We start from the raw sequence: 72,089 nt of genomic DNA, 5'->3' as shown, positions 1-72,089 counted from the left end.
TTTTCAAAAAGGATACCTGTAAATCTTGAGGGATTCCATTGACTTGAGGACAATCGAGTTTATGTCTCAATTGTGGTATTTTTACCGTAGCTCTTTATATTGCTCTGTTATTGCCCTGAGAAATTCCAGAAAGCTCAATGGAAATCCAGATGGAAACAAAAAACACTAATGAGAAGGAATACGGAATTAGGTCCCATTATTAGTCGACAGGCATCATTTTATGAGAGCCCTTAAGAATAAATGTTTATGAGTAATAATACTTTTATATAACTTTTTTTAGATCATGGTTTCAGACAAATGATTCATAGCCAATGCTGCCAGCAATGCAATACATGGCAGCCGTTTAACACATTGAAACTTTTTTTTGGTATTCTAAAATGTTTCTGTTTATCACATTGTACCTGTAGGCCAGAGGCGTAACTTGAAGCTCCTGGGCCCCAATACAAAACTGTAACAGGGCCCCCAACTATAATGCTTTATTCATAGTACTGGGCACTCTATACGGAGAAGAGAGGCCTTAAGGGCCCTCAGGCCCGTGTGCAACCGCATCCCCTATAGTTACGCCAGTGCTGTAGGCACTCCGTGTGATACTGTTTGGCACCTGCATCAACCACCCCTCGAAACAATGCCTCTAAAGACGTGTTTCCCAAACTGCCGACCACGCAATCCCCCAGCAGGTCATGATTTGAGGATATCGTATAGAGAGAATGTCTATGGCAAAGTCTGAGGAATTAACAATGATTTCAAGATCTATGCAAGACCTTGGAAGTCCTGAAAACCTGACCTGTTGGGGGGGGTTGTGAGGACTAGAGTTTTAGAAACACTGCTCTAGAGGGAAAAACCTCCATAATGCAGCATGTGATCAAGCATGCCAGAAACATTTGTTCTCTGGAATAAGAATGAGAAAACAGCTTTATGTGCCTTCTTATAACACTGAAGTCATAGCAAAGTACTATTAGCCCATGTGCATCATATTACATGTCCAAGTCACACGGCTTGTTATACTGTGGGTATGAAAACATAGAAGTAGTCATGGTTCTGCCCGTATTATTATGTGTTGCTGAATAATAATACAATCTTCTAGTTGATTGGCTTATCCCAGCAATACAATGGTTGTGTAATTTAGAATTTTCCAAATGTTGCTGGCAACTGGCAGCAGAATATGGAGAAAGTTTCTACAATGCGAAAAACAGTATTACATTACCTAGAGGAAATATATAATCTTATTGAATGTAGTGGCAGAGTTGTCAAATAACATAGCTTTAGCACTGCCAACCAGGTATTGAGGTAACAACATCAACGCAGCAATTCAGGATGTCCAGAAGCATGGTTAACCCCTTAATGACACGGCCTATTTTGGCATTGAGGACCAAACGATTTTTGGTAGATTATAATCTCTATTTTTCAAAAGCCATAGCTTTTTTATTTTTCCATCGATGCAGCCTTAGGCCTTAGTCACACGGGCGTTTTTTCGCGCAATTTGCGGATCGCATGACGGATGCGCATCCGCAAATCGCGTGACCGGGGCCAAAAAAAATCGCCCGAAAAATCTGCTCCTAGCCGTGTTTCATTAGAAATGGGCTGGAGCTGTCCAGCGCATTGAATTCAATGGAGCCGGCAATACAGCCGGCTCTATTGAAAGCAATGCGCTGCGGGCGAGCGCAGGATGAATTGTCGGGAAGGGCTTAAATATATAAGCCCTTCCCTGCAATTCATCAGCGCTGAGCCAATCAGAGGCAAGTCTGACTCACACCCCCTTCACACCCACTGCAGGCCGGCCGCTCTGAACTCCGGCTGCCGGGACCAGGTGAGTATATATATTTTTTTTATTTTTACACTTTTCTGGATGAATTGCAGGGAAGGGCTTATATATTTAAGCCCTTCCCGACAATTCATCCTGCGCTCGCCGGCAGCCCATTGCTTTCAATGGAGCTGGCTGTATTGCCGGCTCCATTGAATTCAATGGGCAAACATCGTTCTTCTCTGCCACAGCTGTTACAGCTGTGGCAGAGAAGAATGATTTGTCTTCTATATGTTCTCAATGGGGTCGGCGCTGCTGCCACCGGTCCCATTGAGCGCATATAAAGAAGAGAACAGGAATCGCAGATCGCCGATAGGTGCGATCTGCGATTTCTGTTCTATAATTTATCGGACGAGCGCATAAAAAGCGCTCATGTGTCCGATACCATTGCAAAGCAATGGTTTTAAAAAATCGCCGGACGCATGCGCATGCGCAAATCGCGCGAAAAAACGCCCGTCTGACTAAGGCCTTATAAGGGCTTGCTTTTTGCATGGTGAACTGTAGTTTTCATGGATGCCATTTTTGGGTACATAGACTACATTGTAAAACTTTTATTATTTTTTTTATGATCGCAAGGAGAGAAAACGCATTAATTCTGCCCTAGATTTTAGTTGTTTTTTTTTTTAAAGTGTTATTTATGCAGCATAAATGACACAATACATGTTTTTCTGTGAGCCAGTACGGTTACAAGTATACCAAAATTTTCATATATTTTTTACGTTTTTTTTCACTTTTCTGCAATAAAAACCCTTTTTTTGGAGAAAAAAAAAATTCTAAATTGCTGCATTCAAAGTCTTATAACTTTTTTATTTTTCCATAGACGGAGCTCTGTGAGGGCTTATTTTTTGTAAGACGAGCTGTAGGTTTTATTGGTACCATTTTGGGGTACATACGTTTTTTAAAAATCACTTTTATTGTGTTTTTTGGGAAGCGAAATACTCAAAATTTGCACGTTTTTTGCCATGCAAGATAAAAAGCGTGTTCAATTTATTGTACGTGTCTTTACGGACACAAAGATACCAAATATGTGAGAGTTTTTTATTTTTTCTATGCTAAGAAGACTTGCTAAAGTCACAAAGGGGTTAACAGCGGGGGGCGCATCTCTGACAGCCGACTCCCGCTGCTGGATAGTGCAAGATCTGTCATGATCTCGCGCTATCCCTATGATGTAAGGGTACGTCATTTTGCGGGAAGTACCCGCTCCCATGACGTACCCTTATGTCTTGGGGAAGGAAGGGGTTAAACACTATCCATCTATATAGAGAGAAATGAGTTGAACTAATACTAGAGCAGATCATAAGCTGTCTGATCCTACAGTTCTAACTACATCAACATCAAAACACAGTTTGTTTTAGACGTTAAAACGGTCAGATCCAACTGCGTTGCCCCTCAGGTCAATCTGATCAATTCATGCTCCATTAAGGGCTGTTTGTATTTAATGTCTTTCTTCTACAATAATCTGGAAAATCTTTATAAAATATAAATAGGAAAAAAATTAAATATGAAGCAGGCCATGGAATTTGGTGATAAAGGGCATGGCTGTATTTACAGCTGGTGCAGCCCAAGGCACTACATCTGGCTACACCCCTATTTAGCAGTTGTACTGCATTTTTCAACAGATATGGTTTCTGGCTTAACTAGACGTTTTCCCCGGCTGTGTTCTTTCCCCAATGAAGTCACGTGGAAAGAAGGACACAGAAATGCCAGAAATAGAGCATATATAAATATTTGTCTCTAAGAAATTGGAATACACTGTCCTGCTAAAAGCCTTTGTACACCCCTGTTAGTAGAATGGATTATTAGCATGTCCCATGTCCTAAACCAAGCTACATAAGAAGTAGACCCTTGGAGGTGTCAGTCGTAGTTTGTGACGGGAACTGCATGCTATTGGGTATATGGGATAAGGACACAGGCCGTCCATCATGAAGTGCAATGCATCAGACTGTCTACAATGGTGCAAGGAGCACCGTCATTGGACAGTTGAGCAATGGAAGAATGTTCTATGGAGTGAAAATAAGGGAGCTGAAACATTACCTCTGCAGCACCACCTATTGGTAGGCAGCATTTCTGCAAGTCAATGTTAGACTCGTTATACAAGTCTTGTAACAATGACTGGGAATTGAAAGTCAAGCCAGAATCCATACGCAGACAGGTGTTTCGGGGTGTTTGCCCCTCATCAGTGTGCCGTAGATTTCTGGCTCGGCTAGCGAAAGGCCTGTGATGTGGGTCAGAAATGCTATCTTTTCTCCTTAGGGAAAGAACCTAGAAGATGAGTGAGTGATGAGACTTAAGGCCCATTTAGACACAATATTTATTGCTCAAATTCACTCAAAAGACGTCTTTTAAGGATAATCGTTGTGTCTGAACGCATGGCCATCGTGAACTGTTCGTTCATCACTCATTTCTAGCCAGCTAGAAATGAGCTATGAGCCTTATCAGCTCCACATGCTGATATCTCAGCAGGCGGTGTTGATAGCATTCCTTCAACTGGTATCCCCATGTCAGTTCTCAGCAGGACACCAGCTGAAAGCACCAAGAACAAAGCAGCTGTTTGCATATACAAAGCGAATTTTGAGCGATCATCGTTCCGTGTAAATGGGCCTTAATAAGGCCATTCATGCTCCTCTGGGTAATATGCAAATAGGGGAGATGGAACAATACCTCTGCAGTGTCACCTATTGGAAGGTAGCATTCCTGCAAGTCAATGACAGACTCTTTATACCAGCCTTGTAACAATGACTGGGAATTGAAAGTAAAGCCAGAACCCATACACAGACAGTTGTTTCGGGATGTACCTGGGTGTGGAGGATACCTGGGGAACACCTTTTGCTTGAATGTTTTGTGCCAACACCTAAGTATGGTGGAGATTCTGTTATGGTCAGGGACAAAGGCGTAAGTTGAAGCTCCTGGGCCCCAATGTAAAACCTGTAAAAGGGCCCCAACTATAATGCTTTATTCATAGTACTGGGTTCCCTATATGGAGAAGAGAGGCCTTATGGGCCCCCTAAGGCTCCTGGGCCTGGGTGCAACCGAATCCCCTGCATGCCCTATAGTTACGCCAGTGGTCTGGGGATGTTGTATGTGCCATGGTCTCAGTCCATTGGTTGTAGTGACGAGAACCATGAACACGTAGGTATACCTTGACACTCTAATAATGTGCTGCTGACAATGTGGCAATACTATAGGAATGGTCAGCAATACTTCCAACAAGACAATGCGCCTCGTCACAAATCCAAAACTGTTTTACATTGGTTTGAGGATATGTTTCATGATTGAATTGGCTGCACAGAGTCTCAACCTGAACCCTATTGAACATCTTTGAGATGAACTGGAACGTCAGGTAAGGAAATATGAAGTGTCCATCTTCTTTGAGAGAACTCGACAGATGTTTGCAGGATGAATGGAGGGAAATATCAGCTGAAGTGTATCAGATGTTAGTAGAAAGTATGCCACAGAGTGTAACTGATATCATTAGCGTCAAAGGGGGTCTACTAAGTGTAACATATTTGAATAAATACTACTTTTGATTATTGCTCAGGTATCTTTCATTAGCTCAATGCCAGACAGTTGAAGAGCTAATAGGATAATAGAAATGTCTTATCCTCCTCTCACTGACATATCATTACTTACTACACTGTAGAATCACATTGGGCCCATACAATGTTATCATATATGAAGCATAGGCTTCATATTTGTATGCCATATATTGTACTCTTACCGAATTGACAACAAAGAAAGGAGAGAAACAGACTGCTCACCAATCCACCAAAGCAGCATGGGGTGCAGGTAGTTGATTGGGAAGGTGAGGTCGAGTGGACAGGCTTTCCAATTTTAACCCCTTAAAGATAGGGCCTATTTTGTTTTTTGAATTGCAGTTTCTTTTTTTTTATCTCTTCATTTCAAAACCCCACATTTCTTTTTATTTTCTATCAACATATCCTTATGGGGGCTTGTTATTTGTGGGAAAAGTTGTAGTTTTAAATGGTACCATTTTCAGGTATATACAATGTATTGTATAACTGATAGTAATGTTTTACAGAGGACGCTGTAAAAAAAATACAGTAATTCCATAATTTTATTTGTATGGTCTTCGCTATGTGGTATAAATGACATAATAACTTTATTCTGCATGTCTGTACAATCACAGAGATACTAAAACATTATTAGTTTGGGTTGACTAATAGGATTTGCTTTCTACCCCAGAGGCAGTGCTACTCTTGCCCATGAGATATATCTGCTATTGAAGTTGCAGTACCGAACTCCATGAATGGATACAAGTGGCACTCTTTAAGCTCAGATTTTACTTTAACCCTCTAGCAGTCACATTCAATTTGGAAAAACTCTCCCAGAAATGTCACTTTCCTATTGTAGATTTTGCATTGATTTCTCTTGTATTCAGTTCAGAATGTTGTTGCCTTAAGTGCATTTTTAAATTTTGTAAGGGGTTAATGACATTGCAAATTTTAACCTTAAGGGTGCCCACCCACTGGCGTTTGCGATTTTCGTGCGTGAAAAACGCAGCATTTTCTGCGCGTTTTTGGCGTGTTTTCCGCGGCATTTTCGCGGCTTTTTCGCGCCTTTTCCGTTAATTTCCATTGACAATCATGGGTGCATTAAGAGAAAAATAAGGACACATATGCAACTGACAGTTCCTATGTTAAAAATTGCAACGGACTGAAAAAAAAAGCGCAAGTGGACAGGAACACATTCAATTCTAATTGCTCTTCAAAAAAAACGCAAAGGAAAAAAAATTGCCAGTGGGTGGGAGCCCTAAGAACTAGTAAAATATTTTCTCTTTTGTGTTTCAGCGGTCATAACTTTTTTTAAAAACTGTTATTTTTAATGACCTTTAACAGTCATATAAACAATGAGAAAGAAGGAAAAGTAATGCAGAAGTAAGAAACATAGGAATAACCTAGCATATTCGCAAGAATTCATATAGTCCATCCAATAAATCCATTAGGGCAAGGATGATAAGCCAGAAGCATAAGAATGATTCAGTCTAAAAAGATTAGCAACTGAAATGGTCCAAAGAAGAGGAACAAAAACAAGGGGGTGCAGCACAAAACAAAACGAGAAAGATAGGGGAACACTAGGTAAGCATGCTTTATAGAGGGAGGAGTATCCAAAAACTGCCCCACACATCCCAGACAGCTGTGAACTTATCTAGCTTATTCTCGTGAAGGGCATAATAGTACTCCTAACATCTTAAATATGGGTAAATAAATCCGGGATAGACGGAGAGGTAGGTTATTTCCAATGCAGAGATATGAAACAGCGTGCAGCTGTCAGTATATGAAGCAATAAATGTCAACTTTTTTCCTAATACAACAGGAAACGCATTAAGCAGATAAGCCTTGGGAGACAAGGAAATGTCAACTAAGAGGAATTGATGGTTAAGTGTTCTAAGAGCGCTCCAAAACAGATTTAGCAAAAAGGCAATCCCAAAAGATATGAAAAAGAAACCCTACAGAAGTGCCACATCTCCAACAGGTCAATGGAATCACGGGATTATGTTTGTGGAGGTGCTCTGGAACGTGGTACCAGAGAAAAAGTAGCTTATATTGATTTACCTATTGGTGACACATAGGGAAGATTTAGCAGGCAGCCCTTCTCCAAATGAGTCCCCACACATCATCCGACAAGGTCTCACCCAGATATCTCTCCAATTGAACCATATATAGATGTTTAGGAACAGCGCCAGAAGATGGCTGATATCAAGCCCTTGGTAGAAGAGCCCAGACTAGAGAGGTTCTCAAATGGCATGTAAGGAGACATCCGGTTACTACCAAATAGGAAAGTTGCAAAGTGCCATGAAAAATTAATGCGACATATGCGAGGTTAAATGCTATAGAGAAGTGATTAGATGAGCAAGTCCTCATTTTTTCACTGAGTTGCTGAGAAAAAAAAACTTATATGTTACAATTAGAGAGCAAATATGCTCTCTGAGTTATGTGAGGGGTGATAATGTGAGCAAAAACTAGTGTCAGCCCTCTCCTGGGACAGGGAAAGAGACAGAAGAATCACAGATCCTTCTCTACTGCCGCAGGTCTTCCCTTCACCTCTCTGCTCTGTACACCCATTGAAAAGTGACAGCTGTAAATTCAGTATACCCAACCCTACTTCAAACAACTGTCTGCTGTAAGTACTTGCTATGTAGAACTATGCCCTCAAATCCATGCAGATTTTGTGAATGAGGTTTTGCAAATCCTCTAAGTATGGCTAAACCATTGCACTACATTAAACTGACCGCATGCATGAGATAAATTCAGATGATTGGTTCTCCATGCAAGGACAGCCATGCTCCCACTTTTCTGATATCGCAACTATTATTTCATATTAGTTACTCTGTAGGAGTTCCCAGCACTACTATGTTGACTGGTTCGCTGTTCTTCTTAGTCAGTGTATACTCCACTGAATGTTTCCATGTGATGCCAGGGAATGCTGTATTTTATGAGTCTAGCATTAAAAACCGCAGGACACACCGCTTCCACAGCGAAGCAAAGAGATAATTAACAGCTAGGAAATAGCAGGTATAAAATCTGCGTTCCATGGTAGAATTGTGAAGCAGTTTTGTCATTTTTTAAGTGATTCATCAGCAAAAAATTCATTAAATTTCATACCAACATTTTCTCTTACGTGCCTAAGAAGTGAGAAAATTGGTGATATCATAAAAGAAGAGACAGCAGGGAATCTGAGCCATGGCTGCCAGCGCTCGTAAATATTTCTGCCCTGACAGTTCACTGACACGTTGCTTCTTTAAAGCCTTTCTTAAAATAAAAACCAAAGAGAGGATAGTAAAAATGGAGAATTTATAACAAACATAATTGAAAACACAAATGGTTGCAGAGATACTACAGTCATGCACAAGCCCCATTTAGGTTCCATATCCTGCTATCTAGTGATCATCCCTAGTGATTCAATAATTCAATCACTATCTTTGTGATTCAGTGCTTATCCATGGTGCCATAGTGGTCATCAGCAGTGATTCACTGCTAGCAATGACTATGCCTGGCCATCCCGTTATCTCATCATTTATGGTTACTGTATACATTCTTCAGTTATCTTTGATTGGGAGGCATACTGTGTCTCCTTGTGGAGAGCACCAAGTTGGTGTAAGACCCCATTTACACTGAGAAATGATCACTCAAAATCGCTCAAACGACAGTTTGAGTGACAGTTTTGAGTGATCATTTTTGCATAGCCTATGGTAGCTATTTAGCTACTAAAGAGCTATGCAGGTGGAGTGGGACACTGCTGCTAATGTTCGTCAAACAATACAGCTGTTTTGCATAAGCAAACAGCTGTATTGTTCTCCGTGATTACAGCCGGCTTCCCGCTGTGAACTACCAGAGGGACACGAGCTGAAAGAATCTTATCAGTGCTGCCGACTGTGATAACAGCCGGCACCGCTGATAAGAGTTCATCGCTCAATTCTAGCAAACTAGAATTGAGCGAGGAACGAATCGTGAATGAAAACTGCGCGATGTCTGTGCATTTAGACGCAACGGTTATCGCTCAAAAGATGTCTTTCAGTGAATTTTGAGCGAGAATTGTTGTCTCTAAATGGGCCTTAAGGAGTCTATAGGCGATGCAATGCACCTCTGGGTAATTTGGTATGCAAATAGGATATATTGCAATGCCTCTGCAGCTCCACCTATAGGATGAAAGTTTTGGGAAGCTAACTTCCAATAAGTGTCGTCGCAGAGTCATTGTACCAGCTCCCATTTGCATACGATCATTTATCTTTAGTACTAACAGTATCTCTCTAGACATATCTCCAGGAATCCCTAGATACTCTCTTGTATTTCCCTTACCTCGAAGACATATTTCTTGGTGACTGAGTGGAACTCTTCTGGATACTCTCCTGCCTCCGGGTCCTTTAATTTTTCAGACCCTATAAAATTGTTGAACAAAACTAAACTAGCAAAAACTAGCCACATTTAGAAAACCGCTGCATTTTTCCAGTGACTAGCAAAAGTGAGCATCATATTTCGGTTATGATAACACAGAAAAGAAAGTTGCACCCAAAGTGAAGAACAAAGTAACCATTCCTCACCTGGCTGGTATTTCCCTCCATTCATCCTGCAAATGTGCGGACCTTCCACCGTTGTAGCTTATGCATTGCATTTCATAAAGGACAGCTTGTGTGCAGCGGTATATCCCATATATCCAATAGTATGCAGTTTATTTCATAAACTATGGCTGAAACCTCCAAGGGTCTGCATCTTACAGTATGTAGCATGGTTTATGACACATGACATACTAATAAGTATGATTTCCAGGAGGAATAACAGAGGAGTAGTACCATGCAGAATTATTTCATGGGACATACAATTATCTACTAAAATAGACGTGTCAGGAGAAGAAACATGTCCTCTGTAATGCATATGTCATTTGATTGAGAAAAAGGAAAATGTTTGGTACTGTGTTAGCAAGTAGAACAAAATGTGATTGTTCTCAGTAAGAGAAACCAAGTAATCTTGTAGATATGATACCTTTTAATAGCTGACAAAAATACATGATGTTAGAGCAAGCTTTCGAGACTACTTAGGTTTCTTCTTCAGACTAGTGTATACAGAATATATCTAAAGAAGCATCTGCTGTAGATACACACATAAAATAGCACAGATGTGGCGTGATTAATTTGCTTTTAAAACAATAACAGAACTATGGTGAGGCGGGCTATCTGAGAGATCTGGTGCAGAGAGCTGATGCAGAGGGCACCAGGTCTCTGAACTCCCATCAATCTAGAGACCATAAAACTCTCACACTCTTATCTGTGGACTAATTAAATATTTACAGGTTGGCTCATTGTGTTTTGGTATTGTTGTAAATACAAATTAATTGCATTATGCCTGTGCCCTTCTTCAGATATATCCTGCTACAAGCCTGATGAAGTGGCCTAAGTAGTCTCGAAAGCTTGCTGTAACATCATGTCTTTTTGTTAACCATTTAAAGGTATCATATCTACAAGATTACTTTGTTTTACTAGCAGTAATAACATTTGATTGACAGAATCATTCCATTCACTTTCACATATCCAACAACAACATCCCAATCCATTTAGTTTCGACAGATATTGTCAGCATATTGTTCTATTTAGATGTTTTTTTTCTAGCATATCCAAAGTTCAGTTATTACACTCAACAGTACTAAGGAATAGGGCAGCTGCAATTAATAAGGAGAATTACATTATGGAAATGGCATGTACTAAACAACGTAAGTTGTATTGTGATATTTACTGGTACATGGAGGCTCCCTCGACATATGGTTCCTCATTATGAGTATCATAAGGGACCTGAACCTAGGGTTAAAAATAAGGAAAGCAGGAGATTGTGGAAGACAAGGCATGCAGGCAGTCTGGAGCTCTGGCACGGCGTCCTAGAATGTCTCTCTTGTCCAAGAAGGACATGTGCAGAATAGCTAGGATACTGATATGCTGAACAGATACACAGGATCTGCTGTGGTTCTTCAGGTTTCACATTAAGCATGTAGACTATAATAATACATGGTGATAAACTATAGGTTGTAAATGCCCTTACAATAGTGTGTTTGTTGTGCACAATACTTGTGGATCCTGTTCGGATGATGGCATCCTGAGAGTCATGAAGCATTGATACAAACAGGATATTGGAAAATTGTATATTTTTTGCATTTGACAAAAAATTACATTTTTTTGCAAAAATCAGAATACGTCTTTAAAACAAGTATTCACTTATTAAAATACAGTAGAAAGGCATAAAAGATGGCCATTAATAAAGCGGAAGGTACTACCTTAATGAAAGGCGGGTATAAGCTATACAAGGCTCTGTATTTGAATAGTATTATTTTACAGATAGCCAATGGAGGGGCTGGGGGTAAAAAGTTGAGTGACGGAGTTTAGAATAGATTTAACCCTTTCCAATCCACTGTCTGACGTCTGAAGACATTCTGATTGAAGGCTGTACAGCTTCGATGTCAGAAGACGTCCGGCAGGGTATTCTTACTGTAGATTACTGGCCGCTCTGTTGTTGGGGGCCTCTCCAGCATGTCGCACACCACAGTACTGGCTGTAGCCAGCAGATGGCGCCATTGTATAATGGCAGAAAGAGAAAGCCCCTAGGAAACCCTGAATCCAAAATTGGATTGCAAAGGGTTAAGGATCATTGGTAAGACACAGAGTGGGGTGCTGAAATAATCTAGCCCCAAGTTGGAGAAGGCAGGAGGGGATGAAAGTGTGGATGTGAAGTTTAAAGGGAACCTGTTATGTCCCCATAGTAACATAAACTAAGTTAAGACTGTTTATACTCACCTACTCCCGCAATCAAGCGGTGTTCCTCTCTGAAGTTGGGGAGTCAGTGCCTCTACCCTCCCATAGACTTGCATAGGAGAGCGTGCGCATAGGACTCTGAAAACAGATTTTCGTGCTGTGCGCTGACTTTAGAGGGGGACACTGCTGGATCATGGGAGCGAGTAAGTCTCATTACTGGACCCCACTGATCAAAACTTTTGACATGTCTCTCTGACACTGTGTGTACATATGGTGCCGATAAATTTGTTGCATCCTTATATATGTCTAGAGAGGTTCACACCAGTCAAAAGCTCAAAAATGCTGCAAACTGTTTAATATGTCTAAATTCATACATTTGTCTAAAAACTATAATCAAATACTGCACCTTTTGAAAAGCACCTAGTAAAAAACTGCAGTTAGTCTTTAAGCTTCACTAGATACTTTTCAAATGTGTCCAGAAAAAGGTGCAGGGTTTGAATGAAGCTTTCAGACAAATTGATTTGTCCGCCCAGTGCCGTTTAGGTTAGTTACTGGGGATTTTAGTGTTCCAGTTCCTTGAGTCCAGCATGTAGTAACTGTGACATCTATCCAGACAGTAACTGGTGTCCAGGATTTTCACACCCTGCTGCCGCCAATCAATTCTTGGTGTGTAGTTTTTTGCTGAACCCACTAGAGTGAGCACTTACCAGAATATTCAATCCTTTGTTGCTTCTCTGTTGCCTGAATAAACTGGTTGCATGAAACTTCCTGATCACTGATCGCTAAGATCAGCACAATGAAAAAACTGAAGCAGCCATCATATACCAGTAGTCCTTTTCCTATTATTGGAAAGATTGATTGACAGTTTCCACCTTCAGCATTATCTATTATATTATGTTGCTTTTCCCATTGTTTTAGCTATATGCATATCAATGGTTCACAGAAGGCAAATCATATTTTGGCTAGATCACTGCAAAAGTAGTTCCAGTAAAGTCATTTTATCACAATAATAATGTTTAAAGAATCAATATTACACTTAAAGGGGTTATACAGGCTTAGGGCTCTTTCACACAAGCGTATGCATTTTTACTTTATCTCGTCCGCGCTGTAAATTCACATGAAAGGGCGTTTTTCCACGATCAAGTCCCATGTTTAATTAGTGTTTTGTCAGCCATTCATACGACCGGGTGCAACGTTTTTAGCACAAAAAAAACCAAAACGTCGCACCCCAGAAAACTATCACTTGGCATAAATCCTCAGAATGACTTCCAATGCATACATAGAGGCAGCTGTAAGCTTTTCGCTGCGTTGAACGCTGCTAAAATGCCTCCCCCTTCTTTTTCTTCCAGCTCCCATAGGAAACTATGGATGCCGCCACTGTATACCAGTTGAAAGATAAAACCAGAACTATCTTTTTACCCACCGTATATTTGCAGCCACTGTATTTCGGTCACGTATGTTCCATTTTTTACAGTGCAACATTTTTATGTGCTGTAAATTCGCCCGTGTGTATGGAGCTGGATTGGAAGTTGAGCCTGCTCTATATATGGCTGGAGTAAGATGTCTTTGATGGCTGTTAACCCTTTCCAATCCAATTTGTATCTTGGTTTTCCTAGGGGGCTAACTCTTTTTCTGCTGTTATACAACAGCGCTATATGCTGGCTAAAGCCAGTACTGCATGAGGTGACACATTGGATAGACTCCGACAGCAGAGAGCCTGGCAATATACAGTAAGAGAACCCCGACGAACGTCTTCCGACATCAGAGCTGTACAGCCTTAAATCATAATCATAAAAGTCTGATCTATTAAGTGGTGGGCTGTTCTCTCCTGCCACCTACATCCTCCTTTCCTCTCACCTTCTCTCTTCTACTTATCACATCTTCTCAATTTCCTCCTCCCCTCTTCCTGAATCTTCCCCTCCAAAAAAGGGGTCTCCTTACTTCTTACCTCATCCCCCATGTTATAATTTTAAGTTCCTCTCTGGCACCTTCGCAGTGTGCCGACGCTGTTAGCAATAGCTGCCATGACTACTACGGCAGCTTTACTGTTACAGGCTACTTGTCTTATTGACAATGCTATTTTACCTGGTTGGCCATCCCCCCCACCTCCCCCCCCGTCCTTCTCCCCCCCCCCCCCGTCCTTCTCCCCCCCCCCCCGTCCTTCTCCCCCCCTCTCCTCCCTCTCTCTCGGGACTGGTATTGGAAAATTCTTCATCCTCTATAATCCCGTAAATCCGCCCCCATGGATCTAAAAATTGTTTCACACAATGTGCAGGGCTTCAACTCCCCTAATAAAAGATCTAAAGCCTTCCGTTACTACAAAAGTATTCACGCCGATATTATATGTTTACAGCAGACCCACTTCTCTGACCACTCCTCCCCACGCTACCTTTCTCCCCATTATTTGACCTTCTTCTCAGCAATGAGACCTTCCAAGACAAAGGTTGTTTCGGTCGTTCTGTCCCCTTCACCCATACATCAACTATATCTGACCCAGAAGGTCGCTTCCTAATCCTGACGGGTGTTATTCAGGACGTCCCGATTACCATCGCAGCATATTATGCTCCAAATTCAAGGCAAATCAACTTCCTCACAAAATTTTTTGAAACTGTAGAAGCTAATGAGAGTGGCACAGTCATTCTATGTGGAGATTCCAATTGCATCTTAGACCCGAGCCTGGACAGGAACGCCATTTCCCTTTCAATGCCCCATATACAACCACAACACTCCATTTCACATAACCTTGAAAGACTTCTTTCACAACACAATCTAGTAGACGCCTGGAGGGAAGTTAACTCCACTGTCAAAGACTTCACACATTTTTCTGCCCCACATTCTCTATACAGGAGAATAGACCATATCCTAGTACCGTCTTCATTTATACCCCAAATTTCACAATCTAAAATTCTCTCTGTTCCCTGGTCCGACCACAGTCCAGTTACCATATCCTGCAACTCTTTAATGTCAAAACCCACTAATACCTCCTGGACCATTAACGATTCGTTATTAGCGCTTCCCGAGATAATTGCTTTAATAACACCTAAACTTGAGGAATATTTTACCATCAATAGCCCTTCTGCATCATCCCCTTTTTCCCTATGGGAAGCTCACAAAGTGGTACTTCGCGGTACCCTGATCCAAATATCCTCTCGGAAGAAAAAGGAACGTTTACAAAGACAATTAGATCTCGAAAAGAAAGTTCTACAATTAGAAGAGACCGCTAGAAAGTGCCCATCTCGAGATAATATGAGGACCCTTTTGCAAGCTAAGATAGAGCTAGATCTGTGCATCACAGAATTGGTCGAAAGAAAATTACGGTGGTCCCGTCATCGATATTACATACTAAACAATAAACCAACAACACCACTAGCCCGCAGACTCCGCACCCACCCCATAGTGAAGCCCTTCTTTAGGCTCCGCACACAACATGGCACTGTCACTGCAAACCCACTGACTATAACAGCCGAATTCAGACAGCTCCTAGCCAAACTATACTCTCAACCACAAAACACGCCTACAGACAGACCACCAGGACACATACCTTCGAGACACCACACTCCCAATACTTCCGGAAACACTACTAGAACTTTTGGCTGCCAAAATCACTCCAGACGAGGTTAAAGAAGCGATAAAAACACTTAAAGTAAATAAACATTCAGGGCCGGACGGCTTCTCCGCCTCCTACTATTAAAAAATGTCCCCATTACTTCAAACCCATCTTGCTAATTACTTTAACGCAATGAGGGATGGTCAACATGTCGGACAAACATCACTTATGGCGGCCATCACAATGATCCCCAAGCCCAAGAGAGATCCTCTGGACAAACAAAGTTACCGGCCAATCTCCCTAATCAATATTGATATAAAACTCCTCACTAAAATACTAGTCTCACGATTAAATACGGCATTACCATCTATAATTGGAAGAGACCAAGTGGGCTTCGTCCCTGGCCGCCAAGCCCCAGACAGCAGCCGCCGGATAACACACCTTACACATATCTGTCAAGCTAGGGGCATCCCTGCAATGTTGCTCTCCCTGGACGTCTATAAAGCCTTTGACACCTTAAGTTGGTCATACCTGTTTTCGGTACTAGAACATTGGAAGTTTCCCGCTGAGTTCCTAACCTGGTTACGTATCCTATATAACTCCCCAAAGGCCTTCGTCCGTTACAAGGGCTTTTGTTCTAACAAATTTACAATCCAGCGGGGCACAAGGCAGGGCTGCCCACTTTCCCCACTCCTCTTTATATTAGCATTAGAGCCTTTAGCTATAAAAATCCGTAACAATCCTGACATTAGTGGAGTTGAGATTGCTGGGGTCCATCACAAAATTAGTTTGTTCGCAGATGACATATTCGCTATAATATCATCTCCCCACATTACAATTCCAAATCTCATGGCGGAACTGTCCAGATTCGGGTCAATCTCTGGTTTAAAAATCAACTAAACCAAATCAAAAGCTTTCAATCTTACCCTGCCCTCACACACACTGTCCTTACTGCAATCTGTTTTCCCATTTCAATGGTTGACGGGGTCTTTGGGCTACCTGGGGGTGAGTTTTACAAATTCCTACGATAAACTGTACACACAAAATTATATACCACTCCTCCGTAAATTTCGTCTAATGTTGGAAAGCTGGGACCGATACCACATATCGTGGATTGGGAGAGTGAACTCCTTGAAGATGTCGTTTCTTCCCAAACTTCTCTACTTTTTCAGAACTCTCCCAGTTCAGGTTCCTGGGCATTTCCTGAAAACACTTCAGCAGATGACCTTCCGTTTTATCTGGAATAACTCTATCCCCAGAGTGGCACGTTCCACCTTGTACAGACATAGACAACTAGGAGGTTTGGGACTCCCACAAATTGCAAAATACTATCAGGCGGCCCAACTGGCCTTCCTACACTCCACCACAAATACCCCTCTTTGGCTCTCGATAGAGGCTATGGAATCCACCCCCTCACAGTAGATACACTACTATGGATTCCCCCAACTCATAGGCCCACAGTATCTAACCCAATCATAAAACACTCCCTAAGATTCTGGGACACCATAAAATATTCCGGGAATCTGCTCTCCCCTCATCTGCCCCTACTATCACTTCTACGCAATCCGCTCTTTCTGCCGGGTTGTCACTCCCCTTCGGCCTTTCTTAATTGGACACAAAGAGGCGTCACTAAGGTTCACCATTTACTCTCTCGTGAAGGAGTAACCACATTTCCTATCCTACAGAAAAATAAGGATATACCACCCTCGGAATTATTCCGTTATTTACAGTTAAACTAGCTGTCCTCCTTATTGAAAAACACAGAATCTCCACTTACTCTCACCCCCTTTGAATCTCTCTGCCTTAAACACCCTCAGGCAAAAGGTATCATCTCTCAAATATATTCGAATCTTGTCCACACCACTTACCGCACACAATTACCATATGTATCCAAGTGGGAGCAGGACTTGGGGGGTGTTCAGAGTGAGGAGGAGTGGTCTCAGATTTGGAGTTCCACCAACCAGGGAGCCCGCAACATATTAATGCTGGAACCCTACTGTATATGAAATCCTACTTCGTTGGTACTTAGTCCCAACACGAATTGCTCATGCGGTCCCTGGTTACTCTAAAAATTTCTTCAGAGGTTGTTCTTCTCCTGGAGATATGCTCCATATATGGTGGTCCTGCCCCAGAGTCAAAAGACTTTGGATTAGAACATACTCCCTAATCTATTCTGTAACATACCATAACCTGCGCAAAAACCCCTGGGAGGCCCTGTTGAACAAAAAGGTCAAGGATATATCCCCAAACTCCAGAAAATTGATCTCTTTCCTCTTCTTAGCCACAAAACAAACTATAGCCCATTCCTGGCGTAAAGCTTCTTTAGACTTTTCTGAAGTTAAACGCCGCATGAATTGGTATCTGATAAACGAAAAGCTAACGTCGATAGCAGAAGATAAAAATGACAAATTTCTTAACATATGGACCCCATGGATAAATTATGCCCTCCCTACAGCGGGGATGAACCTATGAACCTACCAACCTAAACATGATTTCTTGGTGCCTTAGTCCTGAGAGAGAGGGAACCCCCTCCCCCACATTTCCCCCCTCCACCTCCCCCCCCCCAACATACTATTTGGCCCTGGCCAGGCCGTTGTTACTTATTTCATATTATTTTTTCGGAAATCTACATTTAACAGTTGTGATTCAAAATAACAATTGCTTGCCATTATCTTGTTAAACACCCATTTGGAAGATACAAGGTTTGTAATCACTCTGTTACATCAAGACTGGAAATTTTTCCTTACTGCTGTACCCTTGTATGTAAGCTTAATCGAAAACTCAATAAACATCATTGTTCAAAAAAAAAGTCTGATCTATTAAATTAATGTTTTGTTTTTCCCATGAGGTGAATATCGTCAGAAAAAAATACACATCATCAAAATTTGGTCACCGTGTCTCCAAGGAAAAATGTTATAAAAAGCAATAAAAAATTCATATGTTACCCAAAATGGTGTCAATAGAAACTACAGGTTCTCCTGCAAAAAAATATGCCTTCACACAAATCCACCGACAGAAAAATAAAAAAGTTATGGTGTTCAGAAGATGGTGATGGAAAGCAATAAGAAAAAGTGGTGCAACAAAAAAATATATAAAATTTGGTATCTTATTTTACTAATTGCGTCCTTATCAATGTATGCTACAGTTGCAGGCCGACAGCTACAAGATAGAACTGCGACAAGTATCATGCTTGAGCTATCTGCAATTATGACAGCTCCTTTGAGCAGCGAAGGGTGCACCGGCCACAGAATGTGGTCATGGTCCATAAAAGATCAGACGCCCGATAGTATGAATGTTAATTAGGAAGGGATCAGGAGGCTTATGGAAAAGGTTTTGGTTTAGTTCCTCATCACAGAGCAGAAAGTAACTATCAGAGGAGGTGTTAAAGTGACAAGTTTCTTAAGCTCATTAGCTGCACTATATGAACACGAACAAAATGTATGGTGTGACCACAAAGTGGAGCATGACCTGAACATGACAAGCCAAAGAAGGACACAAGGCTGTAAAACGGATGCAACACTTACTGCTTATGATCAGCCAGGGGGTGGCAGACACACTACAGTGACCCAGACTTGCAGTTGATTTAATAAGTCTTAAAGATCTGCTAATGCCTGTTGATATTTTGGGAATGCGGACGCTGGGTTGCAGAGCAGCTTTCAATTAAGCTCTGGTTTTATGGATTTGCAAACACTTATTTGCTTCCAAGTAACCATCAGCTCAACAGTCAATAAAACACATATTTGAAGAATATATCACATGTATACTGAGTACATAAAAAACTCTACAATCTCAGCCACCAACATTCTCATCAACCCCACTCGAAGGGGTGGCCCAGGATTCGAAAAACATGGCTCCTTTCTTCCAGAGCTGTGCCTGTCCATGGATTGTGTCTTGTATTGCAGTTCAGCTCCACTGAAATGGAAAGGGCTGAGCTGTAATACCATGCATAACTTGTGTGGCACTGATTCTTGGAAGAAAGCAACCATTTTTTCTAATTCTAAACTGGCAGTTGGTGCCCATTTTGCGGATAAGTAGGAGCAGATCTCACAGCCCTTTCCAGCATATTCCAAGCATGTTCAATGGGCTTGCAGGCTAAGACAGTGTGGAGAATGGTTGTGTTCCTCCAACTACTTCCTAGTGATCTAAGCTCGATGGCAAACAGTGTTATCCAAGGATTGTGGTAAGATGAGCAACAGTCCTAGGCTTTGCCAGGGAAACGCTCACCAGACCATCACACTGCGACCACTAGCCTAACAAACAGTGCACCCATGGGATACAAATTTACGCTGTTTACGTTAGATGCAGACCCAGCCATCCGCATGGTTCAGCAGGAAATGGGATGGGACTCGTCACTCCACACGACCTTCTGCCAAGTTCTACTGACGTCTTACCTGGGCCCAGTGAGTCATTGTTGGCGATGACGTGAGCTCATCAAAGGCAGCCTTATTGGTCTTCGGCTATCAAACGCCAATTGATGCAAGGTACACCACATGGTTATTGTGGAAATTTGTCTAACTTCCCTGCTCGACAGTTGGCCCACTATGGCATATTGTTACTGAGATACCAGGCATGCCACCTGACGCTCGCCGTTAGGACTAACTGAATTGATTATTTAAAAGAGTAGCTACACTGTCAGCTGTCTCTATGTCTCAAAAGGTATGTCAAAAGTACTGATTACTGGGGATCCCCTTCTGATCGCTAGAATAGGGGCTTCAGCGCTCACCCAAACACTGTGCCCCCGCGGCTATCTTTGCTAGTTTTCTGTCTGATTCTGGCAGCAGACCATCTTCAGCTGCCGGAAGCAGCAGAAAATGAGCGGTACTAGCCGAGGGGGCACAGCGCACAGGTAAGTGCTGAAGCTCCTCATCCTACCGATCAGCAGAGATCTCAGCAGCAGGACACCCATGGATCAATACTTTTAACGTCTCTATGATATGTCAGTAGAACGCATACACTTACCCCCATAGTGGTGCCAGACTTACAGTTCAATCGCTGCTATGGTGGGGTGTGCAATTTCTTTCTGACATGACAATCAGATGTGAGTAGGCACTCTAGGATGCTCACATCCCTTCCAGAGCCTGCACTCATATGTGCGATCAGTGCTGGTAAGAGAGGGCAGATTTGCCATCTATGCCGACACCATTCCCTGCATCGGAGGTCATTCGACAGCCGTGTCTTTCTAAACCATAAGGATACAAGCGAGCATGAGCAAATGGTTGGAGGCTGCAATAAATGGTATCGCTAGAAGCTTCTGACCTCTAGGCACCACCACTGCTTTAGAGGACTACGGAATTATATCTTTTCATGTTATTCATGACCTCACAGATTACTTCATACAACGATACATCGAGAAATCCAAAAATAACGAGACCCTCTCTTCTGTGTATGGAGTTCTTTGTATAAACTCAGTGTTCACAAAGGATGTTGTGAAGCCTTCAGTCCGTAGGCAAGACTGTTATATGAGCAAAAGAAAAAAAAATTGTTCAAACCGATGACAAAAAAAAAGTTGGACATGACTTATCTGACCATAGACCACAGACTTCTTTTTTTTGCCACAATGTTGGAAATGTCTGATTTTGCTTGTGTGGGCAATTGCCGTTACTAAGAAATTACATATATTGAAATTGAGGCATTTAGAAAACCTTTTTTGGTCTATTACAATACTCATTGGTATGTATAAAGCTCCTCCTCATTCCTTTTTACCATGGGAAGCACACAGTGGTATGTTTTGTATTGATGGGGCTCCCCCACCTCATACTAATAGCCAAGAAATGACATAATTCATGATGATTAAGCTAGAAGCCATGCACTACAAGGGGAGGTGTGGACAGGATGGATGAAAAACTTGTATTGTTTTCACTGACAACGAAACTTTATATCTCACCATTCAAATATTCCTTCTGTAGGTCCCAGTCTTCCGAATGGCGCTTTTCCATCCAAACACATAGTAGTGAATAGAAGCTATATTTGAGTCCAGTCAGTTTCTTTCCTGTTCTTCGATAGCAGTACTGTTTGGGTGTTACATTGATAAGTATGTGTGCATGTAGCATTGCTTTCAGAAGGCTTGAGAGACATTAGCAAATTTTGCAAACATAGAAGAGTTGAACTTGTCATTTGACTGTTTCTTATGTGAACGGTGATGATCTCTAATCCAAAGACCAGCAACTTCCATATAGACATATAACCGTATGGGACATATTCATGGAATGAAAGTGTCCATGGGACTGGGATTTAAGGGACTAGCCACTTTGTTATGGGGTTATCTGGAGACTATTTTAAAAAGCTGCCCACTATACTGTAGAAAAATAATAAAAACCGTACTTCTGTCTCATGTTCCCCCCCAGCTGCTGGTCTGCCGGAACCTACACCCCAATTATCATTACTTACAGACTTAGGGAGCCAATCACCAGCACAGTTCAGCCAGTAATTGGTTGCAGCCATCATAAAGCCAAGATAGCAGAGCAGCTGCCGCGGGGGAGCGCACCATACTACACATGTGCTAGTTTTCTGTGTGCAGCGTTATTCGATGGAGGCCATTGATGGAAGGGTTTGGTCACGTGCCCCAGCAGTGCGACTCTTCCAGTCTTAGGTGACTGCTGTCTGCCAATCAGAGGCTGCCGCATTACCGCTCCAAACTTCTGCCATCTTGGCCCCCGGGATGTGAAAGCTGATGCCAGGAAAACCAGCGGTTATCCTGTGGCCTCTGGTCACCTGAATTTTCCCCAGTGTCTGGAGGACATGCGGGCTGAGGAAGGTAAATACTCTTTGGTTTTTAATGTTTTAAGCCTTTTGGCCCAGATTTAAAAAAAATAATTCTAACTGGACAACCCCTTTAACTGCTTCAACACCCTTGGATTTCTTTTTTGCTTTTCATCGCGATGGATGGTGCTCCCCACCTATAACCACATTTTCAAGCCGCCAAGTTTGGACTGGACTCTGCTCCCAAGCCCGCTGCACACACCCTTCGCGACTGCATGATGTATATTTATGCAATGCAGTTGGGAAGTGCTTAATGTAATTGAGAAAAGAATAAATAATGGTTCCGACTTCACTATTGTGTTACTTACTAGAGATGAGCGAGCACCAAAATGCTCGGGTGCTCGTTACTCGGGACGAACTTTTCGCAATGCTCGAGGGTTCGTTTCGAGTAACGAACCCCATTGAAGTCAATGGGCGACCCGAGCATTTTTGTATATCGCCGATGCTCGCTAAGGTTTTCGTTTGTGAAAATCTGGGCAATTCAAGAAAGTGATGGGAACGACACAGCAACGGATAGGGCAGGCGAGGGGCTACATGTTGGGCTGCATCTCAAGTTCCCAGGTCCCACTATTAAGTCACAATAGCGGCAAGAGTGCCCCCCCCCCGCACTGTCAGCATAAAGATCGTTCTCCTCTGCCATAGCTGTAACAGCTGTGGCAGAGAAGAACGATGTTTGGCCATTGAATTCAATGGAGCCAGCAATACAGCAGGTTCCACTGAAAGCAATGGGCTGCCGGCGATCGCGGGATGAATTGTCGGGAAGGGCTTAAATATATAAGCCCTTCCCTGCAATTCATCCAGAAATGTGTTACAGTAAAAATATATACCGGAGTATAAGGCGACGGGGCGTATAAGACGACCCCCCAACTGTCACCTTATACGCCGGGAATACAGCGGAGCAAAGAATAAAAATCATTACTCACTTCACCGGGCGTTCTGTGGTGCTCCTGCAGGCTGTCGCTCCCTCCTGGTCCCCGGCAGAGCATTGCTTTCTGGACGCAGTGGTTGAAATCCCCGCCTCCAGAAACACACGTGCCTTCAGCCAATCACAGCCATTCAATGACATCATTGTCATTGGCTGTGATTGGCTGAAGGCACGTGTGTTTTTGGAGGCGGGGATTTAAAGCCCTTTGTAGAGAAAGCAATGCTCTGCTGGGGACCAGGAGGGAGCGACAGCCTGCAGCAGCACCGCAGAACGTCAGAAGAAGTGAGTAATGATTTTTATTCTTTGCTCCACTGTATTCCCGGCGTATAAGGTGACAGTTGGGGGGTCGTCTTATACGCCGGTATATATTTTTATTGTAACACATTTCTGGATGAATTGCAGAGAAGGGCTTATATATTTAAGCCCTTCCCGACAATTCATCCCGCGATTGTCGGCAGCCCATTGCTTTCAGTGGAACCTGCTGTATTGCCTGGCTCCATTGAATTCAATGGGCAAACATCGTTCTTCTCTGCCACAGCTGTTACAGCTGTGGCAGAGAAGAATGATTTGTCTTCTATATGTTCTCAATGGGGTCGGCGCTGCTGCCGCCGGCCCCATTGAGCGCATATAGAGAAGAGAACAGGAATCGCAGATCGCACGTAGGTGCGATCTGCGATTTCTATGGCCTAAGAAGGACCGTTGGGGTTCTTGAAGCCTAAAATAACTCCTAACGGTCTCCCTATAGCAGCAGCACTTTCCCTGATTTATGTCAGACGGCATCTGTGGCGAGCCGCGGGAGGGCAGATTTTAATACTCGGGTGACACCTAATCTCGCCAGCCACTCACTGAAGGGGGGTGGTATAGGGCTTGAACGTCGCAGGGGGAAGTTGTAATGCCTTCCCTGTCTTTCTATTGGCCAGAAAAGCGCGCAAATTTCTCAGGGAAGAAAATGAAATTAACCCGAACATCGCGTGGTACTCGTTACGAGTAACGAGCATCTCGAACACCCTAATACTCGAACGAATATCAAGCTCGGACGAGTATGCTCGCTCATCTCTATTACTTACCCATTTACCAGTATAAGCCAATAGCACCAATTATAAAAAATCATTGAACACAAAGCACCACAATCATCAGTGTAAAAAAAACAAACAAACAAAAAAACCCACAAAACTCACACTTTCTCAAAATGTGACTTTTATTAATTATGTATATAAATAAGACACCATAGCACCATACACATGAAAAGAAAACAAAGTCACAGAGCAGAGGGAAAAATAAAAGTATGTTTAACTGCAAACATAATGCTGCCTAAAAAGGGTTAAACAAAAAAAATATATATTCATATATATATTTCACAGCATGGGAATAAAAGAACAAGTATGATGGAACCAGGTGGCTTTGTTCTGCTGCATCATTTTGTAAAGTGTTGCTTTCTTCATAAATATAAAAGACAGTCCTGGATTATATAGAGGAAGGGGAGGGTTCTGCTGGGGCTAATCCTTTGGCTATTTCAGAATTTAGGAGTTTTGGAGTGTTCTTCTGCTTTTAACAACATTTCACAGTTTAAAACTACACCAAAACTTTGCTTTATTTGTTCTATACTGCTTTTAAGTTATTACATGGCTTCTCCATTCATATACACAGCTTGTTTCAAAATGTTGCTGGTTGCCGTTGGAAACAGACAGCGGCTATCTGCACTTTGCTGTCAGACATGTGACCCATCGGCTCATGTCTGTGTAATGATCTGTGGTTATGCTCTTTTTACAACACAACCGTTTAGCACCGAAAAACATGATCCAAGACAGATTTAAAAGCAAAATGTCTTATTGAATTCATTGTAAAAGCAGATGAAAAAAACATGAATTTCCCCAAATTGCAAACAACTCAGAATTCTGAGAAAGGGATGATGATGGCTGGACTGTGTGATACAACGATGTCAAAAAGATCCCATTAAAACATTAGGATCCATCATCAGATCCATTGCATACATCTTTGGGTCTCTAATCAAGTATTTCAATGTTCACGTAAATGGATAGATATGAATTGAGCCAGCCAATATATGAAGTTAGATTGAATTGAGATGGAAATCCTCAACTACATAAAAGTTTCTGTAGTAACCCAACATTTTTGATACATTTAAACTGTAAATATTGTATAAAAGTGCTGAAAACTACGAATATCCTTTACGCTGCCCATTTATAATAGGAAGTGCTATTTAAAAGTTAAATCGGCAGCCAATGAGGAGATTTTGCGGGGACTATAAAATTGATGACATATACTCGATAGGTCATAGGTATCAAATCGTCATGGGTCTGTTTAGCGGGGCCTCTGTGCGCCAGATCTGACACACCGCTTTGTACATTGCGCAATGGCCTACAGTGGTACTGTAACTCTGTCCCATTCACTTGGGACTCTGCTTACTGGCATGCCCCATTTCTCGTCTGTGAAATGGACAGCAATAAGACATGCCATGTGTTTTTCACGGAGACCATTGGTGTGTGTTGGGGGGAAAAAAAAGTCCATGTGTACGGCTTCCCAGGCCTATAATGGGTCTGTGTGCTGTCCGTGGATTAAACAAACAGTACACGGCCTGAAATAAGGTAGTTTGCAAGAGGCCTGAAAGGACTATAGTAAAAGTTGAAACAAGTTTTGCACTATGCCCCCATTGCTTACACATGAGACAGGCAGCCGCTCCATATTGGTTCACTAGGATCTAGCACCATCATTATAGCCTCAACTTTCAGGGATGGGATTAGTTTCTAGTACACTGAAGATCTAAACACCAGTTCAGCTAGAAGAAAGTTGTTGCCTCGGATGTATGTAAACAGTAGGTTCGCCTGAAATAGGAGGAACCGAGTGAGCCAAGACTGTGATCCAATTTGCTCTGTGTCAAGTAGGAAAGAGAAGAAATAAATTAAAGGGGAAGGGGGGAATATAAAAGGTGTAAAAATTAATTATTCAGGTGAAACTGAAAGGATGGACCTCAAAACCTGGACCCTAAAAGGTTAAGACTTTTTGGGGTCAATTTCTGTTTAGGGAAATGATAAAATGAAAGTGTATACCTGCCTTCTGACTCCGCCCCTTATCAGAAATTGCATAGGATATACTTGTGCAAGACAATAGCCTAACCCACATTTGGAATATTGACACTTAGCATTACTTAGCAAGACTCTTCTACTGTGCCCCCACAATTAGATGTCATCAAATTTGTGTTTTAGGTAGTCCTTCATAACTCTGGCAATAGGGAGCTCATCCAGTAGCTTGAGGTTCTGCAGTCCGATACAGTAGCGAATTTTAATCCGGCATAAATCCTGCAAATATCGGGGTTGCCCTGCAAAATGGGGATACAACAGCAGTGGGTTAGACGGTTAGTAAACAGAAAGTGAAGCAAATAATAGATGCAGTCTTTATTATGGGAGCCAACAGTACTTTATCCCCCTAGGAACAGTATGTGAAAACCAAGTCACTGGTGGGAAAATACAAAACCGTAAATCAAGCTGCTCAGATCACGTTTTCAATGTAAGTTTAGTGTATACGTTAAAACATACATTAAAAAATACATATATAAAACATGCAATTCATAGCATACATGTACGGTTGTAAGTGTGTGGCTATGTGTTTGCATACGCTTGCGTCAGTTGTTCCATTAAAAGGTATACATTCTTATTGTTAAGTTTCTTTTAGCCTAGGTTCACACAGGGCGGATTTGCCGCGGTTCTGCCACAGCAGATCCGCCCGCGGCAAAACCGCCCGCGGCCGCTAATCTCGGGATTAGCCAGCCATGTGGACGAGATTTCTCAGAAACCTCGTCCACACGGGACGGCTAATCCGCTGCGGTAAACCCGGTTGAAACCGCGGCTGCGGCGGTCTGAAAAGAAGCAGCATGTCTGTTTACTTTCGGTTTTTTGTTTATTTATGTCACGGGCGCGCTCTCCTCTATGGGAGAGCCGGCCGCAACGGAAAAGCATGCGGCCGGGCCGCTTCAAAGCCGCCGCAGCTTAGACCGCGGCGGTTCTCCTGGCGGAAATCTCGCGGTTTGGCGGCCAAACCGCTAGATTTCCGACGGGAATCCGCCCTGTGTGAACCCAGCCTTAGGCTGCGGTCACACGGGGCGTAAATCCTGCGGAAATCTCACAGAATGGACCACATGGAAATTCCACAAGATTACTGCAGCAGAAAGACAACTCCAAAGCCCGCGGTTTTGAAGTGGCGTTGCCGCCTGTATTCCACTGTGGCCATCTCTCCGCATAGAGAGGAGAGAGGTCGCATCGAAAAATGGCGATACAATTGACATGCCAGAGCTTTGAATTCTGTCCGGCATGGCAGCGTCAGTGCGGCTTGTCCACAGCTTGTGGATGGGACTTTGCTGCTTAGGCTCGGGTTTAAGATTGCCAGCGGAATTCCACCCCGTGTGAACCCAGCCTTGTAGAAAGTTTTGTAGTGGAACACTTTTTTTCTTACACGTATGAGAACAAATAACGTATACACTAAACATATGAATATGATTTACGTGTCTATACCTTTTTCCTATTGTTGTTTTAAAATACGTTTTTGTAGGACAGAGAAGCGTGTTATGCCACACTTTCCTATCCCGTATTCAAATTTAAAGGGATTCTGTCACCAGATTCCTACTGCCCGAACCACAGGTAGCACGAATCGGGGACAGCTATGCTCACTGCCCCATGTAGGTTTTATTCGGAAATGCTGTGGCGTTTTAGAATAAGCACACTTTAAAGTTTGACTTTAAGTCAAGACATGCCACGCTGGCTTCTCCCCACCCGCATCTTCTGTAACAGATGCAGGTGGGGAGCGAGATGTCACTTTGTATGATAGGAGCAGAGAGCAGCTAGCACGGCCCGCCTCCATGACTAGGAGCTCAGCTCCGTGCCAAACGATAAAGTCTATATGTTCTGAAACACCGCTGTGTTTCAGAATAAAACATACAAGCGGGTAATGAGCATACTTACCCCGGGTTTATGCTGCCTGTGGTTCGGGCAGCACGAGCCTGGTGACAGAATCCAAAAATCACAGCAAGACTGTGATAAATCCACAACAGAGCGACTACAATGAATTCTGATCTTTCAACAAATTGTAATATTAGCCAAATTGGCAGTAATTTTTTACATCAAATATTTCCTATAATTTGACTTCCATCCGGTCCATGTCTGAAGAAGAGTGAAAAAGCTGAGCGCCATTATCTCCAAAACGAGACCTTCGCCATGCAAAACGTGAGCGGGGCATAACTAGTGGTCCATCAAAAGCACTATTCTTTAGGCCAGAAACTAGCATAAATGATAACTAAAACCTCCTCTAGTTCATAGCTTGAGCCTCCTAATGCATTTGCCCTACAATACGGCAGCGCAAAATTTACTCATACCTGCGTATGAAACGCCAATCTAAGTAAATACGCCATGCGTGTTTAAATACTACATATTTAAAAAAAAAAAAAAAATCTGCATGACAAATATGCCGAGGACATAATGAAATGGCCTTTACATCATTTACCTATTATAGGAATTGCTGAAAACTAATGTCCTGTTCATGTAATAAGCACTCAGAGTTATACAACTATGGACAAGGGAATCGGACTGCAGTGGTAACATTAATGAAATGTAGCTTGTTGACTGATCCAGGTAGCAAACATAAAACAAATTTCGAAAAACGACCCTCAAAACTAAGTGAAAACAGCAATGAAAGCAAAAAGAGGATATATAGAATTACATAAGATACTTAGTTTCTATCTGCCCAAACTTCATAGCTAATGTTACTCATAGGCAGATCCTCACTGGACAGGCTATAAGACACTGTAGATAAGCCATAGTAGACTTCAGAAGCCACTTATATTTTTCAACTTCCATGGATATCAAAAGAAAACAAAAAGTTAGGACAAAAGTTAGCAAATCTGTATGTACATTGGCTGCCCATTCTGCACATATAAGATACAATGTTTCACTTCCCTCAGCCTCTCCCTGCGGAGTTCATAGAATTCATCGCTTTCAGACCTGGCATGAGAACGTGAACAGGAAAACTCATTCTGTAAAGTGTGTTAACACTAATAATCCTAATATTACCAGACGATTGTGTAATCCTCTGATCAGACGTTATGCCTCACATACTAAATGGAGTGTATTTTCCAGGAACAAAGTGCTTCTTCCAGGCTTAAGCCTTTGTTATTGCATCCAGTAACACGGAGAAGCCCAGTCCGCAGCCGTGTGAGGTTCCTCAGAAGCCGTGTCAGGAGCACTTAGTCATTCTTGGTTGCTGATGAATGAAAGCAAATACGAGAAGACGAGTAACAGGAGGAAAGGTCACTGGTAACTCCCAGTACGGATGAATCCCTGTCGGGGTACATGCTGACTCACCGTTAGGAAATATACATTAGGAGAACATATGTACAGTCCTAGGAAATCACAGAGGGAGGCCTTTATATCCTGCATTACAATAGATGACAAATGTCCTTTAAATTGGAAATCCCGCCCTATGTAGTGACACACTTAGGGCTTGTGTCCACGGGTGTTTTTTCAACGCTTGTTATGTGCGCGATGCATAGCCGCGTGATGCACCGTAAATGGAGTCAATGGACATTCACTGATCCATGCACATGTCGTGTGTGTAGATACGTACTTCCGAAGTAATTAGTGAGTATAACATATAATATTGTATCGCTCAAGAAAGACGACTAGGCACCTCTTGAACTCTATTGAGTTTGCCATCACCACGTCCTCAGGCAGAGTTCCATAGTCCCACTGCTCTTACAGTAAAGAACCCCTTTCTTGGTGTAGAAACCCACTTTCCTCTAGATGTAGAGGGCGCCCCTTGTGACAGTCACAGTTCTGGGTATAAATAGATGATAACAGAGATCTCTGTATTGTTCCCTGATATATTTAATAGCTATTAGATGGCCCCTCAAACAGTTCTTTTCTAGATGAAATAACCCCATTTTTAAATAAACTCTTTGGTTATTGTAATCCGCCCATTCTATAACTTTAGCTGAAATTGCTCAAGCTCTGATATGTCTCGTCACTGGTGTAACAAAATGTACACCATGGGGCCCATTGTCTTGTCTTCTAGACAGTTCACAGTAGTGTGACCAGCCAACATGAGTCACTGTGATAAAACCAATGCATTTTAAGGGCCAGCTCACACTAGAGTTTTCTGTTTCCATCGAGCTGGTCGGATGTGGGAGCAGCTCAACAGAAAGTAAACCGAAATGAAAAATGGAAGCGAACGGATAAATATCTGTTTGGTCCCGTCTCCCATCGAATGCCAAAGAAAAAGAAAAGTTTTGCACTTTTGCTTCAGTTTAAAAAACGGAATGGAGATGAAATATTGATTGCAGCTGAAATTCTTCTGTTTGTACCCAGTCTATGGGCATAAAAAGAAGCGTTTTCTTTCCGTTCAGCTGCTTCCACAACGAATCAGGAAGACAGTAACAAAAACCCTAATGTGAACTGCATCTTTAGACTGTCTAGTCTAATTTAAACCACCTATTAGTAGTTGCTTTAGTTTCAAGACACTTTTTATGCCCAAATTTTGGCTCAGAAAGTTGCATTTAGGCCACACCCCTTTCCCATGAAGCCACACCCCTGATCAGTCTTAGAGAAAATAAGTGTGTAAAGGAGTTTAGAAAACCATCATAAAATGTGGTACAAATCATCCAAGACTGTTTTCTTGCACACTTTGCCCCAGAAATCCAAGGCATTTTCAACAACAAATCTGCCCTGACATTCCAGGACTTTTTAGATATTATAAGAGGAATTAGCTGCTTACATGTCCTAATGACAAGTTAGGCTAAAAGAGGGTCATCATCTACTCATTTGAAGAAAGCCAGATATAGACCTAGAGAGATCACACAGGTCTAATGCAAAAAAAAGAGATGCCCATTATTGTGAATGGGGGTCCTCGAACCTATGTTTCCCCTGCAGCTGCACAAAACCACATTTCGGAACCTGCCTCCTGTCTAATCTGAAAAATAAGGTGGAAATATGCTCACTCTACATCAGTTTGCACAACTCTTAACTCCAACAAATTGGCTGTGCCAGTTTTTATTAATTACCCCTGTAATTGCCCTTTTGGAAAAAAAAAACTTAAGTCTTATTAAAAGATGTGACATATGAATATAATTGTTGCAGCCCGCCCCGGCCAAAGAGACAGCGATCTACCCTACAAACAAGCTGCAGGAAGTAAGATTACATCCCCCGGGGCTAACAGGCAGCGACTACCTTTTGGGCATTTGGCGTAACTTTCCAGGACAGCTCAAGCATGAAGATTACAAGAATTTATGACTTGTTTTCAGCAACAACAAGTATGAGGTCAGTCTGTGCAGTTTCTCAGCCTCACAAATATGCAGACTGATCAGCAGAATAGGATCTGGTACAACAGAGCAGGTGCCACTGGAACACTTCCCATGGATGACCATTCCTTGGCTGGCACCAAACATTTCTGCAGAGCTGTGTGGCTGGGATTTCCTGCAGAGAAACAGAGCCTCCATGAAAATTAACACACAAAACACCTTCCAGTCCGTGAGGCCCCCTGTGCCCGCGAACGGGGCAATCCCATGTACTGTGGGACATCTGGCAGCGTTTGTGAAGCATGTGGGTCCTCTCAATCCCAATCACATGGCTGCGCTGTGTCTGCACACAGATGTGGACGCTCTGTTGTGATGGAGGATGTAATGTAATCTGTGACAGATTAACTTCAGCACCCGCATTCATGTCTCTGTAGAAATAATGACATCTGGGCTGGGGGGGGGGGGGGGGGGGGATATAGCATTCAGGGACCATACTTCTTCACTAGAGCTCTTCTGAATAATTCCTCATCTAAATGGTCTTTTTGGCATAGACAAGCTTGAAATAAGTTTCACCTCTGACGACCTTAAACAGCAGGAAACTGCATAGAAAGCAACTCCTTAATAAACGTCTAGCATCAAAATCAGTCCCTTCTTGGAAAGAACTTGGCTCTACGCATTAGATACCTACAGGGTTTCAGACTAAAAAAAAAAAAAAAATAAGTTACCTGGTAGTCAATGACTTCTAAACGGAAAAATTAAGGAGCCAAATACAATTTTTAGTCATCAAGTTTAAATACATAAATAATGTTACAATAAGATTTAACTGTATGCAATGCCAATTAGAGGATGCAGAGTCACCGCCCGTTCTCCTGGCATCAGCACTCGCATCCTGAGTGCCATGATGCCGGGAGTTGTGACCGGTGAAGTGGTGGCCGCTGATTGACAGGTAACGGTCACCTGACTTCTGCGGTCAAGCGAATAAACAGTGGTGCTACAGCGCTGGATTGCACGGCTGAGTACTGATTGAGATATTGTAGCACACCGGCACCTGACATTTCATTTTCAGGAAGTAACCGGACAACCCCTTTAATTCAGCAATGAAATGAGCAGCTTTCAGGTCCCTCTGGGACTCCGTAACTCCCTCTAAAGCAATCTGTCTAAAGATTGACAAGAAATACTAGTAAGAGTAGTTCTTGTAAGACAAAAATTAGGAACACGTTATGGCAAATTCAGGCCTTGTTCACATTGCCTTTAAAAGGCTTGCTGGGTGCGAGGAAACCATTTAAAAATTGATCCCTTGAGAAAGCAGGTGGTGAAACGTGCGTCGGGGCTCAGAAGCGCACTCTACTGGTATAGTTGTAGTCCTTTATGCATATTGTGTTTGAATCATTACATGTACAAGGACTGACTACTTCTATTATTTTGATGCCAATGTATTGGCTTATTTAAAGGGGTTGTCCCGCGAAACAAAGTTGGGTTCAGCACTTCTGTATGGCCATATTAATGCACTTTGTAATGTACATTGTGCATTAATTATGAGCCATACAGAAGTTATTCACTTACCTGTTCCGTTGCTAGCGTCCTCGTCTCCATGGTGCCGTCTAATTTTCAGCGTCTAATCGCCCAATTAGACGCGCTTGCGCAGTCCGGTCTTCCTTTCTGAATGGGGCCGCTCGTGCCGCAGAGCGGCTCCTCGTAGCTCCGCCCCGTCACCTGTGCCGATTCCAGCCAATCAGGAGGCTGGAATCGGCAATGGAGCGCACGGTGCACCGTGGGTGAAGATCCCGGCGGCCATCTTACTTAGGTAAGTAAGAAGTCGCCGGAGCGCGGGGATTCGGGTAAGTACTGGCCGTTTTTTTTTTTTATTCCTGCATCGGGTTTGTCTCGCGCCGAACGGGGGGGCTATTGAAAAAAAAAAAAAAACCCGTTTCGGCGCGGGACAACCCCTTTAAATGTAATATTACCAGATTATGTGAGCCTGTTTATATGGACACCGCATACTAGGTTTTTTACATTTTTTTTTTTAGTAATCTTGAGTTCTAATAAAGTTTTATTTCCTATGCTTCTGTGTCTCGTGTTATATATATATATATATATATTTTATATACACACACAGGCTTCATCTGTGATTAGGGTTGTTTCCCTTTATTCTGTTAAAGTAGGGGTAAAGCAAGGGTCCTTACCCAGGCGATCCAGTGCTACAGCCCGTGTCCTCCTGGATCAGCTACCACTTGACTGCTGCAGTGGGAGCCATGATGCCAGACGAACGGCACTCCACTGCTCCGGCTTCCGATTGGCTGCAGTGGGCAGCCAATCACGGCTGCAGTGGGCAGCCAATCACGGCTGCAGCACTGGATCGTTCAGGCAGAGGATGATCAGTACTGCTGCTTTTATTGATTTTAAAAGGCCTGGGTCTAAATTTTTAAAAAATTCTCTCGCATCCAGACAACCACTTGAAGAACTTCTGGTCTTCCCCTTTACATGAGCAGAACAATGGAAGTAACGGTGGTGCTGGATACCAAAGGGACCCAGTGAACTCCACTGACTCATAATAATGTCCAGGGAGTTTCCATTATGGCGTTCAATGTTTTACCAGACAAAATAACTGCACGCTGCACTATTATTCCGGTAATTTAGAGGGCTCTCCAATGGCGGCTCCAAAAAAACAGAACTTCCGACTGATATGAACCGGCCCTTCGAAGCATAATGCTTTCATTTAGCTTCATGGTATAGACTGCACAGTGTAAATTTAGCATTGTATAGCACAATGGTGAATGGAGTATCCTTAGCATATTGTGACAATGTGTGATCTATGGATCAGGCTCGTAGTACCGCCACTGACCAAAAGAATGAAGGGGCTGCAGGACTCCACAGAGCACGGTGGGCCCTTCATTGTTAATCCAGTGCCAGCGTTCCATCTGTAGGCGAGGCCATGCCAAGCATGGGCTTAAGGGGCTGTTTACACCGAACGATACAATGTCAGATTTTTCTTCCCACCATGGACAGCCCATCCATCTGCCATTCTGCGCCATCTCATAAGATGTAACACTGATATCATACATCTTGGACTACAAATCTTACATTTACACGGATCTGCAGGTAACATGCTAAATGCTGCACGTTACCTTAAATCTTCCCATCTAGAATGATTTGGGTTTAGCAGCGAGCGGCATGGTCTGCCAAATGTTAATTGAACACAATACTCCTATTCCTTGAATCCACATCTGAGGCCTCCTTCCCTGGTTGCAATATCCAAGATATCCTCATTTCAAAGAGGAGCGCTTAGAAAGGAATGCACACATTGATGAGATTTAATAGCACTGGCGGTAATGGTGTCCGTCCGGCTTGTAGGCTACATATGACAATTACAAGGGGGGTAGAGTTGCCCAATTATCTTTAAACAGTTTACGGGGTTTTAAACAAAATGTAGTTTGCCATTAAAAAAAATAATTTCTATTTCTATTGTGGATCGTTCATAAACAGTGAATGCTTTCTTTCTGGTTGCTATGGTTACGTCCAAGGACATCAGCATTTCGCAGATTGTCATAGCACTGCGGAATAAGTTGGCGCTATATAAATAAAGATTAGAGATGAGCGAGAACCCAAAATGCTTGGGCCCGCGTTATTCGAGTCGAGCTTTTCATAAAGCCACCGCGATTTTCCATAAGAAACCTATCATTATGGTATGCTCATCACGGAAAATCACGGCATGCTGTGATTTTTATATGCGATCGGAAAATCGTGGTGAATTTCCGCTCGAGTACATCGGGCTGCGCTTTCCATCGTTATCCTATGGAAAGCGTTTCATGCGTTACCTGCATGTGGATTATCGCCGTGGATAACACAATGAAGAATCGCCCGTAGACAGGAGGCCTTAAACCTACATACAATTAAAGCGACCCTCTGGTCCTGGACCAAACCAGGACGGCTATACTGCTTCTCTGACTCCCTGATGTACATTGGTAATGGATCGGTAGTCTAAGACAAAACACACTGCTCTGATTCTACAGACAAGCCCTGGCCATCAGAGTAGCAAGTAGTATCTTGAACTACTGATACACAATCCCAACGCACCATCTTGGTTTGGCCCAAAAGTTATAATAGAGGAGATCACAGCTCATCCTCCTGACTGTATAATTATGTAATTATAGTAACTTATTTAGGCGAATATAGAAGGTAATGTCAATTAAACAGCCAATCAGTGGATTTACCATTACTGAAATGTTGATTAGCCGTCTTGTAATGCCTCTCTATAATACAGTTCTTTCTAGATTGCACTGCTGTTTAGCGGAAGATCGGCTCCTTTGCACGCCAAATGACAGGGACTCCAATTATTTTTTTTATACATGCCAGCAATGGCCAAATAATAGTTTGCTATTGCTACTAGTAGATGTCAGGGTGGACACCGGTAGACCATTAGGCATACTAGCTGTGCTTTTGCTGAATTTGCCATAAAATTTTTAAAAAAAGGGCAATTCAGAAAAACTGCGGAAAAAAATATATGTGGTTTTGCAGATGTGGTTTTTGATGCAGTTTTTACTGCAAACCGCCCTGTGTAGATGAACTCTTTAAAAGGGGTTGTGCCAAGAGCACAACCCCAGTGCTTATGTAGTATGAATGTTAATGAGCAGGGACCCCCACCCAGAACCCCTCTCTATGAGCCAGAATAGAGAGCCATTTCTGTAAGAGTAGCTTCTGTTCTGGTGGATTGAGCCGTTCTTATACTACCAGCACAGCCATTCATTGTCATGCAATGCTACATTTCCCTTGCAGTAAAAATACCTGGCTGGCCGCAGCTTTACCTAGCAAGATCAGCGGTTTGCCGAGTGTGTCAGGAGTGGAAAGGTGCGGACAATCAGCTGCTTGCCCTACATAACGTCCGCTGCTTACAGTGAATGGTGAGGGGGAGGGGGGAGAGCAGGGGGAGAACTCTCCTCCAGCCACCCCACTGTCAGTGATCCAGAGATACTCGCTCCTGTGTAACAGCACGGGAGCGAGTAAACACAGGGACGAGTGTTGAGCACCCATTACGTGTAAAAGGGCCTTAAGGGGTATTTCCATGTAATCACTAATGAGCACTTTAACCTCAGGATCGATCAATAGGTGAAAGACTGAAGTCTATGGGCGCCCGCTATCAGCGCTGCAATACACCGGAGTTGGAGCGGAGACTGCAGCTCTGACCCCCGAGTAGTGGCAGGCAGTTTTAACTGCAGGTGCAGTTCCCATTTAAAGCAATGAAAGGTGCAAATGCAATTACTAGCGCCAACCACTACACAAGAGTCCAATCAGTGCCTGCTCCGGCCCCTGCGTATTGCAGCGCCGACAGCGGGCACCCAATCAGCTGATCGTTCAAAGGTCCTGAGCGGCAAACCCGTGCCGATCAACTACTGATGACCTGTTCGGAGGATATGTAGTATTTGCGTAGAACACCCCTTTAAATAATCAAGCACCCAGCAGCTACAGCCAATGCTGGATTAATGGAGCTTTACAGTATTTCATAGTGGTATGTCATGCAAAGTTACATCGTAGGGGCAGGACAGGGTTAAATCATTAGTATTCACCTTATAGAAAGCCGCTGAGTGCGCAGAAATACATTAATAATGATCTTATCTTTTTCTACAGTAAATTACCCCGGGCTCATTATCCTATGCTATTCCCCACACTCTGATCTTATCCAAGATGTTCATCATCTTGAGGCTTCTTTACAAGTCACTTTTTTCCCCGCTTTCTTGCCCCTCTGTTCTTCAAAGAAACTTCATTCCGACGGTCAGCGCTCAATCCTCATTGGAGCGGTCAGAGTCTTTGGGAAAGATTTATATTCCCCCATTAAAGCAAACTTATGAAGATTTAATGCTAAAAAGGCCCGCTCCTTTGAACAGTTCTGGCATGCTGCGAGCTAAGTGACGTGCTTCATTTAATGGCTCGCACAACCATAGACCCTCACAAGTATAAGCACTTAATCCCCCTCCTCTTAGCAGATAGACATGCACGTTTGGTCTCCTAGTAATACACAGATCTGCCGTTTGTGCCGGGGATCTGCGCTGCTAAATCAAACGCAGTACATAAAAATAAGATAAGCCTGAATACTGATGGCTGGTAGCTATGGAGAACGCCTTCCCTATGCTGGATAGAGGACACGGCGTCCAGCAACAGATCCGACCACGGACAGCAGAATATAGACTTATAGGTATGTATATATAGCGTGTTATGGCATATGTGGGACAGCATGAAAGCCTCTTGTAATCCTAGAAGGTTATATCTTGCTGATAACTACCTAAGGGTATATTCACATACAGCGCAAATGTTGGACATTTTCCTCAGCAGAAAATCCGCAGTCTTCCTGCATTAAAAAAACGCGTCATGACTAAGATTTAGCCGCAGATCCGCAGCGGATTTCAACCTTCAGCTACCACTAAAAACCTTTACAAATCACTGCTCACGGGCAACCACTACTGAACACTGCCAGTTCTCCCTCAGTTTGAGGATGTCCACTTCCGCATCACCTAACCATTAAGATAAGCAGCAGCACACGTGAGAAAGATTTTGGCAAATTAATAGATCAGAGACTGAACATGAGTCAACAATGTGATGCAGCAGCAAAAAAGGCAAAACACAATTCTGAGATGTATTAAGAGAAGCATAGAGTCTAGATCAAGTGAGATATTTATCCCCCTCTACTCTTCTTTAGTCAGATCTAGAGATGAGAGAACGTGCTTGTTTAGGGTAGTTACTCGAACGAATATTGCTTTCTTCAAGTAACTGCCTACTCGAGCAAAAAGATTCGGGTGGCACCGGGGGTAAGCGGGGGAGAGAGAGCTCCCCCCTGTTACCACCTGCTCCACTCCGCCGCCACCCAAATCTTTTCACCCGAGTAGGCAGTTACTCGAAAAAAGCGATACTCGTTCGAATAATTGCCCTAAACGAGCACGTTCACTCATCTCTAGTCAGACCTCATCTGGAATACTGTGTCCAGTTCTGAGCACCCTAATTTTAAAAAGACATAGACAAACTGGAGCAAGTTCAGAGAAGCGTTACCAAGATGGTGAGCGGTCTGCAAATCATGTCCTATGAGGAACGGTTAAAGGATCTGGGAAAAAGAAGGCTGAGAGGAGACTTAATAGCTGTCTGCAAATATCTGAAGGGCTGTCACAGTGCAGAGGCATCAGCCCTATTCTCATTTGTACAAGGAAAGACTAGAAGCAATGGGATGAAACTGAAAGGGAGGAGACAGATTAGATATTAGAAAAAACTTTGACAGGGAGGGGGATCAATGAGTGGAACAGGATACCACAGGAGGTGGCGAGTTCTCCTTCAATGGAAGTGTTCAAACAAAGGCTGGACAAATATCTGTCTGGGATGGTTTAGTGAATCCTGCACTGAGCAGGGAGAGGGGGTTGGACCTTCCAAATTTACCATTCAGTGATTTGCAAGTATCTTCACTTGCTCCTATTAGGTCCCAGTGCTGAAATCAGCTCTGGATCTGCAGCTGAATCAATCCGAGTCAAAATCTGCAACGGTGCAGTTTTTGATACATGCAGAAATGTTTTGGATTTCCCACTGTGCAAAATCTGCAGCATTTCTGCTAAGTATGAAGCACCCCAAGGGTCCATTCATACAGGAAGACTGTCAGGTGCTTAAGCAACAGAGAGTAGCTTTAACAACTGACACATTGTGCTTTCATGTAGAAGCAATAAATCGTATTTTGTCTAGAACGACTTCTCTGGATTGCAGAACCACACATAGCACTAAAACGGCGGCTTGCCGGCTCTATTCACAGCGGCATCATGGCTTCCATTATTATGAGACACATGACTGCTACTGCAACAAAAATGACACAATTAAAAAGTTACTCCAGCACATGGCCGGATGTTACCCTTTACTTACTTCGTACTTCCTGTAGGAAATCCAGACAAGGCCGGCTAGTTTCAGAGATGCTTAATGATACATCTAGTGGGGTCTGCCCCTCATAGTTCCTAGTGTTCGTGTCTGCACCATAATTGTACAACATCCGGGCACACAGGACATCATCCCGGAGTGCTGAAATGTGAAGAGGGGTCTGTCCATCCTCTAGACGCCCTAAGTTCGTGTCAGCACCTCTTTGGAGAAACATGCGACAGTAAGAATGGTTACTTTTGAGCACGGCATAGCGTAGTAAAAACCCGTTTTGAATATCGATATTGGCATTATGGTCCAGTAGGATCTTCACGCAGCTGGATCTTTCCCGAATGATGGCAAGCTGCAAGGGAGTCGTACCCTTGTCACTTAGAGGGTCAACCTCAGCTTTGAACTCCAAAAGCAGTGTGACAAAGGAGTCTCTGCCGTAGTGGGCAGCCACGTGCAGGGGCGTCCAGCCGTCATTGCTCTTGGCGTTAATGATGTCACTGCGGTGCTCCGACTCCAGCAGAAGGCGTGCGATCCGAGCTCGACCATGCATGGCAGCATAGTGCAACGCTGTGAAGCCACCAATCAAATCCTTCACTGTAGGGTCCGCTGTAACAGAAAAACACAGAGGTTACCGGATGTATATAGACTATATAGCAATCTGTGACTCTAGGACAGTGATGGCGAACCTTTTAGAGACCGAGTGCCCAAACTGCAACCCAAAACCAACTTATGTATCGCAAAGTGCCAACACGTCAGGGGCGGGGCTTATTACGACATGATTTTACGCCTGTCGTTCTAAAAAGGACAGGGCTGCTTCAAAATAGACAGGGTGCAGATTCTGACTGCTTTTTGGATGTGGAAAATTCTGCAGCATTTCTGCATCCAAAAAGTTGTCAAAATCTGCACCCTGTCTATTTTGAAACAGCCCTGCCAGTTTCTGCCGCATGTAAACATACCCCAGTGGTAATAGTGGCCCTCCTAGCGATAATAGTGACCCCCCCCCAGTGGTAATAGTGACATACCCCAGCGGTCCCCCAGCAGTAATAATGCCCGCTTCCCGCCCAGCTGTTCCCACAGCAGTCATATTACCCCCCCCCCCAGTGGTCCACCAGCAGTCACAATGCCACCCCCAGCTGTCTGCCAGCAATAATGCCCCCCTCCCCTCAAGCGGTTCCCCCAGCAGTCATAATGGCTTTCCCCCGCAGCGATTCCCCCAGCAGTCCTAATGCCTCCCCCCCCCCAGCGGTTCTCCCAGCAGTCATAATGCCTCCCCTCCCCCCCAGCGATTCTCCCAGCAGTCATAATGCTTCCCCTCCCCCCCCTAGCGATTCTCCCAGCAGCCAGAATGCCCCCCCCCAGCGATTTTCCCAGCAGTCAGAATGCCCCCCCTCCCCCCCCAGTGATTTTCCCAGCAGAATGCCCCCCCCCCCCGATTTTCCCAGCAGTCAGAATGCCCCCCCCCCCCCCCGATTTTCCCAGTAGTCAGAAAGTCCCCCCTCCCCAGCGATTTTTTTTTCCCAGCAGTCAGAATTGCCCCCCCCCCCCAGCGATTTTCCAGGGAGTCAGAATGCCTCCCCCCCCCCCAGCGAGTTTCCCAGCAGTCAGAATGCCCCCCTTCCCCCCCCCAGTGATTTTCCCAGCAGCCAGAATGCCCCCCCCCAGCGATTTTCCCAGCAGTCAGAATGCCCCCCCTCCCCCCCCAGTGATTTTCCCAGCAGAATGCCCCCCCCCCCCGATTTTCCCAGCAGTCAGAATGCCCCCCCCCCCCCCCGATTTTCCCAGTAGTCAGAAAGTCCCCCCTCCCCAGCGATTTTTTTTTCCCAGCAGTCAGAATTGCCCCCCCCCCCCAGCGATTTTCCAGGGAGTCAGAATGCCTCCCCCCCCCCCAGCGAGTTTCCCAGCAGTCAGAATGCCCCCCTTCCCCCCCCCAGTGATTCTCCCAGCAGCCAGAATGCCCCCCCCCAGCGATTTTCCCAGCAGTCAGAATGCCCCCCCTCCCCCCCCAGTGATTTTCCCAGCAGAATGCCCCCCCCCCCCCGATTTTCCCAGCAGTCAGAATGCCCCCCCCCCCCCCCCGATTTTCCCAGTAGTCAGAAAGTCCCCCCTCCCCAGCGATTTTTTTTTCCCAGCAGTCAGAATTGCCCCCCCCCCCCAGCGATTTTCCAGGGAGTCAGAATGCCTCCCCCCCCCCCAGCGAGTTTCCCAGCAGTCAGAATGCCCCCCTTCCCCCCCCCAGTGATTTTCCCAGCAGTCAGAATGCCCCCCCCCCGATTTTCCCAGCAGTCAGAATGCCCCCCCTCTCCCCCCAGCGATTTTCCCAGCAGTCAGAATGCCCCCCTCCCCCCCCAGTGATTTTCCCAGCAGTCAGAATGCCCCCCCCCCCCCGATTTTCCCAGCAGTCAGAATGCCCCCCCTCTCCCCCCAGCGATTTTCCCAGCAGTCAGAATGCCCCCCGATTTTCCCAGCAGTCAGAATGCCCCCCCCAGCGATTTTCCCAGTAGTCAGAATGTCCCCCCTCCCCCCCCCCCAGCGATTTTCCCAGCAGTCAGAATGCCCCCCCCAGTAGTCAGAATGTCCCCCCAGCGATTTTCCCAGTAGTCAGAATGTCCCCCCTCCCCCCCCCCCAGCGATTTTCCCAGTAGTCAGAATGTCCCCCCTCCCCCCCCCCCCCCCAGCGATTTTCCCGGCAGTCATAATGCCTCCCCCCCCCAGCGATTCTCCCAGCTGTTAGAATGCCCGCCCCCTGCCCCACATACTTACCCCTCCTCCTCGCGGGAGCGCCGCTCCTCTCCTGCCTGGTCCCAGGTGCATACTGAAGGCAGCGTGCTGCTGTTGGATGCCTTCTCCCCCTGCTCTTGCGGAACCAAAGTAGGAGACGTCGGAAGAGGGGGGAGAAGGATCCTAGCTGCACACTGACTCACAGTGTGCGCCGGGATCAGCACAGAAAGCAGCGCTGAGTGAATGTCAGCAGGGGAGCCGCGACCCCTGCAGGCATTCACTAAGGTGGTGAGCGGCCGATGGCGACGCGTGCCAGCAGGGAGGGCTCTGCGTGCCGCCTCTGGCACGCGTGCCATAGGTTCGCCACCACTGCTCTAGGATGTTATTACACTACAGTAACTATAATGTGAGACCTCAGACATTACCTGCCTTTGCACAATGACAAAGGTAATTGCTGCCCGGTTCCATAGACTGAGCCTCAGGTCACTTTACTAAGTTTGGTTCAGTAAACCGTGGGGAGTCCAGTAATAGAGATGCTAGTCTGCACCCATATTACAACTTTAAAGAAGCAGCCTTATCACCATGAGCGACTCTCTACACATTTTTTTCCCCTCCTAGGGAACCCTCTACTCTAAAACAAACGTAAAAGCAGCGCACATAAGGGCAGGTATACTATAATTCTTGAACAGACTATATTCAGTCAGAGGTAGTTAAAGGGCTTTTCTGATCATTACTGGGTAACATGCCTCCTTTAGTGCCCCCCGGTGCTAAAATTCAGAGGCTACGTCATCATGTTCCCAAACTTCTGGCCTCATGGCGCTCAGGGTGCGAGCACTGATATCAGGAAAACGAGCGGTGACGCTAAATCCTCTGATTGGCTGCAGCAGTCATCTGACTTCTAGTGACATCATCTGTCATAACAAACACCGGGACCACAGCGGGGCTACAGCACTGGATCACGGTGGCAGGGAACAGGCAAATACTGCTCTTATTTTAACCCAGTGGCACTGATGGGGGCCATGTTGTCCAATCCGTTTAAGGCTACGTATACACGCATCGCATCTTTAAAATTCAATCTTCAAGCACAATAGAGGATCGGAAGGGTTTCCCATGGATTTCAATGGAAAACCTCGCTTCGCACTTTCAGGCCCACTGCACGGCATGTGAGAGCCATGAGATGCATTAGAGGTCCCATCGAAATCAATGGGCGATGTGTTCTGAGTAACGTAAAAAGATAGAACATGCCACAGTGTGGGAAACCATTGCTTGTGTGTATGACTCCATTTACATAAGACTGGAGGAATAGAAAAAAAAGAAAAGTTCTAATATTAAAATATTAAATCTTTGAGGGGGAAGGGGTGTTGTTATTCTTTTTCCACTTAAATGCATGTATTTTGGGCTAAATCATTTTTGCAATATGGTTTGTTAAACACTTTGCACTGTGTCTTCTGTAGTTTCTACATATCACATGGTTTGACGTTTGCTTTTCAGCCCTCACCTGTTCTCTCCTGCACCTTCCCATCAGCTAATTCATGCCCAGAAGAAAGAAACTTCGTTTTGGTCATAAAACTGCTAAAAAAAAGTGCAGGAGAGGAGAGAGCAGAGGACAACCAAGTCATCAGTCCAGCCTCACTGATGGATCCCATATTAAGACAGACTCCACTAGATGGGCTCATAGACTTTCTATTGTGTTCATCTTCAGCTACTGAGTAGTGACAGTGCTCAGATAAGCGCTTCAGCTGGTTCGTTCTACCGACTGGTCTCAGCTGCCGAACCCCCAGCAATCAAACCTTTTGCCATGTCAAAAGTTTGTAGAATGCAATGTTACATTTTGAGTAAAAGGGAAAAAAAAAAAGTCACCCCTCAAAAGGTGTCCATAACCTTTAGGGCTTATTCAGACGACTGTATATCGGCCGGGTATTCACGCCGGCCGATATACGGCGTCTCTCTCTGTGGTGGGAGGATGGAAGAGCCGGGCGCAGTGCTCTGAGCTCCCACCCCCTCTCCGCCCCTCTGCACTATTTGCAATGAGAGGAGGCGGGGCAGCATCGGGGCCAAGTTTAGTTAAATAGCCCCACCCCCATCCCGCCTCCCTTCATTGCAAATAGTGCAGAGGGCGGAGAGGGGGTGGAGAGGAGGCGGGATCTGAGTGCACTCCTCCCCCTGCAGAGAGGGACGCAGCCGATGTGTGAATACGCGGCTGATATATGGTCGTCTGAATAAGCCCTTAAATTCAAGTCACGTTTTTGCACCAAATTGAATCTAAAACACGTTTATTGCAAAAATAAAAAAAGCAGTTGTTCACTATTTTAGGATATCTGCTTGACCAAACCTTTTCTTTTGAAATGGGGAAATTATATTTTCAGGTTAGCAGAACGTATATGCCTATAAGAAGTTTTACACATCTACAAAAAAGAAGCCTTTGGACAGATTACAGAATACGTAGGACGTGGCGACAGACTATGGTGTGAACACAGTCTCATTTTTTTTCCCCGCCTACTGTACGCCGGGGTGCTGCTGCGCAGAAATATCCTAATAAACTGTAAGTAGCATTATGAAATGTTCTATTACACAAACTGACATAAGAGGACTTCCCACCCTGCTGTGTCCTCTGTTGCCTCCACATCCCGTCTTCTGCGCTTCATGTCCTTGTTAAGAGAAAGCATGTGTCAGAACATCTGCCGATCAGTGGATTTCCTGTGGTCTGGCACGAGCGGTGTAAGGAACTTAGGTAACATGCTCCTCTGTGGCTTGTCGCCCTTCCAAGCAATACAACATACATTATTTAAGGGTCTTCTGGTACACTATGTTCAGTGTGCAGGGATTGTGCCCCTGCCGTTTATTTAAATGAAAGTGAAGGGACAGGAAGGCTGTAATGGAAATCTGTTTTCCTCTGACTATACTTGGATTAATGGTCTGTTTGAAGAGACTGTATTTATGGAACACATTCATCAATTACCTGTTTACAAAGGCAATGTCACAAAATCAAAGGAGAAGTGACACCAGAAAGAATGGAGGCGCATAAGAAACAAGGGAGAGCGGACACAGGATGCAAGAACATGACACCGCCTGGCACAATGTGAAACCAAAGACCAGGGAGTGACCTCTAACAGTTTAGGAGACCATCGCTCAGAAGTGCGGCAACCCATCACAACCAAGTCACGTGCTGCACTCAAGATGTATTATAACTAGTGGCTATGGGAAAAGAACACGTGTACAAATGCAGCAAAGTTTAACTTGACTCAACAAGTTAAGATAACTTTCCGTGGCACCATTTTTCACCCTTTTAATGGTTTTACAATGGGTTTTGGATTAAAGGGCCACTGCCGTTTGTTTAGACACCACATTAAAACAGTACATGCTGCGATTTTATCTCCACCCGCAGAAATCGCAATTCGATTTCGCAAGTGAAAAGGAAGAAGTGCTTTTCAATAGCATGTAATGAACGGTTTTTGCTGCAAATCCGCGGTCTGGATGCTGACTGCGGATTCTGCAATGCAAACCTGTTCATGTGCAGCCGGCCTAAGGGAAGGCAGTTGTAGTCACCTTACTATGTAGTTTTGAACTAGGCTTGACCAAGTATTTTCTAGGTGTAATGTCGAGCACTAGTTTTTTGGCTTTTTTTTATATCAAAATCTATACACTTAAGGGATGGCTAAAGTGTTAGGTGAACAGGGTGTCGTAACACAAGTGTTAGCGGGCGCTGCTAGCGCTCACAACTGACACGCTAATGTTACCAGCTCGGGTGCACCAAGCCATTAACATAAATCATAAACAGTAGCTGTGCCTACTAGCACTTATATAATTGCACCCTAAAGGAAGTTTAAAATAAGCATGATTGGTTCTATAACCATTTTATTACCAATGGTCATTGATGTTCCTGTGTCCAGGTCACATTCTACAGTTCTGGCATGTCGACTTTCAAAAAATTATAACTTTATTTTTCCATCGACATGTGCGGGCTTGTTTATTGCAGGGCGACCTCTAGTTTAGATCGGTCCTATTTTGAGGTTTATAAGAGTTTAGTGCTTTTTATTCCACTTATTTCTTGGAGAGAGGGTGACCAGAAAAGCATAACTCCGGAATTGCATATCTTTTCCTGATGGCATTCACCATACACGATTTTCTTAACTTTAACGTTTAACATATTTTTCTCACGCAGGGTGGCCTGGTACTGGTTCCTGAGCAGAAAGAGGTTGAGCAAGAAATGACTCTACCCACAATGATCAGAGCAGAGGAGAAAGAGGTAGAGCAAGAAATGACTCTACCCACAATGATCAGAGCAGAGGAGAAAGAGGTAGAGCAAGAAATGACTCTACCCACAAAGACAATCAGAAGATATGGATGAACTCTTTCCACATCAGATGGCCAAGCATGACATAGTGATCATGGGAGACTTTAACTATCCAGACATTTGTTGGGAATCTCTCTCAGGTAAAAGTAATGGGTCCAACAAATTCTTATCCGCTCTTGCTGACAACTTAATCTTCCAAAAAGGTAGAAGAGAAAACAGGGGCATCTGCTATCTTGGACCTAATTCTTACCAACAGGGAGGGAATGGTTGAGGAAGTAAGGATGGCTCGGACCTTAGGAGGCAGTGATCATGCTATCCTTGAATTTTGGATAAAACGGGGAGGAAGACCTGAGAAGACTCCGACCTCAAGGTTGGATTTCAGAAAGGCAGATTTTAATGAACTTAGAAAGAGGATAGGAAGGATCCAATGGTTGGATGTCCTCAAGGACAGAAATGTCCAAGGAGAATGGAAAATATTGCAAAATGAGATCAAAGCACAATTGTTAACAATCCATAAAAGAAGAAAGAATAGGAAACATTCTGCCGGGCCAAAGAAGGAAGATCCGGCTGCGACAGAGGAGAGACACGCAGCGTCCAGGACAGGTGAGTTTATTCTTATTTTTAGGCCTTATGCCCCAGGGAAAGGAGGGACCCGCTGCGGATTCTGCATGAAGAATCCGCGGCGGACCTGATTTTCCCCATGGACATGAGGCCTTAGGCCTCATGTCCACAGGCAGATCAGATTCCCCATGTGGGAGCCCGCAGCAGAATCCGACCTCGCCTACGGCTGAGAACAATGCTGGTCTTCTACTTACCCGTCCGGGTCTTCATTTTCTTCACTGCGGATGTGTGACATTGGGATTTAAATTCTAATGCCAGAATTGACAGTGGCATTTAAAGGATTAACAACTGTGATCTGAGTTATCTCCACTGTCAAAGATAGACGATACCTGCCAAGTATAGAGTGGACTCACTTCCCGAGACTGCTGCACACACAGCATATGCTGTGGGTATCTATATACGTCCTCACTGCACGGGGTATATGCAGTTAGGATGTATATAGCCGTATGTGTTTCGGGAAGGGATTAAGTTTGTGCAAGTCTCCAACTCTGAGATTTTCTGTAGGTGGGGCGTTTATTCTGTACAGTTTCTGTGTGTCTATGGAAGTATCCCAGCAGGTGGGAACAAAATAGACACTCCCGCCACCCTCTGGTCCTCCAGTTCTGCACTCGGGGATGGAATTTTACGAAACACTAATAAAACCGTAGCGCAGTAGAAATTCTGTTATTCCAGGTTCATTGACAAGAAAACCTAAGAACCCATTTAATAAATCTTCTCTATTTATGAGCAAAGCCCTCCGAATGTTTCCAATTACTGTTAAAATTAAAATACATGAGGACATCACTTTCACACTGGAAACCGCAAGCTAGAAAAAATATGATCCTTGGCAACTAAATCAGAGAAAAGAGGACAGCAATTGACATCACTGTGACGTTAGGCTTGTCCAACATATGGACTTGCTCATTGTAGTCTCTGATCATTGTAACAACTGATTATATGGAACATATTAATAGGCTGGTTACAGAATCCTATCAAAAGGCATTAGGATAATTCAACTAGTGCATGATCAAAGTGGCCCTAACAATTCATAACTATAGATGCCGAGCCCCACTGAGGACAAGGAATGAGCGATGTACAATGTGTCGGTGTTATACAGCGTGCAGTCAAAAAGACTGATCCGGCGCTCTATCTCATTACTAGCGCCCTATACTGAAGTAACAATAGAGTGCTTCAATAGGACGGCACAGATGCGCTACATGATGGTATGGTGTATGGGCCCTAGAACAAGGAATTCAATTTTGTGTTATGGCCCCTGTATGAGATAATGTGAGTAAAAGATGAAAAAGGAGGGTGGAGCAAGACCCATTGGTGAGCAGTGGTGAAATAGTTCTGGAGTACCATGTGTTTCAAATGATGGGGGTATTGCCAACCAGATGACGCTCCACAAACGTGGGAGTGAGTGTAGCGGAAAGCGTGTGGAAAAATACTGGTGTGAATTTGCGCATTTTGGCAAAACATATCCAGTGAAACCTCTTTGACAAGGCCCAAAATTGCACTGAAAAGTGGTCTTCTAAGGGGTGATCCTTCAAAGATTATGCCCAGTAGGCATAATACATGGTGGAGATGAAAATCTGTCACAGGAAATCAGGCCAGGGTACGGAGGCGAACTAAAAGATGTTACATTATACTTTTAAAAGCACAAAATGGTCAAAGATTAGAACCCCTTTAAAGTCAAACAGATACAAGTGTACAGATATGTACAGAACTGCATTTGATGGTTACAGGAAAAATGTTAAACAGGCTGTCTGAAAGAAACTGGCAGCATATTGCTAGTATATCATAGAATGGTAGAGTTGTAAGGGACCTCCAGGGTCATCGGGTCCAACCCCCTGTTCAATGCAGGATTCACTAAATCATCCCAGACAGATATTTGTCCAGCCTTTGTTTGAAGACTTCCATGGAGAACTCACCACCTCCCGTGGTAACCTGTTCCACTCATTGATCACCCTCACTGTCAGAAAGTTTTTTCTAATATCTAATCTGTGTCTCCTCCCTCTCAGTTTCATCCCATTGCTTCTAGTCTTTCCTTGTACAAATGGGAATAGGGCTGATCCCTCTGCACTGTGACAACCCTTCAGATATTTGTAGACAACTATTAAGTCTCCTCTCAGCCTTCTTTTTTGCAAGCTAAACATTCCCAGATCCTTTAACCGTTCCTCATAGGACATGATTTGCAGACCGCTCACCATCTTGGTAACTCTTCTCTGAACTTGCTCAAGTTTGTCTGTGTCTTTTTTTAAAGTGGGGTGCCCAGAACTGGACACAGTATTCCAAATGAGGTCTGACTAAGGCACACAGGCAGAAATTCCGCCTGCAATCCTAGGCAGACGGCCGCGATTTGTCCGCGTGCAATCACGCACGGAAAACAAACCGTGGCATGCTCTATTTCTGTGCAGGGCTCTGCGAGGCCCGCACAGAAATGTCACTTCCCGGCCGACAGCTCCGCTCTGCGCATGCGCCGGCTGGCTGGCAGCCGGCACATCAAAGAGCCGGAGCCACGGGAGAGGCGAGTGCCGTGCTGGTACCTGCAGGGGCTCGGGTCTGGTCCCGCTGCGAGAATTCTCGCAGCGGGATCCGACCCAGCCGCCTGCAGGCGGCCTAAGGCAGAGTAGAGGGGGATAATGACCTCACATGATCTAGAGTATGATCTAAATCCCATTCTTTTCTTTATATATCCCAGAATTGTGTTTGCCTTTTTGGCTGCTGCACCACACTGTTGAGTCATGTTCAGTCTATGATCTATTGGTATACCCAAGTCTTTTTTTTTTTTTACATGTGCTGCTTAGCCCAATTCTAAATAGGTTTCCAATTTATAATCATAGGGCCCCCACAGCTATGACTCCATCAATAGAACAATATGACAGCACTTCAATGAATAGGAGGTGGGTGAGGTGGGGGGGGGGGGGGAGAGGGTCACAGCCAAGTGAACATCAGTTGCATATCTTAGCAATACGCAACTAATTTCTTTGAAAAAAAAAAACCTTTAAAAGTACATATGAAAATAGATTATGTATATTATACAGGGAGATTCAAAAAGAATGGTGCAAAAGTAAAGCAGATTTCTTCATATATAAATTGTTATACTGACAGAATGACATGAAGAGATAGAAGAACTCCAAGTTTGAATTGCACCTTAGGCCTCCTTCCCACGAACGGATTTCCGCCGCGTAATTCGCGGCGAAAATCCGCTGCGTTGCACGCAGCTATTAGGTTCTATTGAACCTAATAGCTCAATGCTCACGATGCGTAATTCCACCGCGGAATTACGCACCGCGATTTCTCCCGTCCTCACCCGCAGCATGCTCTATTTTCTGCGGGTGAGGACGGGCTGTACGCACTGACGGCTTCCATTGCAGTCAATGGAAGCCGTCCATTCACGCTATCTCCCGCTGTAACCAGCGGGAGATAGCGTGAAAAAACGCTTTCCCGCCCACCGCCGAGCGTCATATGACGCCAAATGACGCGGTCCGGCCGCGTCACGTGACACGGCCGGCCGTGCACGTGACACGGCTGGTGACGCGCGGCGGTGGGCGGTGACGAGCGGTGACGCGGCGGCGGTGGGCGGGGAAGCGATTTCACGCTATGTCCCGCAGGTAAGTATAGGGGCTCTGGGGGGCGCCGTGACGGGCTTCACTGCGTAATATTACGCTGCGGAGCCCGTCACGCTCGTGGGAAGGAGGCCTTACAGATGTTCAATGCGGGTACCGTTGGTGATATTAGATGATGTAATACAATGCATCTCCACTACAGTGGAATCCATAACAGAGGATACGTCTGGGCAGCACTGGATTATCGACCTGACATCTGCCATGTCACCAACAGAGCCCACATCAACCATCTGTAAGGTGCAATAAAAACTTGAAAAGTTCTCTCTCCATGTCATTCTGGCTGTTGTATGTCAATGAATGCATGAATAAATCAGCTTTACTTTGCACTATTCTTTTTTAATCACCTTGTACTGTCTGAAGGTTTTAGGCAGGTGGAAAAAAATGCTGCAAAGCAAGAATGTGTTCAAAGACAGAAGGTCTCAACGAACCCAAACAGACAATATCATTAAGAACTAAATTTCGTTTATTTTTTATCCATTGAAAAAGCGTTTTTGTGGGGAAAAATGCACATCTTTTTAAACTGGATTTTTAAAAATCTTAAAGGGGTTGTCCCGCACCGAAACGGTTTTTTTTTTTTTTTCAACAGCCCCCCCCGTTCAGCGCGAGACAACCCCGATGCAGGGGTTAAACAAGAACACCGGACAGCGCTTACCTGAATCCCCGCGCTCCGGTGACTTCTTACTTACCCGGTGAAGATGGCCGCCGGGATCTTCTCCCTCGGTGGACCGCAGGGCTTCTGTGCGGTCCATTGCCGATTCCAGCCTCCTGATTGGCTGGAATCGGCACGTGACGGGGCGGAGCTACACGGAGCCCCATTGAGAAAAGAAGAAGACCCGGACTGCGCAAGCGCGTCTAATTTGGCGATTAGACGCTGAAAATTAGACGGCTCCATGGAAACGAGGACGCTAGCACCGGAGTAGGTAAGTGAAAAACTTCTGATAACTTCTGTATGGCTCATAATTAATGCACAATGTACATTACAAAGTGCATTAATATGGCCATACAGAAGTGTATAGACCCACTTTGTTTCGCGGGACAACCCCTTTAAATCAAACTTTACTGAACTTTTTTTATGCCATTTTTTAGTCCCTCAGGAGAACTTGAATTTGCGATAGTTCAATTGCTAGGATAGTACACTGCATTACTTATGTAGTGCATTCTACTAAGCCTATGAGAGCAGCCTATTAGACTGTTGGAGGCCTTTATCAGGCTTGCAGCTTCCATGGGAACCTATTGTTACCTTGCAATCACACTGAGGGATGCTGATGGGTGACAGAAGGAACACCCTCTCTATGTCATCTGCTTAAATGCTGTAGCTGCTATTGATTGTGGCATGTAAGGGGTTAAACTGCTAGGACCTGAAGCTTCTTCACATCTGGCAGTTAGAGCAGGAGCCTTGCTGTGAGCAGTCAGCTAAGCCTTCACTTTAAAAAGATGTATGTGCAAGGTAAAAGCCCATTAGTGATGTCAGTGAAAAGGCGTATTGGCTGTCACTAAAAGGTTAATGTTTCAGACATTTTGTGGATTTAACCCCTACCCGCTCCAGGGTGTAAGTTTATGTCCTGGCAGCGGGGTACTTCCCGCAACAGGGCGTAAACTAACGTCCTGGGAATAGTGCGAGATCATAAGAGACCTCACGCTATCCAGCAGCGGGAGCTGGCTGTCAGTGATAGACGGCCTCCCGTTGCAACAGCGGGGGTGCATCTGAGATGCGCCCCCCCCCCCCCCCCCGCTGTTAAGCCCTTCCCTGCCACAATCTATGTAGATCGTGGCATGGGAAGTGTTTACAGTGGGAGTGCGCTCCCTCTGTGAAGTTGCCGGGCTCCCGCGATATAATAGAGAGCCCGGCTGGTTGCCAGGGCACAGGACGCCAGATACCGGCGTCCTGTATTGCCAGTGTCTGTGATCACTGTATAAGCGATAATGCATTGCAGGAAAGAAGTCCTGCAATGCTTTATCACAGCGATAATTGGTGCTGTGAGTCCCCCAGAGGGACACAATTAAAATTCCGCATATTTGGTATTGACGAGTCCGCAACGACGCGTACAATAAGTTGCACATGCTTTTTATTCTGCACAGCAAAAAGCGTAAAAAAAACGTTAAAAACTGAGGCAAAATGCCAAATTTTAGCATTTTGCCTCCCAAAATACGCAATAAAAGTGATCAAAAAAGCCGTATGTACACTAAAATGCTATCAATAAAAACTACAGCTGGTCTCGCAAAAAATAAGCCCTCACAGAGCTCTACCTATGGAAATAAAAAAAGTTATAGGACTTTGAATGCAGCGATTTAGGAAAAAAAAAAAAAGATTTCCAAAAAAAGGGTTTTTATTGCAGAAAAGTGGAAAAACAAAAAAAAATAAGAATTTTGGTATTGTTGTAATTGTAACGGCCCACAGAAAAAATGGATTCTCTCATTTATGCTTCATAATTAAAGCTGTAAAAAAAAAAATCTATGGCAGAATTGTCTCTCCCTTTTATCATAAAAAAAATAATAAAAGTTTTATAATATAGTCTATGTACCCTAAAATGGCACCATCAAAAACTACAGTTCGCCACGCAAAAAATAAGTCCTTATACGGCTGCGTCGACAAAAAAGTCAAAGTTATGGCTTTTGAAAAATGGAGATGAAAATACGCCAAAAATCATTGCATCCTGAAGTCCAAAATAGGCCATGTCCGTAAGGGGTTAATATTTGTGTGGCCTAAGACAACTCCTCTTCTTCCAATGTGGCCCAAAGATGCCAAATGGTTGGACACCCCTGGTTTAGAGCATCTGATGCTGTAATTAACAGAACTAAAGCAAATACATATTATATGATATGCTGCCATCTGCTGGCATCAAAGCAAAATGGCTTTAGGAATTGTATACAGGTAAGAGTCAGAGAATAAATTATGATTCAGTCTTAAAAAAAAAAAAACCTTCAGACTTAAATTGGTTGGTCAGTCAAGAAAAAAAATAAACATTTTTACATAGCCTATTAGTGAAATGTGAGTTTAAGGGGATCCCCACTTTGGACAATCCCTACTTGTTAGAGGGGTCCTTTAAAAATCTTATTGAAAAGTGTCACCATGATGGCACTCCCAGAGATTAGCTATGTGGGGAACCCCGGCAATAAGTGATCCATCTCTTTGCAGCGCCACCACAGGAGAAACTAAACGTTACCAGGGACCATTCAAATTAGCTTTGGTTGCATGTATAGAGAGTGCGGCTAAAAACGAAGGGAGGCATTTGACAATAAAACAGTCTTTGTTCTCGGTGAAACAACAACTTCAAATGTTAAACAATGAGAGGATTAAAAATATTGTCCAAGACTGGAAAAACATGGCTGCTTTCTTCCAGAAGCAGAGCCACTCCTGTCCATACGTTATGTGGTACTGCAGCTCAGTCCCAGTCACTTCAATGGAGCTGAGCTGCAATACCAGACACAACCCATGGACAGATGTGGCGCTGCTTCTTGAAGAAAGCAGACATGTTTTTCTAATTCAACCAACTTTGAATGTATTAGTCTGTTTCTGGCCATTCTCCCTAAATACGTCCTTCAAAATTAACAGCTTCCATTCTAAAATACTAAAAAATGAAAACCTAAAAAAATAAATTAAAAAAAGATTTAACCCCTTCCCGCTGCAGCCCTTTTGGTTCAGTTTTTCTTTCCTACTTTCAAAATTTTTACAATATTTTTTGATTTTGCCGGCAACATAGCTGCATGAAGGCTTGGTTTTCGCCAGCTAGGTGAATTTTTCAACTGTACCATTTCAAGTATAACCTATTGAAAACTTTTAAAAGTGGGGTGAAAAATACGATTAGTATTTTTATTTTCTTTTTAATTCTTTGTAAATGTGAGAAAAAAAAGTATTGGCTTCAAAAACCACCTCTTTTCCTAGTTGTCAACCGGTCTTCAAAGAAAAAAAAAAAAAAAGCTGAGAAAAAGATTTTTAAAAAAGCCACCCAAAATTGTATGTCCCCCCCTCCCCCCCACACTTCTGTATTGATGAAAAAAATTAAAGGAAAATTATAGGAGCAACAGAAATCAAATTTTTTAAAGTTTTTTTTTTTAGTAGTACTACATAGAAAAATTATGAATTTGGTATTACCATAGTTGTACTGACATAGAAGAAAAATAACATGTCATTTTTACCACACCATGAACGCCATACAAAAGGTTGACATGTAATTGTCCTAGTGACCGCATTAATGGCATTTTCTGAAGTACACTGCCCCCCAAGAGGAAATGTCATTCTTAAAGGGGTTCTATCAGTAAAATCCATACTCACCTGTGCCTCACCGAGCTGCTCACCAGGAACCCGCTGCTCTCCTCATGTCTCTCAGGCACTTAAGGCCTATTTACACGGAGCGATGATAGCTCAGTAAGCGATAAGAAGCGATCGTTTGAGCGATAATCGTTGCGTCTAAACACGCGGCCATCCTGCACTTTTCGGGCACTGCTAGCTGATCGTTAAATTCGGGTCAAACTAAAAATCATAGTTCAGCTTTATCAGTAGTTCTCTCAGTGTGTAGCGCTGATAGCATTGTTTTCCCCTGGAGAACAAAGGGACTGAAAGCAGATAAGAGCTATTAACTGCTTACAGCTAAGGCTTCATTTGCACTTAATTGCTCTTAAAGGGGTTCTGATATGAATAAGATTTTTATGCGTTAGCAGCCATTGTTCCCTGGTCTGCCTAACGGACACAGGGAACTCACGATTTTTGGCGTGTTAAAGCATAAAAACCTATACTTACCTTTTTCTTCTGTTGATGTTGTGCAGCGAGGGTCATCTACCAGCAGGCTCTCTTTGTCCGACGAGCCAGGACGGGCCGCCCCCCTCTGGGATTGCACACAGGCGCAGAAGACAGGTGCCCTCTGACAGGAGTCTGGACGGGCGGCCTCTCCACTGCGCACGTGCAGATCTTGCAGTTCAGCCAGGATGGACGGCCCACCCACAGCTAGCACTGCTTGGAAGTGGCTGACGGACGGAAGCCACAGAAGAAGATGTGCGACGGAGGGGACATGCCTGACGATCGGTCCTGGCTAGGCAAGGTGAGTAAATTTTTTTTCTCATGTCAGAACCCCTTTAAGTAGCTACTTAGGCCCCCTGTCCACAAACGTGATTTTGCCAGCGGTAAATCGCCTGCGAATCACGCCGTCTGAAGCTTTCCATAGCATTGTTATGGAAAGCGCCGGCCTCGTGTCCATGAGTGAAGAATCATTGCGATTCTCCGCCTACGGTCGGCTCACGCAGCGGGATACCGCAACGCCCATGGACAGGGGGCCTTCATAGTTTATGCAAAATGATCCCTCAAAGCTGTCACTCAAACTGTTGTTTAAGCGATCTTCGCTCCGTGTAAATGGGCCTTTACAGTATATTCAGACGAACTAGTTATGCAAATTGAGCTCAACCACATGATCTGATAAAAGTGGAAAACCAGTCCGTAAAGCTTACACTGGAGCCACTGACATAAAATGGAAACTGTTGTGCATCTTTGTTTTTTGTCTGGATCAAGACTCAGGAGTGAAGACGCCTCCAAGACACAGTCAAGAGCTATTTCAACAAACAGACGAGTCTTCTAAGGCCGAATGCAGGCGAACAGTTCAGATTCCGGGTGCGAGATCTCGCAGCTGGAATCCAACCCTGTGCTCTGGCGGTGACCCCCGCCTACCTGTCCGCAGGCTTTATGTGCATTCGGCCTCTGTACTGCGGATGTGCGAAGCTCGCACCAAAATAGAACTTGCTGCAATTTTCCCCCCGTGAGCGGAGGATCGCAGTTTATTTCCACTTGTGGGCAGGAAAAAGGGATTTCACTAGAGATGAGCGAGCGTACTCGGATAAGCACTACTCGCTCGAGTAATTTGCTTTATCCGAGTATCGCTGTGCTCGTCCCTGAAGATTCGGGTGCCGCTGCGGCTGACGGGTGAGTCGCAGCGGGGAGCAGGGGAGAGCGGGCGGGAGAGAGGGAGAGAAAGATCTCCCCTCCGTTCCTCCCCGCTCTCCCCTGCAGCTCCCCGCTCCGTGCCAGCACCCGAATCTTCTGGGACGAGCACAGCGATACTCGGATAAAGCAAATTACTCGAGTGAGTAGTGCTTTTCCGAGTACGCTCGCTCATCTCTAGATTTCACATAACATGTTTATAGGCAGTATTTGCTACGGGATCCAGAGCTCCAGATCCTGCAGTGCAAATATACCTGTGTGCATACGGTCTTAAGGATTCACCATGGGGTTATGTACATCCAATTGGTCTTTGCGTTGTAACGTGATAGAAACTCAACAGGATGCGGCGACCGTGGGTGTAATTTGGAGAGAATGGTCAGCAGAACTAAAATGTGCATCATTGTAGTAGGATGGAAAGTACATCACAGCACCATTATCATCAAGCAGAAATCCAGGCCAAGATGGTAAATAAACAGCTCCTCATCATCTCGTTGCCAGGGAAGGGGGAAGGGAGAACGACTCCATATAATGACATCCAGCTTGAGCAATACATGTATGGCGCTCATTAATAAGGGGTTAATGAGGAAAACGGAGTCCAAAAATGCAAACTTTGGACTTGGTTTCTGTTAACTTCTGCTTTTTTTTTTTTTTTGGGTGGGGTGGGGGTAACACGATAGCGCAAACAACTAAGCTATTGCATCCTTCAACAAAAGGAGGAAACATTTTTTTGGTATTCAAACAAAACCCTCTGCAGGAAAGCTCAATGTAGATCTTTAATGCGGTGTCAGCCTACCCCAATTCTGTGAGGTTACCATACTAAGGGCTCCTTCCCACAAACGGATTTCTGCCACGTAATACGCGGCGCAAATCCACAGCGTTGCCCGCAGGTTCTATTAGGTTCTATTGAACCTAATAGCGCAATGCTCATGGTGCGGAATTCCGCATCGTAAAATCACCCGTCCTCACCCACGGCATGTTCTATTTGCCGCAGGTGTACGCACGGACGGCTTCCATTGCAGTCAATGGAAGCCCGTCCGTCACGCTATCTTCCGCTGTAGCACAGCGGAAGATAGCGTGAAACCGCTTCCCCGCCTACTGCACCGCGTCATATGACACGGCCGGACACGTCATGTGACGCTGTGGGCGTGTCGTGCCGTGGCCGGCGCGTCACGCCGAAGCGTCGTGCGGGACGTAGGACGCTGGATCCACAGGTAAGTATTGGGGTCTCTGGGGAGCGCCGTGACGGGCCCGTCACGGCCGTGTGCAGCCGGCCTAATACTGTATATTTAATATATCTGTTATAGTCATGGGTCCTCTTTAAATGCCTGTTTGTAAGTTATATATAGTGTTTATTTTTGTTAACCATTGGTAAACAATTCTCGCCGTCTTAAAGGGGTATTCCACGACTTTATTTTTTCTATTGACAACAGACAGGTCATCAATCGATGAGCGGTGATGACCAATCGCTAGGGATTCCTACTGACCCACTGATTCTCGGGGCTGATTTCACTGTAATCAGAGCAGGAAGTAGATCGCGCTGATCATAGCGCAGCTGCCTGGGTAGATACTGCAGATGCAGCTCCCACTGAATTCAATGGGAGCTCCACTTGCAATACTAGGCTGGGCTGCTGCGCTATGGTAAGCGCTTTCTACTTCTGCAATGACAGCGACCCTGGCAATCAGCTGATCGGTGGGGGATCAGCCAGTTGATATAATGTTAATCACCAAAAGAAAAAATAAAAGCCCAGGAATACCCCTTTTAAGTAGTATTAAGTGTGCATTTCATAGGAGCCCTATGGACTCCCTCAAGGATCTTGGAGAATCAGAACCTCAAGGGATCATTCAGAAAATCAAGGATTAATTTAAACTAGAAAACCCTTGGCCATAAAATGTCCCGCCTGGAGATTACCACCTCTGTCAGTGTCTTTACAGAAGTACGGAGGCATGTGCCTCATGTAACACAATTATCTCACCTCCATGTTCCAGGAACACTCTCACACATCTTTCCTTTCCTCTGGCTGCTGAGAAGTGCAGAAGAGTCCATCCGTTGGTATCACGGCCATTCGGGGAGTAACCCTGTTCCAGCATTGTGCGAACAGTGTGGACATCGCCCACGGCGACTGCCCCCTGGATGCGCAACTCCTCCTGCAGCTCAGGATTCCTGCGGCAGTGATGATGTAACATCCTCCACGCTCTGCTCTTCCTCCACATAGATTCAAGTGAAGTTACCTGAAGTCACAAACATGCCGGTTAACATTCACATCTGCAGAGGATAGGACTGGTTTCTTACCAACAGATGTGAGTTCAAAGTGGCTTTCGAGAGCCGAGTTACACTAAAAGATTGCGTGGGACAGAGATTCTGATCCTATGTATACAAAAGCCTACAGCATTCACAAACTGCAGAATACTCATCAATGCTTGTAAAAGGCACAAGGTAAATTAAAACGCTTTCACAGAAGGACGTTATGCCCTATTCATAGGATAACTATCTGATATATCAGCAGTCCAGAAAGCGGGGGTCCCGATGGCCCCCAAATGAATGGAGTGGCCGGTGGAGCATAAGCACAACCACTCCATTCACTTCAATGCCTGAGATAGTTGAGCGAGTGAACTTTGCCATTTCTGAGTTAGTTCCTGCAAAACTGCGAATGGGAGACTTAGGCCGCCTGCACATGGGCGGGACCCTGTGCCTGGCTGGTGAACCCCGCGTATCTGTCCAGGGTGGTTCTTATTTGTATTGCGGATGTGCCCGCTGTCGCACATGTGCAGTACAGATAATGCCGCGCCGTCGATAGGCGATGACGTGGATTCCGCGACCTTTCCACAATGAGGATTGTGGAAGGGCCCCGGGTGGGACGGCTTCCATTGACTTCGCACAGAATCACAGCATGCTGCGATTTCTCCTCCGCAAGTGGAAAAAAATAAATAAATAATTTTTTTTTTTTTAAATGGCAATCGATTTACGCTTGTGTAGAGGATATCTTGTTTTGCCATAGCATGCTATGGCGGTATTTAGTGTGGAATCTGGAGGCAAACGACCACTCCGGATTCCACAATGCAAATCCGCCTGTGTGCAGTCGGCCTTATAGTTCTGCCATGCAGAAGGTTCACAAGGCAATCAATAGAAGGATTAAGATGCTGTCACACGCAGTATAGTGAAATTCACAGCAAGTCTGCAATAAATGCACATAGAACACATGCAGATTTTGTGGCAAGCTTGCTATGGCCACATCCGTAGTGGAGGAATGTGGCCTTCACCCTAATCTTACATGCTACACAATGGGTAAAAAGATAAATGATGGCAGCAGAGTCTCATGCAGCGGCTTCTGTACCAGTCAGGTAGACACATTGCTGTAGGCCAGGTAGTGACCAGAACAGGTGACGGTCACTATGTTCATACATACATGAGGGGGCAGCAAGAGACGTATGCATTCAGCCACAGAGCATCTCCGATATGGATCTCAGAAATGGGCATCAAAGGTTAAAGGGAACCTGTCACCGGGCAGCATTAACCCAGGACAGATCTGCACAGTGCCCCCATGTTACAAACTTTGTAGCCTGTCTGACTTGCAAGTCAAATAGGCGGGTCATGCCATCCCTGCACATAGCACGAAGACTGACAGCTTGTCTCCCTGCTTGTGTATAGAGGGAGCTGCCGGTCTACATGCTGTGGGCAGGGAGAGCTCAGAACAACCTGCCTCTTTGACTTGAGAGCTCCATTCCCCGGTCAAACAGGCAAAATCAACGCTGCAACGTTTCAGAGTGACACTTACATGGGGGCGCTGTGCATACATACCTGTTCGGGCTCCTGCTGCACATGGTTTGGCCAGCATGAATCCAGTGGCATATTCCATTTAAAGAAGCACTGTTTTGGAGATATTACTGGTTAGGCTGCCTGTCCACGGGCATTGCAATATCCCGTGGCGGATGTCCGCCGCCCGGGAACAGGAGACAGCAGATGGATCTCCGCGGTGAGCCTAACTGACAGATAGGCTCACCGGAGAATTGCGGCAATTCGCAGCATGCTGCAATTTGCCGCCCACGAGCGGAGAACTGCTATGATTCTCTGCTTGTGGACAGGGGAACTGTGCTTTCCATAGCTAAGCTATGGAAAGTGTGCACTGCGTTCCCTGCGGCCGGATTATCGCCGCAGGGAACGCAATGCAAAAGCGCCCATGGACAGGCAGGCTTAATCAGTAATATTCTAGCAGCATGATTTACGTCCTCATATGGGCATGGTGATACCAGTGTGACCACCAGTCCAGAGCTTGCTCTCCGGTGAAGAGGACTTTCTCTGATTGACAGGATTACTTCAACATCTATCAAATTTCTCAAAATCATCAGGTTCAGTCAATATAAATCGAATGTGAATGGTTAGTTTAAGAGATGCGGCTTCATACCCCTTTCCCTATCCTTGCTTGCAAAAGCCAACAAGGAAAAAACAACCACAAGCCGAACGCAGGGGAGCACAGCTGAAGCTGCATCACATAGGATACACTGAGACTCTGCAGGACGAGTTAGAGGACACAACTTCTATATCACTGCTGCCCTTAGCTAGGACTCTGAGCAGAGCAAGGGCAGTGTAATGAAACTTTTTCCCCTGTGCAAAGCCAAATGCATTATGGGAAATGTAGGATGCATTCGAGAAGCCATATCAAAGTGGAAAAGAAAATTAAGATGACAGACCCATATATGGCACAGCAAATCAAACAGGTTTACACAAGGTATACACAAGAGGTGAAGGGAGGTACATAGTCTGCAATAATGTTTCGGTAGGTGGTACATATCAAAGTGACACACACATATGAATGCCAGGAGCCAAGGTTTCCCAGCAGAACATTACACAGAGCCTTACATTGCCTCCGCCCCACAGTACACCCTGGTGCCAGGTCATCCTCAGATATGAGACCCACATGCACCTGATGTGAAAGGCCCAATGCCCACGGGCAAACTTGAATTGTGGAGTCCACACAGGACACCCGATTAGATGATCTGCAGTTGAAGCCGTCCATATGGAAGCATGGGGTCGTCCGCATTTTAATTAATTCCTTATACTGACAGCGCTATAGTGTTTCTACATCCTGCAGCTGTAGGACATGTTTAAAGGGAGATTGCAGGGTGACCTCCCTCCATACATTGTTTTGAACACCGTGGTAATCATGGCATAAGGCTCCCATTGACTTCAAGCCTCGTAGACCTACGCTTGATCGCCGTGATATTCAAGCACTGTCTATTCCATTTTACCGCAATTAACGCACCTCATCACCCATCAGAATGATGGGGTACATTAATACCTGAAGTCGGAGCAGTAACCTGTGCATGCAAACGGCAGTAAAATTGCATCAAAACCCCATGATCGAAATCAGGGCGCTTTACCGACAGCAAAAAGGTGCAAAAAGTAAGTGCACATTAGACAAAGTAAAACGTGGTCTGTAAAGCATGGGTAACCCGTTTGGCTCATTTCATCCTGCATCCAAGCAATTCTGTTACATCTTGTAACTTCTGGTGCTCGCATTGCTCTCACTTACAAAAAGCTTCTCAAAAGTTTTTATTATTTTTGTGAAATAACAGCTTTATACGACTCTGAATCCAGACACTCAGCCACCCTGTAAAAAAAAAAATCACCTCTGCACTAACTGAGGTAAACGAAGTCAAAAATTCCCATTTTGACGCATCTACGTGATTTTTGGGGAATCTAGCATAAAATGTGGTGCATCTCCTCTACTGACTATTTCCTGACCAGCGTGCACCTCTATCGTAAACTTTATACAGTTTTAGTGCATTTCATAAATTTGACACATCTACTAGGTTTCCAGAACTTCTAATTACTCACCACATTTACAAGCACAATTCACATTTCTCATAAATATGGGGTTGATTACATGTGTCAGGAACTTGTATAAAATGGGTGCAAAGTACGCCTTTATTGATAAATAAGCCCCCCTGTGTAAAATAACTGTAAAATGCAGCTATAAGTTAACACCTTCCTGCTTCATATTACATGCACAGGAGCTGTGCCAACACTTGCGGGTGCCAGCTGTAATATATACAGCCATTGCATCACACTGCCAAGACTGAAAATACCTCAAGTCCCGGCTGTTTAACCATTCAGATACCACAATCAACACCATGATAATTGTAAAAACGAAACACAAAACACAAAAGCCAGGCAATTACAGAACTGCAGTCTTTTTTTTTTTTTCAATTCACCCCCCCCCCCAAGCAAAATGTAAAAATAAGTGTCTACAATACATTATATGTATCCCAAATTGGTGATATTGAAAAAAAAACTCAACCTGTTCTGCAAAAAAACAAGTCACCATAAAGCTATGCTGACAGCAAAGAAAAAAAATTGTGGGAATTGGAAGACAGGAACGAAAAAAAAAACCCTGAAAAAAAGCTGCTTCCAGGGCTTAAAATAGGCCATGTTCCCTAAGGGGTTAAGTTGGAAGTGTACTTTGAGCAAACTATGCCTAAGTCAATAGTACAAGTGAATAAAAACTTTGTATTGCATCCTATTATAAAGAAAAGTCTCAGCGGCAACTTCTCCTCCCCCCAGCTTCCTTATGATCAGTGGTGCTCCCACCACTGGGGACCCTGCCAATGCCCAAAAATTGGGTCCCAAAAGTCCCTGTATGAAAGGAGCAGAGGAAAAGTGTGCACACCCTCACTTCATTCGTTTTAACAGGAGCTTCGGAAATTACTGAGTATAAGCACTTGGCAACGCACATGCGCATCCTCTTATGCATTTGCAGGGATCCCCTTTCTAGGGGATCCCCTTTCTAGGGATCGTGGTGTTCCCAGCGGTTGGACCCCAACTATCATAAAGTTATCCCCTATTCTGTAGATAGGAGAAAACTTGATAACTTAGCACAACCCCTTTACTGAACATCAAGTCATGCAATTATATTTCTTTGTGCAACTTTTCTGAGACTTGATATCATATAACCAAAGTCCCCATGTAGCCCTAGCACAAGAGATAAACACAGACACATCAGGCTAGAGCGGTTTGCACTGTGCTGAATTTACAGCAGTATAATGTTCTCCATGACACGGATTCTGAGTATGTGCTACAGACAGTTCGGGGAGCAGGATCTCCTCTTCTCTGTGTATGAGACACATAGTAATAGCTCGTCTGCACCCATCAGCTCAGGGAACACTGACAATTACAGATGGAGGCTATACATCATAGACAAGTCATACAATGATTGCCTGTCATGATCACACTACAGCTTATTCTGAAACGTCAGCTCAAAAAACAAAAACTCTAACTATGTCTAAAATGTATCCTGAATCCAAGATACAAGGTATAATTAAACAACGGCTTAATAGGACCACCACACATCTGAGAGCGCTGATGAAGACCAAAACTTTTCCAAAAATATCAACTACAAGGATAATGTGTCTTTGGAACTTTGATGACATGTAAAGAGTAAATAACAAGCGTTAAGGACCATGCAGTCCCATGCGATATTAGCCATGTCACCTGATGGAGGAAGATAGCGGCCATTATAAAGAATGGAAATACCTCTCTCAGTGCTGTGACTATTTCTTTTTTGAGCAGTGGTGGTATCTCTCCTGGCCTGAGGTACTGAACCACTTCATGTCCCCGGAGTGAAGGTTTTCACCTGATGTAGGAAAGAAACACATTTTAATTTTTTTTTACCATAATAATAATAATAATGAAGACTTATTATAGAAACATTTCTGGCAAAACTGATGCTTTTATGCCTAGATTTCCTAATGACTTATCTCCTAGCTGAACAGATTGCTACATAAGCCTGAGAATGTCCCAACTGCTACTTAGTAACAGAAGATTCTGCCCCAGGTGGCAACCACAGCTGTTCACACTATGCCAGATAGCTAGCAGTTGGACTAAACCCTTTCCGATCCACTGTCTGATGTCTGAAGACATTCTGATTGAAGGCTGTACAGCTCCGATGTCGGAAGACGTCCGGCAGGGTATGCTTACTGTATATTACTGGCCGCTCTGTTGTCAGGGGCCTTTACAGCATGTCTCATACTGCAGTACTGGCTCTAGCCAGCAGACAGCGCCATTGTATAATGGCTGAAAGAGAAAGCCCCCTAGGAAACTCTGAATCCAAAATTGGATTGCAAAGGGTTAAAGTGACAATGCTGGCATCTACATTCACACACACCACAAGCTTTGTCTAGGAGGGTAAGGCGGCGCGCCCGGACTGTTGATCACATGATGACTTGTTATTTTTTCCTTTTCTTCAAAGATATTTGGGGGCAGTACAGCTTCCCATACACCTTCCCCAGCTGTCAGACAAGTAATCTTTCCTCCAACAGTTGTTTCCACTGGCGCCCTAATAAACAAATATTTGGCTTGGCCAAACGATCACGTTTTTCAGTAGGTAAGCAGCAACCAGGAGGCTTATCTCTCGAAAAAAATAAAAGGATCAGGCATTGAAATTCAACGTTTCTGATACTTCTTTTTTCCCTGACATCTGTTGGGGGAAGCTGAGCCGCCCCTATACACATGAAATAGTCATCAGGCCCCGTAGTTACTAGCATGTTTGAACAACTAAAATCTAATGTTTATGGGGTCTTAAAAGGAGTTGTCTCATGACTGATTTCACCTACCGTGCAGACGCCTCAACTGCAGCTCGTCCGGGGGTCCCTCTGAGTTGAATGCAGTGGTGGCACGCATGCACAACAACATGCTGACATACACTTTGAGACGAGCCACGGCTAGGGTGTCTGCATGACAGGTAAAACCTGTTGTTACATAGCCCATTTGGCTCTGTACTGGTCACTATTGCTGTTACTCAGAGAGCTGAGAGCACTTCAAGGGGAAGGACTGCCTTTGGGGCACTTGGCAAAGTAGCACGCGCTGTGATAAAACTTCACTTTCTCAGTGCTGCTAATGGACAAAAGCATTCACCAAAGTATATCTAATTCCCTCTTAGCCCAAAGTTTTGCATGGTCAAAATTGCTACTGGACTCCCATTACAGGGGTTGTCTAATAAAGGCAATTCCTGCCCGTAATTGCTATAAAGTCACAGAGGAGAAGACCCCAAATCAGGATCCTCCTGCACGAGTCAAAATGGAGTGAGGGTGATCAATGAGTGGAACATGTTGCCACGGGAAGTAGTGAGTTCTCCTGCAATGAAAGTGTTCAAACAAAGGCTGGACAGATATCTGTCTGGGATGATTTAGTGAATCCTGCACTGAGCAGGGGGTTGGACGCGATGACCCTGGAGGTCCCTTCCAACTCTACCATTCTATGAAAATGGAGAATAGCTGCTATGTAATACTGCAAACCATTTAATGTACAAGATATGGAAGATCTACAGTTGAAAATACTTTACGGTATACATTTTTAAATGTTAAATACAACAGTCTTACCTTTGGTCCTTTCCTTTTACTTCCACAGACTCACTAACAGTAAACCTATAAGAAAATGCAAAATGGGGAATAGAATGGGAGAGAATAAGAGAGCTTTAATGTCCAATCAAATATTCCAATTCAATATGCAGCTTATACAACACCAGGAGAAAACACTATCTAAATTATTTCATGGTTTACCATGTATAGACATTATTAGTTTGTGTTGGAACTAGTATCATAGTTACCCTGTCAAGTATAATAATGTAGTTTGCTGCACAATCCTGCCCAGTCAAAAAAAGAAAAAAGCAATCAGTATCTGAAGGCCCCAATATAAGGTAATGGGATTTGTGAGGATTAGTTATAAAATAGATGAAACCCAATGTCCACGGGCGGATTTGATTTGCGGAAACCGCGTGGGAGATCCGCAAATCAAGACGCCCATAGGAAAGCATGGGTGTCCGCAAATTAATTAAAGCATGCAGATTTGTTTTGTGGACCTCTTGGTCTGGAAAACAAATCGAAGCGTACTCCATTTTTGTGTGGTTCCCGCACGGACGGCTTCTATTGAAGTCAATGGAAGCCATCCGATCTGCGGCTCGCCCGCAGCTGACACTGCGGAGGGGACGCAGATTCCACGAGAAAGCAGGAGATTTTTAAAAATAATAAAAATCTGTACTGCGCATGTCCAAAGGCAAGCTGTAAGGACTATGCACAGTATAGCGAACCCCGGAGTACAGATGACCGCGCGGACGTCGCCTGCGGGCAGGGTGGGATTTCGCTGCGGGCTGCCGCATGCGGAATCCGACTCACCTGTGGACATAAGGCCTTAAAACATATTATGGATCTGGTAAAAAAAAAAACGGTCCCCGTGATAACTAGATTTTGACACAGATCCATAGTAGACTTTAAATGAAAGGGTGAAATCTGCTACGGATCCACATCAGACTTGGATCTTCACCAACATGCCACATCTCAACGCTCCCTGAGGCTGCTCTAACATGCGTTCACAGGACGCAGCATTTTACTGCGTTTTCTGCACACGTTACACCGTTCATTTTTAGGGCTCTCCATCAGTGTGCATTAAAAAAAGCGATAAAACATGCAAAAATAGAGCAGACGGCGCTTGGAAATCACAGCGTTTCCAACGCCGCATTCAAGCACTGGTCTGCAAAGCCGGATTGAAATAAATGCCGGCGTTGTACCACGGTCAGCGTGACGCCGTACTTATAGTACAAAGCGTCCTGTGTGAGAATGGCTTAGAGCCAGATTCAGTAACAGTTTTGCTTTGCAGAAGTAGAGGCTTAGGCCAGCTTCACATGAGCGAAAGCATATTTGCGTAACGAAAATTGCGTATTTGCACATACAACTGCGTTTTTACAGTAAAAAAAATAAGCACTGATGTTCCCAGCTGTTGAAGTGGGCAAATTCTTTAACGAGCACCATTTCTATGCAAATGTAATTGCGCACATAAAATCCATACTTGTAAATGAACCCATTGAAATCACTGAGTTCTATTTTCTGCATATTGCGCGCACATATATGTTAGCGTGAATCCGGCCTAAGGCGAAAACAAGTATAAAGCAAAAACACTACTTCGCTTATTCTTTCCATCCCATTATTTATTTTTCAGAATTTGAAGAATTCCCATTTCTGTCCATCACTCAAAAGTCAGAGAAGTCAAGTGTAGTAGTGAGATCAGCGAACGTATGCATCACTGTGCAGCCCCTTCCAGGGAGTTCAGATAATACACATTTAAGGGGGACCCCCAACAGCAAGCCAGGTGAGTCTGACGTACAAGCTGACAGGCGCCAGGTAGACCACCTGCACAGAAAGTACACAGCGCCAACTTTAAACCTGAGATCATACGGTGACTTTTTGTATTGCAACTTTCCGATTTTAACTATTGAGTGACACCTAGGGTTCACAAGAGATGCAGATGTAGCTTGACGGTTAAAAATGGAGGATTGGGCCCCAGGCTTTGGCCGTACTCACATGGCCGAGCGCAATATCGGTCTCAGCTTTTCCCTGTGTTTGACAAGAAAAACACATTGCCTCTGTGCGTGTGAAAAAACACTATTTAATAGGAAAAATGTAAAAAAAGAAAAATTTAAAAAAAATACATCACACTTGCATTAAAATCATTCTGCATGCAATGCGATTTTTTTTTGTGGCTCCCATAGAAAACGATGGGTGATATAGCCTGAAAAATAGGACCTGCTGCGAGAGAAAAATCACTGATGTCAATACACCCACTAGATATAATGGCTTATGACAACACGCGTGTTCTGTGCATCGCACTGACCGTGCGCATTTTTGACACTTGGGCCAGTTTCGAACGAGCATATTGTAACACATCTGTAATACAGACACGTTACACTTGGCATTACAACTGCACAGCATCAGCATTTGCTTCCAGATTTGTATTTGTTTTTTTTTTGTTGTACTGACCCGTATTTTCCTATTAGCAAATAGTAAACAAAATGGGAAAAATAAAAAAAAATAAATAAAAAATACTAAATCCGTCAATCTGCATTAAAATAAAAAATGCGCCATAGAAAAAGGGGATCAGATAGACGGAGTGAATGTAGATCCATGCGACAGTCTGCAAAACACGGACGAATACAGAACAGACTGCACCTGTCTGAAAGCGCCTTATGCAGATGAGCCGGCGCCAATTACCCAGCGCAATTAATCTTTTACATTGACAGCATTACATTCGGCAATGTAGTTTGGGGTCACGGCTTTAGGCCCCTTTACGTGTAGCGATTTTTTCAGTGTTTGGTACTAATGGAGGTTCAAAAATTGACAAAACCATTAGCAGGATTATTTCTGCAGGGCTGCGACTCCAAGGACAAACTACAAGCGGATGTGGTGGTCCGGGTGTTGGCGACTACTTCTGGGTCTGCAGAGTATACAGGACTGTGGCAGGTGACGTGTAGCAACTACCTGGGCGGCCCGTCAGCCGGGCTCACAGCACTACACACCTGTCCTGGGAGGGGGGTATTGTCTGCAGCACATACAATGGCCCGGAGAGCAGTCAGTGCATTGCTGCCGTCACACATTGCTACATTGTATCCACCCCGGACAGACTGACGGCACACGGACATGGGGCTGGCCTGTGTTGGCCACTTGCTGCTGGGTGTGGGGGGCACAGCTGGCCATTGTTGTGGAGTAGTGGGTGCAGGGACGGCTGCTGGGTGTGAGGGCCTGTCTGGGAAGTGGTGAGTGCAGGAAGGGCTTACTGAACGGAAACACACTCACCCCCGGTACACACCACTGCCCAGCGCCTCACACCGCTCGGTACTTCCCGGGGCCTGCCCCATAACCCTCCGCGTTAACGGGAAGCAGGCACAGAAAACCCCTCCACCACAGCCAATCAGATTACAGCACCGCAAACTGAGCCGGAGACGCTGCAAAAAGAGAAGAACTGCGCATGCGTCAACAGAAAGGAAGTCCAGCGGCGCGGGCCGGATTTCACGATGATTGGTTAAGGAAGTCTCCAAGTCCCCGCCCATATCCCCTCAGAGTCCCTAGTGGTTGCTAGGCAACAACGACCAGCTGCTGTAGGCGGCTGTTATCTTGTACGCAGCCGCTGTGGTCCAACGACTACATTTCCCGTCTGTCTTTGTGCGCCGTTTGAAAACGCTGCCTTCTGGTTTAATATAAGAATTGCTGTAGACATTCTGTCAGTCAGACACTGAGGGCCACAGACACGGAGTTATATACGAGGGGGCTGTGCTTACATATAACATACATGTAAACATATAAACTACAGAGTAACATACATGTAAACATATAAACTATAGAACAGCATACATGTATCCATATAAACTACAGAGTAACATACATGTAAACATATAAACTATAGAACAGCATACATGTATCCATATAAACTACAGAGTAACATACATGTAAACATATAAACTATAGAACAGCATACATGTATCCATATAAACTACAGAGTAACATACATGTAAACATATAAACTATAGAACAACATACATGTATCCATATAAACTACAGAAAAAACATACATGTAAACATATAAACTACAGAGTAACATACATGTAAACATATAAACTACAGAGTAACATACATGTAAACATAAACTATAGAACAGCATACATGTAAACATATAAACTACAGAAAAAACATACATGTAAACATATAAACTATAGAACAGCATACATGTAAACATATAAACTATAGAAAAAACATACATGTAAACATATAAACTACAGAGTAACATACATGTAAACATAAACTATTGAAAAAAAATACATGTATCCATCTAAACTACAGAAAAACATACATGTATCCATATAAACTACAGAAAAAACATACATGTATACATGTAAACTATAGAAAAACATACATGTAAACATAAACAACAGAAAAACATACATGTAAACATATAAACTATAGAAAAAATACATGTATCCATCTAAACTACAGAAAAAACATACATGTAAACATATAAACAAGAGAAAAACATACATGTAAACATAAACTACAGCAAAAAATACATGTATCCATCTAAACTACAGAAAAAACATACACGTATACATATAAACTATAGGAAAACATACATGTAAACATAAACAACAGAAAAATATACATGTAAACATATAAACTACAGAAAAACATACATGTATCCATATAAACTATGGAAAAAACATACATGTATACAAATAAACTATAGAAAAATATGCATGTAAACATATAAAGGGTACTATTGTATCTTGTCACCACCAGAAGCCAGGGGTTTGACAGGGCTTGCATGGAGGAACACCGCTGTCACGCCCCTAGCTCCCGACTAGCTGAATTCGAAGGTCCTAGCAGTGTCTGTATGGATTTTTGAGTACCCCTGCAGATACAGGTCTACTTAGCTCATGTCCTCTCCTGTCAGTAACCGTGCCGCTCACCCGTGTCCCCTTCTGCCTTCAGCGCTTAATGTCCCTGCCGGTGGGCTGCGCTTCAATCAGCCTTCCTCCTGCTCCCCTGTCAGTGACTCCGCTGCTCACGCGTCTCCCCTGCTGCCTCCAGCGCTTAGTGTCGCCCCCGCCGCCGCCCTCCGCTGCAATATATCCTCCAGTCCTTCTCCTGTTCTTCTAGGAGTTGGCCCCGCTGTTAGCATGACGGCAGCGCCGCTGTCAAGTGCAGGGCACTCTGGTCAGCCACTGTCACTGTAGGCCCCGGGCTCCGTTATAATGATGGCAGCGGCACGGTGATCTGTAGGGGTACTTAGAAATCCATGCAGGTGCTGATAGGACATTTGAATTCAGCCAATCGGAAGCTAGGGGTGTGACAGGGGCGTTCCTCCATGCAAGCCCTGTCAAACATCTAGCTTCCGGTGGTGACAAGATACAATAGTACCCATATAAACTACAGAAAAAACATACATGTATACATGTAAAAATGGGATGTGTGGCTTTAAGCTGCTGTCACACAGACTGCTTTTTACTGCGTTTTTCGCGAGGCGTTTGAAATGCCACGCTAAACACTTTAAAACGCTCCCATTGATTTCAGCATTCAAACGAGGCGTTTTTAACACTGCGATTTTTGAGCACTGTCTGTTTTATTTTTGTGTGTTTTAGTGCTTTTTAACCAACCTCATCAACCCTTACAATGATGGGGTGCGTTAGAAAAACGCTGTCGAGCACTGCACAATGTGTTGGAAATTGCCGTAAAACCCCTCAATTGTGAACACGGCGTTTTGCTAAAGCCTATGGGAGAGCGGCCTCTGGGCAGAAACACATGAGCGCGTGCGATAACATGCTCGCCGCTATGGAGCATAGTCGCGCATGAACCCGTTTAGTTTTTTTTTACTATTCAAACTCCATGCCAGTTGGAAAAAATTAAAATAAATGAGCAGGAAGATCGGTCCTGCCCCAGCGACAATCCTGATAGTGGAAACGACCACTGAAATCAATAGTTTAGTTTCGTGCCATTATGCGGACCTAAGTGCTCTTCCACATTTGCGTTTTTCTTGCGCATTTCTTTCACGCGATATTGCTGGTTTTTTAATGCGATTGTCAATGGGACTTTCTAATGTTAAAAACACAAAAATCACAAAGCAGAAACTTGTGATTTTCGTGCAATGCATT

General features: G+C 44.3%; 1 protein-coding gene across 2 annotated transcripts; it reads right to left on the bottom strand.

Annotated features, from left to right (window-relative positions):
* Positions 1-24,470: 24,470 nt before the first annotated feature.
* ASB7 (ankyrin repeat and SOCS box containing 7) lies at positions 24,471-69,420 on the bottom strand. Of its 2 annotated transcripts, none has more exons than XM_066592867.1 (6): positions 68,967-69,420; positions 66,001-66,045; positions 64,157-64,256; positions 58,602-58,857; positions 39,462-40,067; positions 24,471-26,618 (listed from the first exon to the last, which is right to left on the bottom strand). In XM_066592867.1, the coding sequence occupies exons 4-6, from the start codon at positions 58,837-58,839 to the stop codon at positions 26,479-26,481; spliced, it is 984 nt and encodes a 327-aa protein (XP_066448964.1). In that variant the 5' UTR covers positions 58,840-58,857; positions 64,157-64,256; positions 66,001-66,045; positions 68,967-69,420; the 3' UTR covers positions 24,471-26,478. The 2 variants fall into 2 exon arrangements, with proteins under 2 accessions (XP_066448964.1, XP_066448963.1); XM_066592866.1 differs by having other exon boundaries at positions 69,244-69,420.
* Between the last annotated feature and the right edge of the window lie 2,669 nt (positions 69,421-72,089).

This window comes from Eleutherodactylus coqui, chromosome 2 (assembly GCF_035609145.1).
Source record: "Eleutherodactylus coqui strain aEleCoq1 chromosome 2, aEleCoq1.hap1, whole genome shotgun sequence".
Taxonomy (NCBI): domain Eukaryota; kingdom Metazoa; phylum Chordata; class Amphibia; order Anura; family Eleutherodactylidae; genus Eleutherodactylus; species Eleutherodactylus coqui.
Note: the sequence above shows the minus strand (reverse complement) of the source record. Positions and strands in the feature narration are given on the sequence as shown.

Coding starts and splice junctions, on each gene's coding strand:
- ASB7 (XM_066592867.1), bottom strand. CDS start 58,839: ATGTGGAGGAAGAGCAGAGCGTGGAGGATGTTACATCATCACTGCCGC. Junction 40,068..58,601: donor AGTGTTCCTGGAACATGGAG/GTGAGATAATTG, acceptor TTTCTGTTACAG/CGGACCCTACAGTGAAGGAT. Junction 26,619..39,461: donor TTTCCTACAGGAAGTACGAA/GTAAGTAAAGGG, acceptor CCCATTTTGCAG/GGCAACCCCGATATTTGCAG.